This window comes from Bombina bombina, chromosome 4 (assembly GCF_027579735.1).
Source record: "Bombina bombina isolate aBomBom1 chromosome 4, aBomBom1.pri, whole genome shotgun sequence".
Lineage (NCBI taxonomy): Eukaryota > Metazoa > Chordata > Amphibia > Anura > Bombinatoridae > Bombina > Bombina bombina.
This window is the reverse complement of record NC_069502.1, coordinates 470,464,540-470,536,408: the sequence shown is the minus strand read 5'-3', so window position 1 is coordinate 470,536,408 and position 71,869 is coordinate 470,464,540. Positions and strand designations below refer to the sequence as shown.

The 71,869-nt window shown below is 37.6% G+C and overlaps 1 protein-coding gene across 1 annotated transcript; it reads right to left on the bottom strand.

Annotated features, from left to right (window-relative positions):
* Positions 1-24,117: 24,117 nt before the first annotated feature.
* Positions 24,118-39,997, bottom strand: LOC128655441 (protein CLN8-like). Its single transcript, XM_053709065.1, has 2 exons — positions 39,370-39,997; positions 24,118-25,152 (listed from the first exon to the last, which is right to left on the bottom strand). Exons 1-2 carry the CDS (start codon positions 39,907-39,909, stop codon positions 24,826-24,828), a joined length of 867 nt encoding a protein of 288 aa, XP_053565040.1. The 5' UTR covers positions 39,910-39,997; the 3' UTR covers positions 24,118-24,825.
* Between the last annotated feature and the right edge of the window lie 31,872 nt (positions 39,998-71,869).

Here is a 71,869-nt window from a genome sequence, read left to right as displayed (position 1 = left end):
AGTGGGAATTGTCTTCATCTTGAAAGTAGAAACTAGCACTGTTTAGTTGTGAAAAACTGTCAAAATGCACGAATATAAGAGGTGGTCTTCAAGGGCTTAGCACATGAGCCTACCTAGGTTTACTTTCCAACAAAGAATACTAAGAGAACAAAGCAAATTTGATGATAAAAGTAAACTGGAAAGTTGTTTAAAATTGCATGCCCTATCCGAATCATGAAAGTTTTTAATTTCCAATAGACTGTCCCTTTAAATTCAGATGAACCTTCCTGGGAGCAACTTTAATAAGGCAAAACTCTTGCACACTCTGAATCGCAGCAAAACCCTGTATAGGGTTCGAAATAGACTCAGCACATAAAGTACATAGCTGAGCAAGGACAGACACCAAAGAATCATTACAAAGCAAACAAACTGGAAAGGGTTAAAGTATCAGAGGGTCTCCCTTCCAGAAGGTCAGTTAACAGAGCAGATGCCTGAGCTGCAGTAGTTTGCTGCACAGTAACAGTAAGGAAGTAGCTTAAAGGGACAGTCTCGACAAAAATACATTTTCATGATTCAGATAGGGCATGTCATTTTAAACAGCTTTCCATTTACTTTTATCATCAATTTTGCTTTATTCTTTTGGTATTCTTAGTTGAAAGCTACACCTAGGTAGGATCATACGCTAATTTCTGAGCCTTTGAAGGCTGCCTCTTATCAGAATGCATTTTGAAAGTTTTTCACAACTAGAGGGCGTTAGTTCACGTGTGCCATATAGATAACATTATGCTCACAACGTGGAGTTACCAAGTCAGCACTGATTGGCTAAATGCAAAAAGAACTGAAATATGGGGGCAGTCTGCAGAGGCTTAGATACAAGGTAATCAGAGGTAAAACGTATATTAATATAAGAGTGATGGTAATGCAAAATTGGGGAATGGGTAATAAAGGGATTATCTATCTTTTAAAACAATAAAAATTCTGGTGTAGACTGTCCCTTTAAGTATCAGATAAACTAAAGCAAATAAGCAATACAAAGCACACAAATAGTTATTCTGGAAGGGAAGAAAAGACACAGTGTAAAACCAATTAGCCTTTAAATGGACAGTTTATCCTAATTTTTCTTCCCTTTAATGTGTTCCCAATGATCCATTTTAACTAAAACTGTTTACAAATAGCTCCTTTACCTTTATATAAGCATAATGGGTGCATTCGGCAGTTTTGTTCATTACCAAATGCGTAAGTCAGAGGCTGCTTTTGGTATTCGTCTCTTTTCAGAGCCAAATATCCTCTTGTGCAAATCCAGATCTTAGTGTTTTTCACTTGCACAAGGGGACATTTGTCTCTGAAAAGAGATGAATCACAAAAGCAGCCTCCGACTTCTGCAGCCAGGGCCGGACTGGGAATAAAAAGCAGCAATGGAAAATTTGGAGACCAGCCCTATTTTCCTTTTTTTTCTTAAAGGGGATTACTGGGATACTCCTCACTCCAATTTTTCTTTCAGAATTATATTATATTAGTTTTTATTTATTTTTTTATTATTTTTATTTATTTTTTCTCAAAGGGAATTACTGGGATACTCCTCACTCCAATTTTTCTTTCAGAATTATATTATATTAGTTTTTATTAAAAACACAATTGCATCCATTAATCACCCCATTAAATTGTAGGTTTCCGGGGGGGGGGCGTGTCCAACCACCGACCAAGATGGCTGCTGATAGACAGTGCTCCACCTTGTAGTTCCTATAAACGGCTGTTTATTATTACTGAGACCTGCAGATCTGGCTCTTTCTGGCAGATCTGAACTCAGCACAACTCAAGGATCAGATTAATCTGTCTCTATCGGACCACCAAGAATCAGCAGTCCTGAATAGGGAAGGTACGTCATAGAGGCCTTGTGGAGCGGCCGATACCTTTTCCTACCCTCCCATATTATTCTGAAAAGTAAGACTAGCCAACCATTTGTGTTGAAGCAAATTCCTTTCTCTGAAATCAACTAGCTTTACAGCACTTTGCGCTTTAGAGGGGAACACATTATACTGTCATATGATAATGGAGGACGTTCTGAATGCTCTGGGGCAAATTCTGACGGACTTTGAAACTAACTTTTGCGCCATGCTACAGGAACCATTTATAGCTCAGCTATCTAGCAACAGTGTTGTGGAACTTGGATTAGAAACCCACGATTCCGATGCCAGTCTCCAACATAGTCAGGCCATACCACTGCAAAATGAGGGGATGCAGTTATCCTCTGATCGAGGTCTCTGTCCTACACACAATGCGGGTGATAATCGAGAAGAAAGAGAGAGAGTAAAATGTTGGCTGGGTGTATCTTTGTCAGACACGGAGCTCCTGCCTACCACTACTGTATCCACAACGCTGAGAGAGCTCTGTATTCCAAAGCGTGACCTATATGGGGGCTGACAGCGCTTATCTCTGGATTAAGTGAGATGGAAGAAGATCCCCGGTCACTAACTTCAGTGGATTACCTGCTGTATGGTATGATCTGTGAAGCAGCCTCCCCAAGCGACAGTTTCAGATTGGCTCTGAGATGCGGTGCGAAAGGTAGCCATCAGTTGAGGTTCTTGAGATTCGGAATTGGGCGATTTACATAAGTTATAATATCGGATTGCTACAGGGCTTCTCATATTTCATATGACTCTCTCTGTGGTGCACTTTGCAGCAATTTATGTTTTACCATGGACAGCTTGTATTAAACTGTAACTGCAGGACATTTAGTTTTAGATTATGTGACAGTCATTGCCACAAATTATACTGTTGCCCATTGATATCGTTTTGCTCCACTGTTTCAAGACATAATTGTTATAGGTTCCATGGTATTGTTAGGCATTTATTTTTATTTTTTTGGATGCCTCATTTATTTATTTACTCTACCTGCCCGCCATTAGCTTAGGCTGCCCAGGGGTTAAGCTATATAATAATGAATGTGTTCTTTGCTTTGTACATTAGCTTTCTCTGTTCTGAGACTTTAAAATACATGCATTTCAGTATATTTTCTTTTACTACCACATATGAGTACAAAACAGGGCCATACTATCTTGCTCCACCCACCCTCCCTTGGTTTGATATATAGGCAATAAGGTTGCTATACCTCATACAATTGGTCACACAGTGCTGTATATGTTATATGTTTTTACTACTAGGTACCTTTTACCCCCACCATAGAGCTTCCTATGTAAGCTTAGGGGCACAGACCCCATCTGTAACCCCTACTTGAATTTAGCTGTGTATATTTATAGAGATAACTGATATACTCCCTTCCCCCCTTAAGACCAGTTACGTTGTTGCTATTACTAAATATAACCTACACATGAGTGCTTCATTATAGTTTTGGACGATAAGCCTTTTCCTAATATATCTGTACAACTATAGTCCTGAGGACCCAAAAGGGGCCCTTTATGTTATATGCTTCAAAAAATCTTAGGATAGAGTTTATGCCCATTGATCACACAGGAAGCAATGTAATTATAGAACTTCTTTTGATTGTTAGTTTTATAATACTTAATGTTTTTGAAATGTAAGTTCTCATCTCTGATTTTCAATAAGGATTGTCATGCTTATGGTTTTGGCAGTGATGTATAGATTTGACAATTGCCCTTACGGGTTAAGGGCCTATGCTTATGATCCATTTGATATGTGTTGTTATATTATTTACCTCAATAAAAAAAATAAAAAAAAAAATAAAAAATAAAAAATTGTAGGTTTCCAGCCCCAGCTGCTGCCGCCCACCGGGAAATCTCCTGGTATACTGGTAGGCCAATTCTGCCTTGCCAAATGCACACCTCTACTAAATATACCATAACGTTTCTATACTTATGTATAGGCTATAGAAAAGCTGTATAATTATAGCCAGCAGAAGAAATTTACAATTCCAGGGGAAGGTAAAAGAGATAAAGTAATTAAAGGTTAATTTCCAATAGTTCTCGCTAAGGGCCTGATATTCAAAACCTTGCCACACAGACGAGATATTCTAGGAAGTCTTCTCAGTATGGTAAGGCCCTTAAATGAGATTGAGTAGAATGAGCAGTAATCCACTGTGGTGGAGGCTGACCTGACCTTCCAAGTAAGCTTTGTGAATCAAAAGTTTCAACCAAGAGGCAAAAGAAACAGCAGAAGTTTTCTGACCCTTCATAAGGCCAGAAAAAAGAATGAACAAACTAGATGTTTGTCTAAAGTCGTTAGTAACATCAATGTAATATTTCAATGCCCTAAACAACATTCAAAGAATGCAAAGCTCTCCTGAAGCATTCTTAGGATTAGGACACAAAGGAGGAGAAACAATCTCTCTGCTAAAGCTCTTTGAAGAAACAATCTTAGGCAAAACATTAAATGTAAACTGGAAAGTTGTTTAAAATTGCATCTAAATAATAAACATTTTATTTTGACTTTACTAGCCCTTTCATGTGAAAAGCACCGTGATAGGATATGAACAATCTCCATCATGGTTTTTTTAAGAAATTACTGGCTGCACAATGCCTATGTCCCAATATTACATAGATTATGAAGGATGCTCTACAATACACCTAATGAAGCTGCTTAGTCTCTCCGTCATCTAAAGTGTGGTGTAGTTAAATCCTCTTGATCCGATTGGGATGATTGACAGCCCCAGTTCACGCGAATGGGGCAGGGAGGCAGCATCGCACAGCTTTTAATAAATTATGTCTATTGTGTTCCTGTTTAGTTTGGTCACATGTTAACCAGGAGTTTGGAAAAACTATTTTATTAGTTTAGATTGGGCAAGATATAGTTTTATGTTGAAATAATTTTTATTAGGGAAGAATATGAGCATACTGAATCCATGATTACACAGGTATGTAATTTTCAAATTCGATACTAGTTATTCTTAGTCTCATATATAAACATTGAAACACAATATTTCCTGACCAAAAGTCTAAAAAATAAATTCACTGTGTCAAGATTCTTCCCCAAGTTTGATAAGAAAAAATGGAATAGTAAGGAAGAAATAGAGTGAGAGAAAAGGGGGAAAAACATATATTTTTTAAAAGTTGCCTGGGTGTCCTGTATGTGAGCTGTTTATTCATACATATTATAAAAGTATCTGATTTTGTTAATAATCTCTTCTTTTGTGGGTGATCCTGCTTTCAAATGGCATGCAATACATATTCTAGCTGCTGTACAAACTATTCTAATAAATTGATTTATATGTTTATTAAATTTCTTGTTATATTCATGAAGTAGTGCCTGAGGTAATGTCAATCATATTGGTTCCTCTAGTATGGAGCTAAGAAGGTTAGATAGGTCTTCCCAAACCTCCCTAGAATATGGGCAGTCCCACCACATATATTATACGTACCTAATGCTCCACAACCTCTATAGCAAAGGTTGGAGCCATTGATTACTGTATGTGATGTAATAATCGGTGTTAGGTACCATCTTGATATAGTTTTGTAGCAATTTTTGATCATGTCAGCTCTTAAGAGTCCCCTACATGAGTTATATAATAGTTGATTCCACTCCTTTCCATTTATTTCCGTTTCTAAGTTCAGTCCCCATTTATTATACAATGATGAATCAGTTCTATTTGCATTTTGAATAATTAAATAGAGTTGCGGAATTGCTTTTTTTGGCCGCCTGCCTAGTTTACAAAGTTTTTCTAATTGTGTCGCAGTCCCATCTGTTGACTTTGTTAAGAATGTACGTAGGTTGGATGATAATTGTAAATATTGGTACCAGTATAGTTTGAGTGGGTTAATTTTTTCTTGTAGCTTAGTGTAGGGCATAATTTTCCCTTTTTCTAGTATGTCTGCTATTTGGTATAGGCCTTTTTTCTCCTATTTGGTTAATACAGAGGGTGGGATAACTTATTACACAATTTAGTGGTGTATGAAGGGAGTTAGTGGGTAGAAGAGACAAGGTTTTCGTTACTTTAGCTCATTGTGTATACATGTGTGTCATCACTGGGTATGTCGTATGTTTTAGTAGTCATATTGTAATTGCCCCAGATCAACGTTTCAGGGGTAGTGAGACCATTGCTATCTGTTTCCATCTAGACCCATCTTATCTCCTCCTCCTTATTTGTTACTATAACCGTCTGTGCTAATTTAGCAGCTTGATAATATTGTTTTAGATTGGGTATTCCCAAACCCCCTAGTTGTCTATGTCTAGTGAGGATGTTCTGTGATATTCTTGCTTTTTTGTTGTTTCTTAAAAATTTGTTAAGCATAGATTGAGCGTCTTTCAGATCTCTGAAGGGGATCTTTATTGGTAGAGCTCTAAATAAATAAAGAATTTGGGGTAGAACATCATCTTAATTGTTGATATACGTCCATACCAAGAGAATCGATATAGGCCCCATTTTAGCAGATCCTGTCTAATATTTTTCAACAGTGGGTTATAATTAGATTTATATAGATCTGAGGAATGTTTGGTTGATTTAATCCCCAAGTACGTTTTATGTTTTGTGACCCAAGTAAAGTTGAAATTAAGTTCTAGAAGTTTTTTGGTATGATTTGGGAGTTTAATAGCCATAGCTTCAAATTTGTCAATGTTAACTTTATAGCCTGATATAGATGAGAATTGTGTTAGGATGGTATATAAATTAGGTAGCGATATTAGTGGTTTGGTTAATGAAAGTAACAGGTCATCAGCGAAAAGAGCTATCTTATACTCCTTTTCACTGATTCATATTCCTGTAATATCTGGGGATTGTCTAATCTGTAATGCTAATGGTTCAATACATATGGCAAATAGCAATGGTGAAAGCGGGCAACCCTGTCTGGTACCATTAAAAATGGGAAATCCCCTAGATTGATGGCCCATCACTCTCACCCAAGCTGAAGGGTGAGAATATATGTTTTGAAGTGCAGTTATAAATTGGCCCTTGAAACCCATTCCCTCCAACACCGCCCACATATAATTCCAGTACACCCTATCAAATGCCTTCTCTGTGTCTAAAGATAGCAGCAGAGAAGGCGTTCCTGTCATATCTAAATAATCTATTAGGGAAACCATACGTCTAATGTTGTCTGGCACTTCTCTATTTTTCACAAATCCTACTTGATCTGGATGGATTAATTTGGGTAATATGTGTTTTAAACGGTTTGCTAGAATTTTATTAAATATTTAAATATCCTGGTTAATTAGTGAAATTGGGCATTAGTTTTTACACATCGTTTTATCTTTACCTGGTTTGGGGATTACTATTATTTTGGAGTGGAAATGTTCTGTGGGTATATTATTGCCCTGGAGAATACAGTTACAAAATTTAGCTAAATGTGGTGCTAGGGATGTCTTAAAAAGTTTGTAGTATTCTCCAGGGATTCCGTCTGGCGCAGCTGCTTTACCCTGTTTCAATTCTTTAATGACAACTAGGACTTCTGGTGTGGGGCATTTAAGGGATCTAAATATTCTTTCGAGTTTTCTGGTAGCTTAGCTTTATTCTGATTTTTTTTTAGGAGATTACTTGTTTGTGTTTTGTATAAAACTTTGTTCCTGTCATAAAGGGTGCTATAGAAATCAGAGAATATATTTACTATTTCCACCAGGTGTGAGGTTAATTATCTGCTAATTTTACGTAAGGTCGGTATTGATATGTCTCTAATTTTGTCCCTAAGTTTATTTGCAAGGAATCTATCTGGTTTATTTGCAAAACTGAAATATTTGGTTTATAATCTTTGACTAGCCCGTATAGAGTCTTTTTGTAGAATTAGGTCTAAAGATTGGCGCTTTAATGTCAAGTTCTTCAATATGGAGAGCGACCCAGTTTCTTTATGGCGTTTCTCTAATTGAGATATTTCACATTGTAATTTGTGTAATGTAATTTGTTTTTTATTATTGAGCTGTGCTTTCATTTTAATCAACAGTCCCCTCATATATGATTTATGAGCTGCCCATGGTACATTTGGGTTAGATGTTGAATCAACATTAAGATGCCAGAATTCTAGGAGATTTTGAAGAATGGTGTCTCTATGTAAAGGATCTTTGAGTATGAGGGGGGGTCATATGTCCAGTTTTTTTAGAAATGTAAAAACCTCTCATTTCTGCTATTATAATGGAGTGGTCAGACCAAACACAAGGACTGATAGAAGAGGAGACCAGATTGGGTACTAAAATTTGACTTAAAAATATATAATCAAGTTTAAAGTATCTTTTGTGGGCTGCTGAATAGAAAGTGTTAAAAAGAAGTGTTTCCGTATAACAGTTTCCAAGAATCTAGAATATTGTGTCCCGCCAATATATTTAGCACTTTTTAAAATTTTATTATTGTACCTAATTTGAGATTGGGTGTGGTCAGTTTGGGGGGGGAGGATTCTGTGTTTGTAGGGTAATATTATAGTCACCTGCCATAATTAGTCTAGTGTGGTTCCAGTTGGTCAGTAAATGTGAGATATGGGAGAAAAGAAATGTTCCTGTTTATCATTTGGGGTATAGATATTGCAGAAAATCACTTCTGTACCTTGTATTTGTCCCTTAATTATCAAATATCTACCTTCCAGATCTATTAATTTATCTATTACTGTCAAATTTAGAAAAGGAATGGAATAGTATAGATACCCCTCTTTTTTTGCTAGTGGTGGTAGCATAAAAATGTAGAGGGAATTGGTGTGACCAATATTTAGGAATATTGTTTCTTTCATTGTTTGTTTCCTGTAAAAAGATTACATTATTTACATTGGGTTATGGCATTCCTGCATTGTATACACACGTTGTGAGAGAGTAATACAATGTAAGGTGAGGTCATGTGTATGATTCATGTGATCGTAATATCTAATATGAGCATTTGCATTATTTCCTCGTAGTCTTATAGCCATTTCCCTCTTTCCCACAGGAAGTACTTGATAGTGTTGTATGTCTTGTACTGAATTCCTCTGTAGTGAGATAGGATTCCGGTGGCCGACTCGAGAGACCCCCTCTATAAAGATAGGGACATTTAAGCAAGAAGAAGTTTGATTAAAGTCAGTAGCATCAGGAAGAAAAGATAAGCAGAAGTTAAGATAAAAAAAGAAGTAGACAACCAGGGCCGGTGCTAGGATTTTTGGCCACACAGGCGAGGATACATTTTGCCGCCCCCCCCATGATTACATACCATCCCCATTGCTAGTTAAAGGGATATGAAACCCAATTTTTTTCTCTCATGATTCAGACAGTGCATGCAATTTTAAGCAAATTTCTAATCTACTCCTATTATCAATTTTGTTTCCTTCTCTTGCTATCTGTATTTGAAAAGTAGGAATGTACGCTTAGGAGCCAGCCCATTTTTGGTTCAGCACCTGGGTAGCTCTTGCTAATTGGTGGCTAAATGCAAATTAAAACCGTGATAGCAAAGCAACGCAAATAGTGGTAGCTCTGCATAACAAATCAAACAGTGGTAGCACTGCAAACAAATCAAACAATGGTAACGCCACGTAACACATCAATCAGTGGTAGTACTGCATAGCAAATCAAACAATGGTTATGCCACATAACAAATCAAATTGTGGCAGTGTTGAATAACATATATATATATATATATAGTCCATATGTAGAAAGTAACAGCACCACTGCATCAATATTCTTAAAGGTGAATTATTTCTTTATTGGAGATATCACAACAAATAAAAGCGACGTTTCGGACCTACATGGTCCTTAATCATGCATGATTAAGGACCATGTAGGTCCGAAACGTCGCTTTTATTTGTTGTGATATCTCCAATAAAGAAATAATTCACCTTTAAGAATATTGATGCAGTGGTGCTGTTACTTTCTACATATGGACTGTATCTGTTTGGGTTCTTGCTGATAGCCCATTGTAACGAGCACACAGCCAGGCTAAAGTAATTCAATAAGTGCTGGACTCTATCTGTTTATTTTGTGTATATATATATATATATATATATATATATATATATATATATATATATATATATACACATATATATATATATAGTGTGTGTGTGTATATATATATATATATATATAGTGTGTGTACATATTTATGTATACAGTATATATATATATATATATATATATATATATATATATATATATATAGAGTGTGTGTGTGTATATATATATATATATATATATATACACACACATATACATACACATACACAGATATATTTAAAATTGTAGCTAAACCTAACACACACAGACAATAACACAAACATAGACGCACACTAACACAAACACAGTACACAGAGACACACAGACACACAGACACCAACACAGAAACAGACACACAAACACTAACACAAAGACACAGATGCACTAACACAGACACAAATTAAAAAAAAAGAATGACTTGATTAATTAAGCAGATATGATAAAAGACTAGGTGAAGCTTTGGGATATGCTGTCAATACTATTTTTCTATATGTCTGCATCAGAGTCAACACACTCTGTCCTCACGAGCAATTTAAGCCCGGCATTCTAATTTCTGCTGCCCTCAGCCTGCAGTGAGGGTGCTGAGAGCTCCAGCAGAACCCAGGATCAGCAGCAGCATGACACATCTCTTTCCATTAGAATAATTAAACATTAACCAATGTTATTAGACATTATAGACAAAATATACTTTTTTTTTTTACACCACCGCAATATGTTCAGTAGAAATGGGTATAGCTAGTGCTGTGCTATTTATAACTTATGATTTGTTACAGAGGCATGAGCAGGGTAACTTGCCCCCCCAAAAAATAACTGGCTTTAAAGCCCAACAACACAGCAACGGATCATATTATTAACCCCTGAGCTTCCACAGATTCATGTGTTGCAGTTATTTGGCAAATGATTACTTGGACAACAAAAATGCTAATCTAATATATTTGTGTAAGCATATGTCAGCAGCGAGCCTTTAACATAATATTTAAAAGTTTAAATCCGTGATTCTCAAGCATAGTTATGTGACACGCTGTAACCTGACACAGAATGGGGACTGGGGTTAAAAAAAGCCAGGCTAAAGGCCTCAGTCCTGACCCCACCCCCCCATCCTACCTCACTGATCAGTACCGGACCTGGTCTGGCTGGCCTGTCTGGGTGGGCGTCACTCACGTGGCTCATTGAGTCATATGGCGCCAGGCATCCCAGACCCTGCACAATTTCCCTCTCATAGTCATAGGACTCATAGGTAGCAACTTAGGCAGACAGGAGGCACAGCTGCACAAGCGAACTCCACGGCACACGCCCACACGTCACACCACCTCCACACGCCCACAATGTAGCTGGCCCATCTCTACTCGGGGGGCCATGTTGTAAAACTAGTTAGAACTTGTAGGTTGAGATGGAAGTTGCAGCCACTCCAGCCAGGCAAGATTTAAGATTAATGCTGCCTGACTGAGTTGCTTGACTCTCTGAGTCTCCCTCCCCTCCTGAGTCCTCTTGTGTGTGCGCATATCGCATGTTAAGTTAAGTTGTCAATGTCATCAACAACAAAAACATTTTACACGCTTTAGGCAGATGATCGGCAGTGGCACCTCCCGCTCTCAGCGCCCCCCTGCTGAAGGAGCTCTAAGGTGGCTGCCTATACTGCCTTACACAAGTGCCGGCCCTGCAGTCAACAAAAACATGTTAGATAACATTATATACTTAAATTAGTGTCCTTTGAATTAAACCTTTATCAGTTTCTGGTTCTCTGTAAGTAGACATTTTTCACTTGTTTTTGGTTTCTGTTTGGAGACTTTTGTCCATCGTGGTCTTTGCGACTTTTCTTGCATGGCAGCAGATGTAGTAGGTTCTTCACCCCTAGATGATATTGGTTGGTCTGGGTCCTCTAGTCCTAATGCTGCATATCTGGGATATCTTGAGGGTCTTTAATTATACATGTTACATTGTCGTTGTTAATTATCAGAGCAAAAGGGTGCCCCCATCTGTATTGAATCTGTCGCTTGTGTAGAATAGCTGTTAATGGGCGCAGAGCATTTCTTCTTTGTAAAGTCCTAACACTTAAATCATGATAAAGTTGTAGTACATTCCCTTGAATTTTAAGTGTTGCTTGTTTAATTGCTGCTTTGAATACTTTTTCTTTTTCAGGGAATCTCAGGAAGGCCACTATTATATCCCGTGGAGGAGCATTTGGTTTAGGCTTTGGTTTCAATACTCTATGAGCTCTTTCCAGTTCTATTTCTGTGTAAAGTGGAACTTCTGCCAGCATGGTAAATAACTGTTGAAGATAAGCTGGTAATTCTTCTACACTAATGTCTTCAGGGATCCCCTTTATTCTAATATTACATCTTTGGCTTCTATTTTCCCTATCTTCTAGTTTGACTAGAAGGTCTGATATTGTGGTGTCCAAACTTTTTTCGAAGAGTGCCAGATTTGATTAAGTGAACATGTGCGAGGGCCAACCATTTTGCCTGACATTCTTTAAACCATTTAAATTAAATGCAAATTAACTATTTTATGCAAAGTTTATTGAAAACGGCATACTTTTCATTTTGTGACTTGGATGACAAATCTAAACAGGTGTTAAATCACTCTGCCTTTAATATAAAAAAACAGGAAGCTGAAATGTACTTGTAAAGTACATTACACAAAGTAATAAAGGTTGACTGTCAACTTTTAAGTTAACAAAATGTGAACAGGAACATAACACCAATTATACATGTGTTCAAATATATTTATAACTGATTTAGACCAACTGACATTAACTGAGATTTTACAATGTATTCATCTCAATTGAAAAAAAAACTTGCCTGCACTAATGGGAAGGGTGAAACTGAGATCTGGACTGCAGCACATAGACTAGGTCTGGTTCAAAGGCCGTGGTTTTGATCCGCAAAATGTCACACAGGTGAGAGTCACTTAGTCTTGTCCTCACGCGGTTCTTGTTAAAGTTCATAACAGAGAATGTGTGGAAGCAGCGTCCCTCACTGTCAACTTTTCGTTTCTTATTTGTAGTTGCCATTATAAAAATTGGCAAGATTCCTATATGCTCCCTTGTCTGCTTTATAAATGTATCCTGAGTGCACAGTCCTGCCTGCCTGTCAGTGTGTTGTCTGTGCAGTTACTGCTCCTTGTCAAGGTGTTTGGTAGGCAGATTTTTTTTCTTCTTCAATAGCCCTTAATGGTCGCCCTTGTGGCTGTGTGTGGTGGTGCAGGGAGAAGGAAAGCACAAATCTCGCGACTACCGAGATCTCGCAAGATTTGTGTTTTCCTTCTTCCTGTGCCGGCTGATGACGTCAAGTCCCGCAGCGAGAGATCCCAGGAGTCCTGAGTGGCACTCGGGGACTCACTGGGGGGGCCGTAAGATCTATATTTGGGCAACTTATCTGTGGGGCCTTATCAGTCCGGAACGTGTGCCGCAATTGGCCCGCGGGCCGGACTTTGGACATGCCTGTTGTATGGTTTTGCTGAGTAACCTGGTTTGTTGTGGTCTCCATTTCATCCGTTAGGTTGTCTTTAGATTCTTCCAGTGCATCAACTCTGGAACCTAGATCTGTTATATCTTGTTTGATGTCTGCCAAGCTCGCAGAAACTGATTTATGCATGTTGTCAATTTTGTCCCACAATTTATTAAAATGTTTAGACATATCTTGTTTGGATACCAATAGATTAAAGTCTGCTCTAGTAAAGGGTTGAGAATTAGAGGTTAATTCTTGATGTTGTGAAGTAGTCTCTTCATCCTCTGTGTCTTCCTGAACTGGAGGTTCCGCTTGTTTATCCCCTTTTGTAGGTTTGAAGAATTGGTTCATAGGGGCAGATTTCCCTGTTTTCTCAGCTTTAGATATTTTTTACTACCATATCTTCTAAAAAAAACTATCTATACTTTGTTCAATAGTTTGGCTGTTGCCACAGACCAGCTTGCATAAGGTGTATAAAAAGACCCAATGAAAAGTCCAATGGATATTAACAGGTTGTTGTAGCTGCAGTATTGTTCCAAAGATGATCACCATATTTCAGTGTTCCGTCATCTATCTTTAATGTAGAGAGCTACACTATCAACGTGGAGTGAATAAAAAGCCATATGTATATATATGCTCAAGTAGTAAAAAGACAACTCCAGGGGAAAAACAAAGCACAATAAGGTTATGAAAGTAGTGGTATATACTGATTAACCCTTGATAGGTACAAGGTCTCTGTTATTTTTTAATTATCCATTTAGGGAAGCCTCAGATAGGAAGGGCAAGATAGTTTTAGATTGTGTTGTGAAATTAATATTAGTTGTGTATTATATATTTGCTAGCCCAAGGCCAATAGTAACCTTAGTTACCTATTTTTTATTGTATTTTTACACACAAATAAATACATTATTGGATACTTATTTGTAGTGTTGTCTGTTTTTAATATAATAAACTGTCAGATGGGCTAACAAATTGTAGGCACAGCAGAGAGGTAAAATAATATTGTAAAATAAAAAATAAAAAAACAACTTGTATAAATAAAGTTTTGTATGTGTATGGGCATGATTAAAAAGTTGCTGAGCTTTAAAAACAGTGTATCACACATATAAGAGTGGTAAACTATCATATTAATGTTTAGTTTTTTTCATGAAAAAAGGGATAGTCTAGTCAAAATGAAACATTCATGATTCAGATAGAGCATTATTATTTTTATTATTATATTTTATTTATGAAGCACCAACATATTCCACAGTGCTGTCCATGGGTGCAATTCATTTAAATAAAACAATATCAAATTTGTAAGAGACAAGACAAAATTTTACAAACACATACAGGAGGAATTGAGGGCCCTATACCTGTGGGTAGGAGGTTGAGAACCAGGAGATGAGGACTGCAAGATTGAGAAAGATTTTAATGCAGAATTATATGAGGGAAATGTTAGGTAATTGAAATTAATTTATTACTGAGTTGTGTTGTAGGCTTCTCTGAACAAAAAAGTCTTCAGGGGGCATTTAAAGGAAGAAAGATTAGGGCAAAGCCTGACAGCATGAGGGAGAGTGTTCCAGAGGGTAGGTGCTGCACGACAGAAGTCCTGCAGTCCAGCATGAGAGGAGGTGATAGTCGCAGATGTAAGGAGCAGGTCATTGTTGGATCTTAGTGGGCGGGCTGGAGTATACTTGTTGATTAAAGAGGATAGGCATAATTTAAGCAAGTACATTTATTCAGAAGAGGAACAACAAAAGCTGTGTGTCCTTTTTTATATGCAACTGAGGAAAATAGACTTTAATATTCTTATATAAAATGAATTAGTATAGATGGGATTAAAAAATAATATATATTTTTTATTATCACCAATAGGACATTAGCCAACGTACCATCTAAGGTGTTAAGTAACGCAGCTCTGGCCGTCAGCAGCAAAGCCATGCTGTTTCCGAATGCCACCTGGAGTGAGGCATGTAATAGTGCGCCTCACCACTTTCAGGGAGACCCGCACTATTACAGAGCTAAAAACTTGCAATGTACAGGATACGTTCGTGTTGTTAAGGAGTTAAACACCCCTTATTTTTGTGTAACATTTTTACTTTATCCCATGCTCCATAGAAAGGCCAAAAAGAAAATTCTGTAACCTGAAAATGGGAAAAATTTTAATTTACTCAAATACAAGAGGTAATTAATTTCCTATTAAATGTATATTAAACCATTTGAGATTGTTACATAATGTTTAACCCCTTGGCTATAAATCCTTTTTTCACACCCCTGTACTAGGTTGATAATCTGCCGCTTAAATTCACTTATATCTTCAATATTTAAACCACTAATCTAATAGTAAAAAATTCATCTACATATTATTATTCTGACTAATCTTTGCTTTAAATACATTAATATATTTAGTATTTATTTGTTTAGTATCCATTTAAATATCCCCAGACAAAAACACACCCAAAGTATGGTGGGACAAGATCACCCAAGTGTATATTATTTGTATTGCTATTTGGAAGCTAATACATTTTCGCTTATAATGCAGTGTTCTCCCCAGGACTGTTTTAGAGGGTGAACCACCCGGCAGATTTTACAGACCACCCGGCTAAAATTTTAGCCAATATTAAGTTAAAATTAGCTAATATTAAAAAAAATAATAATTATTGCACAAATTATCATTAATGCATTTGTTAAATTATGCAATTTAATTGTTCTTTGGATAGCAGAAAATTATAGAATATTAGAAAGTATTAAACTGCCCCCACCCGGCTGCTTTATAATGCCACCCAACTGGCAAAATTGTCTGTGGAGAATTGTATATTTTTACAATTTATGGTAACAAAACAATCATTTCCAGAGTTTAAACCAATCATTATAATATATTATTAAGCAAATCTACCCAAACTATGTTCCAAGGGCCACATCCAGCCCCCTAAGAGTTTTTGTGTTAACCTCAGCACCACTGAACAAACAGCAATCAATATAATTTGCAGTATAAGCAAAAACAAAAAAAAATTAACTATGCACTTCTCATTATGTAGCTTAGCATGTGATTTGTACACAATTTTGTAAATTTAAGTAACATGTGCAGGCAAATGTGTTAATAGTAACTAGTTGCCTTCTATGTAATTGTAACTAAAAATATGATGACCAACATTTTATTTCAAGGTGTTATCTTTAGCATAAATGTGAGTATAATATAAAGTGTATATTATTATAAAAAGAAAAAGCAGTTGATGCAAATTGTCAATTGCTAAAGAGTGACACTAGCCGCACTAAAGCTACAAAAAATATTTATTAGGTTTGCTTGAGCGTTACAAAAACACATCATACCAAATATATACATATATTACAAAGAATAAAAAAGTGAAAAAGGCAAGATATCCACACAATCAAGATGTAGGACTATTCTTTCATGATTCGGATAGGGCATGTAATTTTAAACAACTTTCCAATTTACTTTTATCACCCATTTTGCTTTGTTCTCTTGCTATTCTTAGTTGAAAGCTAAACCTAGGAGGCTTATATGCTAATTTTTTAGACCTCGAAGGCCGCCTCTAATCTAAATGCATTTTGACAGTTTTTCACCACTAGAGGGCATTTGTTCATGTGTTTTATATAGATAACATTGAGCTCATGCACATGAATTTACCGAGGAGTGAGCACTGATTGGCTAAAATGCAAGTCTGTCAAAAGAACTGAAATAAGGGGGCAGTCTGCAGAGGTTTAGATACAAGGTAATTACAGAGGTAAAATGTGTATTATTATAACTGTGTTGGTTATGCAAAACTGAGGAATGGGTAATTAAGGGATTATCTATCTTTTAAAACAACAAAAATTCTGGTGTTGACTGTCCCTTTAATGTAAAAAAAAAATGCTCATTGTTTGTTTAGGACTTTTTTTAGGCTGGTAACAAATCTCTAGTAAAGAAGGTGTTACATGAACACACTCCAAGTAAGAAGGCAAAGTGAAATAGTTAGGAGCACTTAGTACAAAAACATGCTACAAATCTGTTTAGGAAGTGTAAAAGTACCTCAGAGCGATCAATCCTAGAGGTGCAAGCACAGATTAGTGGTGGTACTTTGTTTCCCATTTATAACCGGATTGGTGCCATATGGGCCTCCACGCCAGCCTTTGTGGCGGATCCTAATGCACCTTTTTGAACTTCCATTGTGTGCGATGCAGCACCTTGAAAAACAAAGATTTCCATAGTATACCAGCTGTAGTATTTTTTCATCTGTATGAGGTTACGCGCTCTGAAACATCTGCAGGATATATACAGCCTTTTGTATGAGTTGCCACTCAGTCGTTGTGCACATCAATCGGGCTTGTTGCCAGGACGATGTTTTGCCCTTCCCATTTAGGGGCTGGCCAGTGCTTCGTCAGGTGCTGTGTTACAAAACCGGCTTTCCTTTATTCATAAATTGTATTAATGTCACAACTTATTTAAAGGGACCATTCATAGCATTGGTAAACAGCCTATTTAGCGGGATCTTTATATTGTAAACATCCATCTTATCTGTATTAGTGGATGATATATTTTTCAATCAGCATGGCATTTTCCTTCAAAATTTCATACTCAAACCACCAGATATAGTTATCAATGATACTGCATGATTTTCAATTCTAAATACATCTATTGTTATTTTTCCTGAAAAAAATTACTAGGAAAGGAGTTCAAATAAATACAAACATATTACAGAAAACAGACATATTCCATTTTCTCATTAAGACCTGTTGGTGCCAGTGTTTGCAATTTATACAGCTCGCTAGTTGTATGCCACAAAAGCAGCCTATCTCACCTCTTATTCACTAGATGTTCAGTACCAATCACTTTGCGTGCATTATTGTCATTATGATATTCTAGAAAGTGTCTTGCCACAGGGCTACTAAGTTCCTTAATCTTTATGTCATTTCTTTGCTCTCTCACTCTGTCGTTCAGTTCTCTGCCCATTTTGCCTACATAGTACCTAGGGCATGAACACTACAGTAGGTAAATGACCTACTAGCAAATGCTTAAAACATTTATTTTGCAAATATGTCTTCAGCAATGCAGTTAAAATTTCTGATACATAAATAAAAAAAAATATCTTAATGTCCCTTTAATGTCAACAGCACATGCACCATCCATAGTGCTCAGCAGGACTAAGCGCTTGATGATCTAAAATTTTCCTGCATGGTGAGAAATGTCATATAGACCCTTGTTAGGGACTCACAGAATGTTTTAAGAGAAGGGGCTGAATAACAATACAGTGGATGTGGAGTATATTTAAAAAAAGAAGTTAAAATAATAGCTTTATTGATGATATATATATATATATATATATATATATATAGATAGAGAGAGAGAGAGAGATGGAGAGAGAGATATATATAGAGAGAGATGGAGAGAGAGATATAGAGAGAGAGATGGAGAGAGAGAGAGAGAGATAGAGAGAGAGATGGTGAGAGAGAGAGATGGAGAGAGAGAGAGATGGAGAGAGAGAGAGAGATGAACCAGGAATTCCCAGTGAGTTGCAAGCTTAAATCTATAGAGGGAATGAAGCAGACTATAATGCAGATTCTTCCAGAGCAGAGCAAATGTGACAGGGAGCACCCTGTACTGATAGCATACTTTTCTCTGAAGCACATACAAATCATATTACTCTGTTTTCAGTATAATTTACTTAGCATTCGTTCCTAGTTTTGCATATGTATTTTTTCTTTATTTTAATAAGCACAATGTAGAATTTGAAAGAACTCGCTACATTCAGCGAGATGAAACTGCGAGACCTACAGGCGTAATATGTTAAGATCATTCCGATACCTATTGCAAGGAAACTTGATATACACCCAAGTAACGCCCCTGCTCAGCCCACTCGCTGCTAGACTCATTTCACAGTAGAATTAGAATAAAACCTTCACATTTTTACATATTGTTTACAATTTCAGTTTTTTTTTCCAAATTTCTGTGTACCTTAAGGGGACATTCTAGTCAAAATTGAAATGCACATATATGAATTGCATCTTTAAAACATATTTACAATACACACGTATAGCCAAGAAATCATCTAGTAAAACATATCAGTGTTTTACTTGTAGCATCTTTCTCTGCACGTACATGTGAAGCATAGCTGGATATTCTGAGTGCACCAGCATTTAAATATTGCAGATGTCTAGAGAGCCAGTGGGGGGCTTGTATCAAGTCAGCAATGATTGCAAATTGAGTCACTACCAGATGATACCAGCACCTTAGGCTCAAGTGCTGCGTTTAAAATGCTGGTGCACAGAGCATACCTAAATACACACTTGAATCAGATATAGCTTTTACTAAAATATTTTTTGCTAATACATGTGTATTGCAAAATGACTTCTATTCAAAGCTGAAATGCAGCCATGTGCATTCCAATTTTGGCTGGAATGTCCATTTAATTATAAGTTTAATCGTCTATATGAAACACATTTTTCTGCATAATTTAAGGATGATTTGTATAGAATAATGTAAACTTATGATTTGCTGCAGGTTTTTAACACCTATTTGAATGTGTACTGTTTATGCAATTTTAATATGTGCGATATGAATCCAGGGTAAACAACATACATTAACCTGACACAGCTTCAGTTTGTGCAATTGTTCTATGACGGAATAATTCCATCATTGGTCATTAAGGGGTTAAATATGTTTTGAAAATACTACGTTTATTGAGTACTTTCCTGTATGTATATATCTCCCCATCACATACAGAAACATAGGTTATGTCCCTTGGCCAGATACACAGATTACAGGGTAAAATGTGTCTTTAGATCATCCCACCAGGGACTTCATAGCACTGAAGTATCATTTTAGATCAGCTTGTCTGAGAACAGAGATTTAGGCCTCTAGTTATCAACGTGTCCACTTTCCTGCCTTCGCCAGTTCAATACGCCCGCCTAAGCTCGCCTACCATCGCTGCCGCGGACCTGAAAAAATTTGCCTAAGTTATCAAAAAAGCTGTCAAAAAGCCGCGCACCAAGTACGGGGCGATGAGCAGCGGACTGTGAGAGTTATCACTCATCCGATCTCGCTGCTCTTTTGCTTTTTTACAGCTTTCTTGCTAGCCTGTCACTAAGCACCCACACTAAACTACACTGTTCTACCCCCTATACTGGCGCCCCCGGAGCCCCCCGCAACTAAATAAAGTTAGTAACCCCTAAACCGCCGCTCCTAGACCCCGCCGCAACTGTTATAAATGTATTAACCCCTAAACCGCCGCTCCCGGACACCGCCGCAACCTACATTATACCTAGTAACCCCTATCCTGCCCCCCCTATACCGTTGCCCTCTATAATAAAGTTATTAACCCCTATCCTGCTGATCCCGCACCTCGCTGCAACTAAATAAATAGTTTAACCCCTAAACCGCTGCTCCCGGACCCTGCCGCAACCTATATTAAATGTATTAACCCCTAATCTGCCCCCCCTACACCGTCGCCACCTATAATACATTTATTAACCCCTATCCTGCCCCCCACTACACCGCCACCACTGTAATAAATGTATTAACCCCTAAACCTAAGTCTAACACTAACCCTAACACCCCCCTAACTTAAATATTAATTAAATAAATCTAAATAATATTTCTATTATCAACTAAATTAATCCTATTTAAAACTAAATACTTACCTATAAAATAAACCCTAATATAGCTACAATATAAATAATAATTATATTGTAGCTATCTTAGGATTTATTTTTATTTTACAGGTAACTTTCAATTTATTTTAACTAGGTACAATAGCTATTAAATAGTTATTAACTATTTAATAGCTACCTAGATAAAATAAAGAGAAATTTACCTGTAAAATAAAAACTAACCTAAGTTACAATTACACCTAACACTACACTACACTTAAATAAATTATTCCTATTTAAAACTAAATACTTACCTGTAAAATAAACCCTAAGATAGCTACAATATAATTAATAATTACATTGTAGCTATTTTAGGATTTATATTTATTTTACAGGTAACTTTGTATTTATTTTAGCTAGTTAGAATAGTTATTAAATAGTTATTAACTATTTAATAACTACCTAGCTAAAAGAAATACAAAATTACCTGTAAAATAAATCCTAACCTAAGTTACAATTAAACCTAACACTACACTATCATTAAATAAATTAAATACAAATAACTACAATTAAATACAATTACATAAACTAACTAAAGTACAAAAAATAAAAAAGCTAAGTTACAAAAAATAAAAAAATAGGTTACAAACATTTAAAAAAATATTACAACAATTTTAAGCTAATTACACCTAATCTAAGCCCCCTAATAAAATAACAAAGCCCCCCAAAATAAAAAAATTCCCTACCTTATTCTACATTAAAAAAGTTCAAAGCTCTTTTACCTTACCAGCCCTTAAAAGGGCCTTTTGTGGGGCATACCCCAAAGAAAACTGCTCTTTTGCCTGTAAAAGAAAAATACAACCCCCCCAACATTAAAACCCACCACCCACATACCCCTAATCTAACCCAAACCCCCCTTAAAATAACCTAACACTAATCCCCTGAAGATCATCCTACCTTTAGTCGTCTTCACTCAGCCAAGCCACCGATGGAACTGAAGAGGAGATCCGGAGCGGCAGAAGTGATCCTCCAAGGGGCGCTGAAGAAATCTTCCATCCGATGAAGTGATCCTCCAGGCGGCGCTGAAGAAGTCTTCCATCCGGGCGATGTCATCTTCCAAGCGGCGCTGAAGAAGTCTTCTATCCGGGCAATGTCATCTTCCAAGCGGGGTCTTCAATCTTCAATCTTCATCCCGCCGACGCGGAACATCCTTCTTTCCCGACGGACTACCGACGAATGAAGGCTCCTTTAAGGGACGTCATCCAAGATGGCGTCCCTTCAATTCCGATTGGCTGATAGGATTCTATCAGCCAATCGGAATTAAGGTAGGAAAAATCTGATTGGCTGATTGAATCAGCCAATCAGATTGAAGTTCAATCCGATTGGCTGATCCAATCAGCCAATCAGATTGAGCTTGCATTCTATTGGCTGATCCAATCAGCCAATAGAATGCGAGCTCAATCTGATTGGCTGATTCAATCAGCCAATCAGATTTTTCCTACCTTAATTCCGATTGGCTGATAGAATCCTATCAGCCAATTGGAATTGAAGGGACGCCATCTTGGTTGACGTCGTCCCTTAAAGGAGCCTTCATTCGTCGGTAGTCCGTCGGGAAAGAAGGATGTTCCGCGTCGGCGGGATGAAGATTGAAGACCCCGCTTGGAAGATGACATCGCCCGGATAGAAGACTTCTTCAGCGCCGCTTGGAAGATGACATTGGCCGGATGGAAGACTTCTTCAGCGCCGCCTGGAGGATCACTTCATCGGATGGAAGATTTCTTCAGCGCCCCTTGGAGGATCACTTCTGCCGCTCCGGATCTCCTCTTCAGTTCCATCGGTGGCTCGGCTGAGTGAAGACGACTAAAGGTAGGATGATCTTCAGGGGATTAGTGTTAGGTTATTTTAAGGGGGGTTTGGGTTAGATTAGGGGTATGTGGGTGGTGGGTTTTAATGTTGGGGGGTTGTATTTTTCTTTTACAGGCAAAAGAGCAGTTTTCTTTGGGGCATGCCCCACAAAAGGCCCTTTTAAGGGCTGGTAAGGTAAAAGAGCTTTGAACTTTTTTAATGTAGAATAGGGTAGGGAATTTTTTTATTTTGGGGGCTTTGTTATTTTATTAGGGGGCTTAGATTAGGTGTAATTAGCTTAAAATTGTAATATTTTTTAAATGTTTGTAACCTATTTTTTTATTTTTTGTAACTTAGCTTTTTTTATTTTTTGTACTTTAGTTAGTTTATGTAATTGTATTTAATTGTAGTTATTTGTATTTAATTTATTTAATTTATTTAATGATAGTGTAGTGTTAGGTTTAATTGTAACTTAGGTTAGGATTTATTTTACAGGTAATTTTGTATTTCTTTTAGCTAGGTAGTTATTAAATAGTTAATAACTATTTAATAACTATTCTAACTAGCTAAAATAAATACAAAGTTACCTGTAAAATAAATATAAATCCTAAAATAGCTACAATGTAATTATTAATTATATTGTAGCTATCTTAGGGTTTATTTTACAGGTAAGTATTTAGTTTTAAATAGGAATAATTTATTTAAGTGTAGTGTAGTGTTAGGTGTAATTGTAACTTAGGTTAGTTTTTATTTTACAGGTAAATTTCTCTTTATTTTATCTAGGTAGCTATTAAATAGTTAATAACTATTTAATAGCTATTGTACCTAGTTAAAATAAATTGAAAGTTACCTGTAAAATAAAAATAAATCCTAAAATAGCTACAATATAATTATTATTTATATTGTAGCTATATTAGGGTTTATTTTATAGGTAAGCATTTAGTTTTAAATAGGATTAATTTAGTTGATAATAGAAATATTATTTAGATTTATTTAATTAATATTTAAGTTAGGGGGGTGTTAGGGTTAGTGTTAGACTTAGGTTTAGGGCTTAATAAATTTATTACAGTGGCGGCTGTGTAGTGGGGGGCAGGATAGGTGTTAATAAATGTATTATAGGTGGCGATGGTGTAGGGGGGGCAGATTAGGGGTTAATAAATTTAATATAGGTTGCGGCAGGGTCCGGGAGCGGCGGTTTAGGGGTTAAACTATTTATTTAGTTGCGGTGAGGTGCGGGATCAGCAGGATAGGGGTTAATAACTTTATTATAGAGGGCGGCGGTATAGGGGGGGCAGGATAGGGGTTACTAGGTATAATGTAGGTTGCGGCAGTGTCCGGGAGCGGCGGTTTAGGGGTTAATACATTGATTATAGTTGCGGCGGGGTCAGGGAGCGGCGGTTTAGGGGTTAATATGTATAGAGTAGCTTGCGGTGGGCTCCGGGAGCGGCGGTTTAGGGTGTAATAACTTTATTTAGTTGCGGCGGTGTAGGGGGGACAGATTAGGGGTGTTTAGACTCGGGGTACATGTTAGGGTGTTAGGTGTAGACAGCTCCCATAGAAATCAATGGGATGTCTGGCAGCAGCGAACTTGTACTTTCTCTATGGTCAGACTCCCATTGATTCCTATGGGATCCGCTGCCTCCAGGCACGCTGGGCCGGAAAAGTGCCGAGCGTACCTGCTAGTTTTTTGATAATTAGCAAAAGTAGTCAGATTGTGCCGCACTTGTGTGCGGAACATCTGGAGTGACGTAAGAATCGATCTGTGTCGGACTGAGTCCGGCGGATCGAAGTTTACGTCACAAAATTCTACTTTTGCCGGTCTCTAGCCTTTGATAACTAAGGCGAATCAGCCTCGCCACAAATACGCTGCGGAATTCCAGCGTATTTGAGGTTGACGGCTTGATAACTACCCCCCTGTGACAATCGGTCCCTAAGACACAATTTAAACTGCTTTAGAAATGAAAGTTTACCAAACTGACTAACTTGTACTAAGAATTGGCAATTCACAAAACCTGAGCTGCATCAGTTTGCACAATAAGTCTGAGAATTCTGTTAAATTGTTTACAGCATTTGTTCACTTGACAAAAGTCCCAATAATGTCCATATAAAATCTTAGCTTCATAGCAACATAAGCCTTGGTCTAAGGTTTCTTCTTTTTGTTGTCCATCACAATATTTTTATCCTCTGACAGTGCAGACTTTGCTGATGGAGCCTTGAAATACCAGTCGACTGGGTTCAAGAGCTGATAAGTCTTTTTGTGAATCCAATAAGGGTTCAAAATAACCATGACTAATAAAATCCCACTGAAGAAAAATGCTAAATATACATAAGAAACAGAACGTATTAAACTATCCCAATACCACAAGCAGACCCACCAAATGTGGTAAAGAAGAACCATTCGGCAGTGGAATATGTGCACCATTATCCATTGGTTTATTTTCCAAAACACTGTGTCTGACCATCCAGCCTAAAAACAAAGAAAAAATAAATAAATATGCAAATTCCTTACATTCAGAAAGAAGACCAAATAATTTATCTACGAAATTCCCATTAACTTTAAAGGGATATTAACCTTTTCGCTGCTTAGCCATTTTCACACCCCTATGCTAAATGTGTTTTTAGAGTCTTGGCCCTTAGTCTTTTTTCAGAAGTCTAAGCATTTTTAGAAAAAAAACAAAACTTACTTTGCAAAAGAAATCATGAGAAATCGCCACCATGGATTGAAAAAGAAAAAAAATACTTTTGTGTGATTTTCTGTGGAGTACATGGGAGTCATTGTTTCCTAAATACTTCAAAAACATATTTAGCATCATAAGTTTATACTTATATGGTCAAATATGAAAATCAATTTTTTCTTTCATGAATCAGATAGAGCATGTAATTAAAAGCAGCTTTTTAATTTACTCCTATTATCAAATTTTTGTCATTCTCTTGGTATCTTTATTTGAAAAGCAGGAATGTAAAGCTTAAGAGTTGGCCCATTTGTGGTTCAAGTCCTGGAAAGCTCTTGCTGATTGGTGGCTAAATGTAGCCACCAATCAGCAAGAGCTACCCAAATTACACAAAAATCTGAATTCCCAGAGGGGTGACTTAACCCTTTATGAAATCGTATGCATTTTTCTATCTCCAGCCAAAATCACTCAGTATAGCAAAAATAAATATTTGTACTAAAAGTAATCCTATATAGGGTTTCACAAAACATCACCCGTTCCTACATTCTCCCAGTTCTCCCATCTATTTTGATTCTAACATTTTGTTTTAGTAGTTCGGACAAAAATCATTATGAGCCCCAACATCAACCGTACTAAAAACAAAATGAGGCAAGCGGTTACTGCCAGGTTTTCAGTCTAATTTTAGCATCATTTCATAGTTATAAGGGCATGAACCCCCTTATTGGAATAGTGAAACATCACTTTTTAAAATGCATGGTATTATGATCTATTCTTATGATGATGGGGTAATAAAAGCCTATAAAAAGCATCAGAACCCCAAAAATAGAACCTAAGTTGAGAGCTATTTGTCATTGTTGTGACAATCAGATTGCTGCTTTCAAATAAAGGGTCACAAGTTGGGCCAGGAATTTTAGAAGTGTGGTGCGCAGCTGCAATTAGCGGCCTTCTAATTGCCAAAGAAAAATGGCAAAGCCATGCATATCTGCTGTTTCTGCATAAAGGGGACCCCAGAGAAGCTTTTTACAACCATTTGTCTTATGACTGCAGTAGTTGTGTGAAACCCAAAGTTAAAGTTAAAGATTTTTTTCATATGACCCTATTTGGCGGTCGAATAGTGGCGTGAAATACACCAAAATGAGCATAGTTCAATACCTTGGGTTGTCTTATTTAAATATATATAACGGTTTCATAGGTAAATTAAAAAAAAGAAGAAAAAAAAGCTCTAATTCTGCTTAAATGGATTGATAGCAAAAATGCTAAAAATTCTCTTGCACTTTGGGCAATTTTTTCTCTGAAATTATCGGTAGTGAAGGGGTTAAAAGGCACAAGACTACTTATTTGATTATGAGCAAACCCCTCTGTCTTTGTGTTATATGCTGTCTTTAGGGGATAGGGACAGATTTGGCGCCACTACCCTCCATACAGTAAATACATTTACATACAGTAAATGGCAACCACCTACTAATGACAGTGGTATGAGACCCTATACTGGAAATGGGGGTTCCCCTCTTTAAACTGGGGTCTCATACCCCTTTATGTTTTATCTTTTTTGTTTTATATATAAAAGTGTACCCTCCTCCCCTCCTCAAACACAGTACAGCTGTCTACTTGTGGTAGGTGATCATCATTACCATGTGGCCACCTAAAAAATTAGTGAGGGGGTGTAACGCCCTCATTTGAAAGAGGAGAATTCCCTCTCATACCCATCTAGTTAAATCAGACAGGGAGATAGTAACACTACCCCCCAGTAGAAATCACTTTCAGTTTCTAGTTAGGCAGGTGCATCCTATGGGGATATAGAATCTATAGCATGTATTCCCCGCTATTGTGACACCATGGAATGTAGGAAGGCTATTTCAATGAAAAGATTGGAAAATAGGGGAGCCTTAACATACACAAAATTTCACTGTAAAAGTTTGTGGACCTCTTACAGTGAGCAGTGCGGGAGGCACAGAGAGTATTTTCTAGGCACACTGTCACTTTTATAAATTCACCATCTCACATCAAAATGTAAATGTGATTGAGAATAAGTAAAACAACTTATTAATATATTAAAAACACTGGAAAAAATGAATACACAAGTAAAACCAAAAAAATACTCATCCTTCACTCTATCTATTATATCTAACAGTATGTGCCCTAGTAAAACTATAACAGTGCTATTAAACCAAGGTCAGTACAACAAGGGTGATTATCCCCATTGATCACAAAATATCCCTATGCAAATAAGCTATTGAAGGGAATTAAACGTTCATGATTCAGATAGGGCATGCAATTTTAAACAACTTTTCAATTTTTTTTTATCATCAAATTTGCTTTGTTCGTTTGGTATTCTTTGTTGAAAGCAAAACCTAGGTAGGTTCGTATGCTAATTTCTAAGCCCTTGAAGGCCGCCTCTTGTCTCAGTAAATTTTGACAGTTTTTCACAACTAGACAGCGGTAGTTCATGTGTGCCATATAGATAACATTGAGCTCACTTCCGTGGAGTTATGTATGAGTCGGCACTGATTGGCTAAAATGCAAGTCTGTCAAAACAACTGTAATACGGGGGCAGTCTGCAGAGGCTTAGGTACAAGGTAATCACAGAAGTAAAAAGTATATTAATATAACAGTGTTGGTTATGCAATAATGGGGAATGGGCAATAAAGGGATTATCTATATTTTGAGCAGAATTTCCCTTTAAGTGGCTTACATTGCTACGCAAGGTGATATAAAAGGGAGCATCATCTTTACTCTTGTCGTTTACAGCTCCAATTATTTAATAAAGCTAAGTGTTCCCAGCCTTAAGGGCTTTCAATCAGCCTAGAAACATTAGACCTGATGTAAAGATAAGAAGACATCATTCAAGAATTGTTAGATCATAAGTATAAATGGTTTACATAAACAAGACAAATGCCATGCATCATAGTGCTATTGTGCCTTCTATATGATAAAATACACCCTACATATTTGTTTGAGAGAGATGAAGGATTACAGCCTCACCTCACACCTTTGCACCATCACTGACTCTCCCCATTCTAAACTCCTTTCTGCTTTTTAAATTTATTTAGCTGTGTGCAGGTGACCTCCCCCCAGGACCCATAAATGTCACACAACACAGCTTATCCTGAAATGTCTTGAAGTCCTTATGCATAGGTTCATTACAAGCCATGTGACTTAAGTCTTGGAAACCCAATAACTCACACAATTAACAGTTGGGTAAAGTGCCTTTAACCTTCTCTCTTCAGAGTGTGAATTCAGATATTAGAGCCGAAAAAGACAGAATTAAATTATTTATATGTTTAATAACATAAGACAAATAGAAGTTACACAAAGAAATAACATTTCAGATTAACCCTGGCAATGCTGAGAACACAATACCTCCTCTGCTGGGAAGCTAATCCAGGTATTAACTACTCCTCATGAATTGATCATGACAGGTTCCATTCTGGATACGGAACAATTTACAAAGGGGATAAGGTGTTATTAAATTTAATGGACGCCAAAGGATAGTTGTGTAGTGCAAAGATAAAAGAATAAACCATTGTCTAAATCCAAACTGAGATAGTGTAATTCGTAAAAACTGCCAATCCAACCTATTGAAGGTTTTCTCGGCATCCATTCCCAGGATCACAGCAGGAGCCTCCCCTCTCTTAGCAAATTCAATTAATTGTAAAATTGTGTTATCACAGGCTTCCCTGGCTGGGATAAAGCCAACTTGATATAGGTGGGTAATTTGTGGCAGAAATCTATTAATCCTCATGGCTACTATTTTGGCATATAATTTAATATTTAAATTGAAAAGGGAAATTGGACGAAAGTAAGCAGAGCTATCTTTCGCCTTTCCTGGTTTAGGGAGGACCACAATCCTTGCCACTAACATAATAGGGTGGAAAGACAATCCATCTACCTTTTCAAATACAGATAATAAGTTGGGCATAATATATTTTTGAATGTTTTAAAATATTTTGCTGATAGGCCGCCTGGGCCTGGTCTTTTCCCAGGCTTCAAGTTTTTTATGGTGTCTAACAATTCTTCCCTGGAGATAGGGTGATCCAGTTGATTAATCATATTTTCTTGCCGGATTGCCGGTAGAACTGTGCATTGCTCTAGATTTACATGTACGTTTTATTTTGCACATAGTTTACTAAACAATACCAGGAAGCAAAATTGTACAAGTTTAATTGGAAAAGCGAGAGAGGCACATGGCAAAAAACACCCTGTGCAGAAATTCCACACTACTATCCCAGAGGTGCTTCTCTAGTATACAACCTTCAGGTAGTACAGACCTGCCCGATCTGCGCCAGCTCCCTGCCTCACAGAATGTCTGCTATGGTGTTTACCAGTCCTACATAGGTAACTGCTGCAGGAGTCAGTATAGCACTTCATTTAAAAGCTAGTGGGGTTTTTAGTGGAAAAATACTAAAGCAAGAATAGAAAGAATGTTAGATGGCTACAAAAATCATTTGGAGAGTGTTATTTCTGCCAAAGGCAGCATTAATAGGTACTGACTGGATGAGTACCCAAACTTCTGCACTTGTCCCATTTACTGTTTCATTCTTTTACAATCATTCAGCAAATAAATGTTAACTGCATTCAAATTTTCAGAAATATGACTGCAAAGCTTGTGCTAACTTTTTTTTCGCTTAGAAAATCAACTAAATAACTTATTTGTTCTGAGGTGGCAAAATGTTTGCATACAATTGTAACTAATATTTTAGCACACAGCAGACATGATACTGTGCAGTTATATTCGTATCAATGTTACGTTTTACATATGATAGCAAATTTCAACAATCTGTGCACTTACAATTATTTTCACAGGTGTCTTTATTTACTTTATGAAAAATCCTTAAAGTGAAGGTAAACTTTGGTGAATGAAAGCCGTTTTTTTAAAAATAAAATCCAGCTTCCTCCAATCACAGCATGGCCTCAGGCAATGACCACCCTGGGGGGAAAGCCGTGATTGGAGGAAGCCGGATTAGTCATTGCTGACGTGTGAAGAGAGGATTTTCAGGAGGGGGAAGCTGCTCTGGCTGTGAAAAGAAAAAAAGTTAAGTTTTTAATCAAAATGGCTGCTTTGTTAACTTTGATGAATGAAAGTGCCCCTGTTTTTAATAGTATTTTTAAAAAACGGGATTTCATTAATCAAAGTTTACCTTTACTTTAAGTAGTTAGTGGATTTGTATATGCTAAAGGGACAGTCTACTTGAAATTTTTACAGTTTAACCCCTTCACTAATGGGACTTTCAGAGAAGAACTTGCCTAAAATACCGGAGATTTTTTAGCATTTTTGCTATCACTCCATTTAAACAAAAATAGAGCCTTTTTTTGTATTTACCTGCCAAAACTATATATATATATATATATATATATATATATATATATATATATATATATAGGTCCAAACAGATCGCACTCCAGACTTCCAAAAGCAGCAGCCCAATATATATAGAATAAAAGAAAGAGCTCACTCCTATCCTTTCATCAATACCTCATTTAATGAATGTTTTCAGACCATAAAGTCCGTCCTCAGACAAAAAAGTGTGTACAGTGAGACTTAACCTCTACCAAGCTTAAAAAACAGTGCAGCAGCTAGACGTCACTCTTTTGAAAAAGGCCTGTGAGAGGCCAAAACGCGTCGACCAAGAATCTGATAAGCCTTATTTCTACATCTACTTTAAACATACTACACTATATTGATTATCTTTCACAGATAAATCCAGCTAGGAGCAGATCTTTCACAGATAAATCCAGCTAGGAGCAGAACATCCACTAAAATCTCTGGATTTCCACCTGTGGTCGCAGCACTAACCCTGCAGCACCCAGCTGCACTAATCTTGCAACACCCAACTGAACCTTAAGAATAATTTTTCATTCACTAACTTTCATCACTTAGACTATTATTGCACCTACGAATGTATTTATCTTAACTTCAACACATATTTTCATCTTTTTTTATCAATGGCATCTTTTGGCAATTTCTGCTAAAAAAAATTCACATTTTTACATTTTTGTATTTGTATCCTTTGTTGAAGGATTAACTCCCCCCCCCACTATTTTGCCCTATTTTTTGAGCTTTCAGTCACATCCCCTTTTTTCTCCTACACCATCACTAATGAGGGATCATCTATAACATAACTATATTGGACTCTACCTAAGTATACGCTTGGAAATTCTACATCATGTTTTCACTGAATCTGGGATTACAAGTTACACTCAACTGATAGGAACAATTTGTGACTTCTCACTACACCACGGCCAAGAGTGCCCCATTTGTGTACCAAGGTGGTGTAGTACTGCTTTAGTGGTACTTTCTTTAGTGGTACTTTTTCCATGTATATACAGTATATACAGGGAGTGCAGAATTATTAGGTAAGTTGTATTTTTGAGGATTAATTTTATTATTGAACAACAACCATGTTCTCAATGAACCCAAAAAACTCATTAATATCAAAGCTGAATAGTTTTGGAAGTAGTTTTTAGTTTGTTTTTAGTTATAGCTATTTTAGGGGGATATCTGTGTGTGCAGGTGACTATTACTGTGCATAATTATTAGGCAACTTAACAAAAAACAAATATATACCCATTTCAATTATTTATTTTTACCAGTGAAACCAATATAACATCTCAACATTCACAAATATACATTCCTGACATTCAAAAACAAAACAAAAACAAATCAGTGACCAATATAGCCACCTTTCTTTGCAAGGACACTCAAAAGCCTGCCATCCATGGATTCTGTCAGTGTTTTGATCTGTTCACCATCAACATTGCGTGCAGCAGCAACCACAGCCTCCCAGACACTGTTCAGAGAGGTGTACTGTTTTCCCTCCTTGTAAATCTCACATTTGATGATGGACCACAGGTTCTCAATGGGGTTCAGATCAGGTGAACAAGGAGGCCATGTCATTAGATTTTCTTCTTTTATACCCTTTCTTGCCAGCCACGCTGTGGAGTACTTGGACGCGTGTGATGGAGCATTGTCCTGCATGAAAATCATGTTTTTCTTGAAGGATGCAGACTTCTTCCTGTACCACTGCTTGAAGAAGGTGTCTTCCAGAAACTGGCAGTAGGACTGGGAGTTGAGCTTGACTCCATCCTCAACCCGAAAAGGCCCCACAAGCTCATCTTTGATGATAGCAGCCCAAACCAGTACTCCACCTCCACCTTGCTGGCGCCTGAGTCGGACTGGAGCTCTCTGCCCTTTACCAATCCAGCCACGGGCCCATCCATCTGGCCCATCAAGACTCACTCTCATTTCATCAGTCCATAAAACCTTAGAAAAATCAGTCTTGAGATATTTCTTGGCCCAGTCTTGACGTTTCAGCTTGTGTGTCTTGTTCAGTGGTGGTCGTCTTTCAGCCTTTCTTACCTTGGCCATGTCTCTGAGTATTGCACACCTTGTGCTTTTGGGCACTCCAGTGATGTTGCAGCTCTGAAATATGGCCAAACTGGTGGCAAGTGGCATCTTGGCAGCTGCACGCTTGACTTTTCTCAGTTCATGGGCAGTTATTTTGCGCCTTGGTTTTTCCACACGCTTCTTGCGACCCTGTTGACTATTTTGAATGAAACGCTTGATTGTTCGATGATCACGCTTCAGAAGCTTTGCAATTTTAAGAGTGCTGCATCCCTCTGCAAGATATCTCACTATTTTTGACTTTTCTGAGCCTGTCAAGTCCTTCTTTTGACCCATTTTGCCAAAGGAAAGGAAGTTGCCTAATAATTATGCACACCTGATATAGGGTGTTGATGTCATTAGACCACACCCCTTCTCATTACAGAGATGCACATCACCTAATATGCTTAATTGGTAGTAGGCTTTCGAGCCTATACAGCTTGGAGTAAGACAACATGCATAAAGAGGATGATGTGGTCAAAATACTCATTTGCCTAATAATTCTGCACACAGTGTATATATATATATATATATATATATATATATATATATATATGTAATAAAGTTAGGGAAAAAAGGGGGATAAGGAATATTCAAGAGGGCGCAACACTCAGAAAGTAAGACCCTAAATATGGGAGTCTGTTTTAAGTTAGTTTAAAAAAACCAGTTTACTGGAAAAGAGCAACTGGTTAATGTATATGTCTGGGTTTCCAAATGATAGAAATGCTGTAGATCAGAAAAAAAAGGTGATTATAGTTATTATTTAGTGTCACTATTAAAAGCTAATATTTAGTTGGATAACAAATGGTATCTAAAATGAATGTATACAATATACACAATTAACTTAGTTGGAATGCAGTTAACAATATTGTTGTTCTAGCCACATAACTAGTGTAGTACCCGCTGGATTGTGTGTGACAAATTAAGTGCACAAAGACATATATCAAAATGCAGCCACCTGTATCCAGGAGTGACCTAAATATTAGCAGAAGTCACTACGCTTGGTACTTTAAATATTATGATAGCCTAAGCGTACCATGCGTAGTAATAATAATAATGATAGGAGAGTTTCAATATCAATCTAAATCACAACAAAAATAGCCCAATAAAGTTCAATAAAGTTCAAAGTATAAGTCCAATATTGGTGGAAAGCTTCAATAACTGTAGGTAGATGCAAGTAATGCAAAATGTTTAGGCAAATATAACAATGTATCCACGTTCCACAACGAGCCCGTTGGGAGTATACTTACACTCCGTTACCTCAATCTAATGAGGTAAGTGCCGCGCAGTGTATAGGTAGTTCTCCCTCCCGGTATCTGTGGTATAGTGGAGCAGTGTCCTCTTACGATCCAGAGATCTCTTTAGCACTCTCTCTCGAATTTGACTCAATCATGTAAGAGAAAGGACATACAATAGTGCAACATTGTATGGGAATATCACACTTTTTATTTATTTAACAATTGTGCGCTTACATCAAATGACCTCAATAGTATGAGGTAATTAAAAGCATTGGTATAAAAATTCTTTGTCCTTTGACTCCTGAACAAATACTGATAAAATCTGGTAAAATCTGTGTACAATACAGATGAAACATACGGTATAAAACAAGGAACCTGACGCGTTTCGAAGGGATATGGAACTTTTGTGCCCTTCTTCCTCAGAGGTATTTACCGATTAATACATTTGCTGCGCTTAAATACACTGAAAAGCCGGGGCGGCGGCACGCCCCGTAACGCTAATAAGTGTAGCCATTGGTCTCTAAAGATCACATGCCGGTTAGTTTATACTATTGGTTTAAAGTCCGGTTGTGAGTGTGTCATGTGACACTTCATTGATGCCATTGGATCTCAATATTGTGTACACTGTTTCTGTAGAAACATCGTAAACTACGGATAGTGTCCGATCGTATGAAAAACTTAAAATAATTTTGTTAAAGTATGTTTGGTATAATCATTTAAGTGGTTGGAGCTTGTTTTAAGTAAACGTCTATAATATGTTAAATGTATATCAGACATAATACAAAAATAATAATGATATATTACCAATGTCAATTTTTTGTGTAGTTGTGTCTAAAAGGAGAGATATTTTACTATAGTGATAAAAATGTGAAAAGTTGAATAATCCATTTTCCCTTTTTATAGTGTAGATGTCTAAAAATCTCCAGAATGGGAGATCGCCTTGTTATTTAATATAATCCTAGGCTATATGGATTATATATTTATAATATTCCTTTAAAAAGATAATAGATAATAAGATAAATTAATGTAGCAAGTGTATATGATAGAAAATTGAGTGTATGTGCTGGAATAAAATTGGATAAATATATGAATGAATAAATTCTAATAGACTATTGGGAATTATTAAATCATTGATAACTATAAAAGTCCTCTGGATCCTCAAAAAAGACGAGTTTTATTACTGAAATAGCTCCAAAAGTAATTTTTAGGAAAAACCGGAATCTGAAAAACATTCTAGCACCTAGCCAATTGAAAGACAAACCAGGTACAAATAAAAATTGGCTTAGTAAATCCACAATTGGATTTTTCAAGTGCAACAGACGCAACTGTGTGGCTTGTGATCACCATTTAGGGAAAAATAAACCCACAAAGATGATCACTTCAGCTGTTACGAAAAAGAGCTATGAAATCAATTCATTATGTAACTGTTGCACAGAAAATGTGGTTTACATTTTAGAATGTGGGTGTGGCCTACAGTATATAGGCCGCACCACTAGACCCTATAAAAAAAGACTTTTGGAACATCTTAATAATATAGAAATAGGAGAAAAAAATCACAACCTCTCCGCACACTACCTCAAGAAACACAATAAAGATCCGAGTTGTTTAAAAGGATCGATTTTAGAATACATACCTGAAAAGAGAAGAGGAGGAGATAGAGAATTGGACATCCGGAGGAGGGAAACATTCTGGATCTATACTTTTCAAACACTAGTTCCCAAGGGATTGAATAAAGACATTGACCTTGCTGCCTATCTCACCTAATTCCATCCATCTATGTATATATGATACAATTCATTCCCAACGATTGTTCCTCCACTAAATAGAAAGTTTTTACTACAACTCTATCTAATCTAATTTAATCTATTTAACCAACTTATATCTTAGTTGAATACCCAGATAATGTAGTATTATTCAATCTCTGTTGGTAACTGTTGAATTCACCAATATGGACCACTAAAATTTAATTACAATATTAAACTATTTAGTGATCCATATCGGATCCATGTATTGTTCCTCTATAAGTACAAGCCCCATTTTGCATCTTATATTATCCCATACATTCCCATTCAAGTACAACATAAAGTATTATCTCTTTAATATAACATCTATTTAGTTTTATAAATTTCAGTTTATATGACATTATATTTATATTTTAACCATTAATAGCAATAATAATAATTATGCCAATATTAACTATATTTAATAAACATCGATTTTGGATTTTTAATACCAAATTTTCATCTCTGTACCCCTTTTTTTTTTTTTTTAAATAAATTTTAACCATCATTTTTTTATATATCATTACAACTATAGGATTTATTATAAGATATCACCATTTATCTAGTCCTGAAACCAGAGGACATTTATAGTTATCAATGATTTAATAATTCCCAATAGTCTATTAGAATTTATTCATTCATATATTTATCCAATTTTATTCCAGCACATACACTCAATTTTCTATCATATACACTTGCTACATTAATTTATCTTATTATCTATTATCTTTTTAAAGGAATATTATAAATATATAATCCATATAGCCTAGGATTATATTAAATAACAAGGCGATCTCCCATTCTGGAGATTTTTAGACATCTACACTATAAAAAGGGAAAATGGATTATTCAACTTTTCACATTTTTATCACTATAGTAAAATATCTCTCCTTTTAGACACAACTACACAAAAAATTGACATCGGTAATATATCATTATTATTTTTGTATTATGTCTGATATACATTTAACATATTATAGACATTTACTTAAAACAAGCTCCAACCACTTAAATGATTATACCAAACATACTTTAACAAAATTATTTTAAGTTTTTCATACGATCGGACACTATCCGTAGTTTACGATGTTTCTACAGAAACAGTGTACACAATATTGAGATCCAATGGCATCAATGAAGTGTCACATGACACACTCACAACCGGACTTTAAACCAATAGTATAAACTAACCGGCATGTGATCTTTAGAGACCAATGGCTACACTTATTAGCGTTACGGGGCGTGCCGCCGCCCCGGCTTTTCAGTGTATTTAAGCGCAGCAAATGTATTAATCGGTAAATACCTCTGAGGAAGAAGGGCACAAAAGTTCCATATCCCTTCGAAACGCGTCAGGTTCCTTGTTTTTTACCGTATGTTTCATCTGTATTGTACACAGATTTTACCAGATTTTATCAGTATTTGTTCAGGAGTCAAAGGACAAAGAATTTTTATACCAATGCTTTTAATTACCTCATACTATTGAGGTCATTTGATGTAAGCGCACAATTGTTAAATAAATAAAAAGTGTGATATTCCCATACAATGTTGCACTATTGTATGTCCTTTCTCTTACATGATTGAGTCAAATTCGAGAGAGAGTGCTAAAGAGATCTCTGGATCGTAAGAGGACACCGCTCCACTATACCACAGATACCGGGAGGGAGAACTACCTATACACTGCGCGGCACTTACCTCATTAGATTGAGGTAACGGAGTGTAAGTATACTCCCAACGGGCTCGTTGTGGAACGTGGATACATTGTTATATTTGCCTAAACATTTTGCATTACTTGCATCTACCTACAGTTATTGAAGCTTTCCACCAATATTGGACTTATACTTTGAACTTTATTGAACTTTATTGGGCTATTTTTGTTGTGATTTAGATTGATATTGAAACTCTCCTATCATTATTATTATTATTACTACGCATGGTACGCTTAGGCTATAATAATATTTAAAGTACCAAGCGTAGTGACTTCTGCTAATATTTAGGTCACTCCTGGATACAGGTGGCTGCATTTTGATATATGTCTTTGTGCACTTAATTTGTCACACACAATCCAGCGGGTACTACACTAGTTATGTGGCTAGAACAACAATATTGTTAACTGCATTCCAACTAAGTTAATTGTGTATATTGTATACATTCATTTTAGATACCATTTGTTATCCAACTAAATATTAGCTTTTAATAGTGACACTAAATAATAACTATAATCACCTTTTTTCTGATCTACAGCATTTCTATCATTTGGAAACCCAGACATATACATTAACCAGTTGCTCTTTTCCAGAAAACTGGTTTTTTTAAACTAACTTAAAACAGACTCCCATATTTAGGGTCTTACTTTCTGAGTGTTGCGCCCTCTTGAATATTCCTTATCCCCCTTTTTTCCCTAACTTTATTACACATTTTATTCTATCAGGTTCACTATTCCTGGGGGCACAGTTTTCTCTGGATAGATATTCATAGGCAGCAAATTCATCACTCTAGTCACATTTGAATATATATTTTTAGGGTGTTTTTACAGCGCTACCCCTACACCCATCTTTTTTGCTTTTATATATATATATATATATTTATATATAACTTTTATTCGCATATTATTATCAAGGTTGTCTACTGTCACATCTTACCAGTCTTTTTGTATGTTGATAAACATGGATCCATGTTAATGTACTATTTGAATATTCCACATAGGTACCTTTGCATATTATTTATTGTTTTAAACTTTTGTTTTAATTATTGTTTTAACTGTCAACATTTATTGTCATTAATAAATACACGTGTACTACCTATTCACATCCTAGCCCACTTCTAGTTGAGGCGCTCAGGCTACATCCATATATTCTTAAAAGTTCCTTATTGACAGCTAGAGGTCAAGACAGCCGGAGCATATAGGATTACACAGGCGCTAGGTATATATTCCATCAGTACCTATAAAACATTTTTTTTAATTGTTTTATTTATTTATTCCACATTTTTTGTTGTGTAGTGGTCCCCCTCTGCCGAGATTGTTAGTTAGGGATCCCCCACCCCTCCTTTTTTCTGTAGTGTAGCTCCCCATCTCTCCCCTTCATTTATTTATTTTTTCCGCATTGTAGGGCCCTCCCACTCCCTCCCTTCCCCCTCTGCTGCTGGACCGCCCACCTGCCTCTCGGATTCCCTCAGGCACCTCCCGCAGAGCAGTAATGCCCTGCTGGAAAATAGCTGGTGATTGGTGGCTGCACATATATGCATTATTATTGGCTCATCAGATGTGTTCTGCTAGCTCCCAGTAGTGCATTGCTGTTACTGAGCCTACTCTTCAACAAAGGATACCAAAAATTAAAAACAATGATAACAGAAGTTGGAAAGTTGTTTAAAATGGCATGCTCTTTCTGAATAACATTTAATTTTGACTTTACTGTCCCTTTAATTCAAAACATAAAATTAAATAGTATACTTAGTTTATCATCAAATAGGAAAGTTATCAACCTTACAAACGTAAGCACTGGAGAGTTATGGTATTGCATTTAGCATCACAATTTCTTTGAGTAAGGGTCGATCAAATTTATATAAATTTATACAATTTTGAAAAATACAGATATATATATATATATATCTTACCCTCAACATCATCCATGAAATGCAAGTGAAAGGTGTGCTCATCTCCAATAATAACGTTACCAAAACTAAATAATGTCCAGCTGTACTGTAAATCACTGCTCCAAAAACTCCAACTAAGGCAAAAATATGGTGAACTGCTAGATACACATCACATCTCCAAAAAATTAAATTGAACGTGAGAAGGGCTACATTGTCATAAAGGAAGAATCCAGTTGCTGTAAGTATAGTAAACCAAGACCAGTCCTGCTGGGAGCTGATCTTATCTGCTGTAAGAACTGGATCCACAAGCAACGCTCTCAGACCAGCAACAGTGCACTGTACTCCAAATACTGCTCGTGTGGCCGCAATGTCCCAAAATACCTTCTCTTTGGTAGAAAGGCCACGATAAGTAACACAGAGGAGGATAGAGATGAAGTGACAAAATACAAAAATTCCCAAATAGACAAAAAACCCAGCAGCAATCAGCTTCAAGCAGGTTTCCCACGAAGAATAATCCATTTCAGATTGTAAGGTGACCTTTGACGGCTGGTCAGTGAGCATCTGAATGGAGTAATAGTGTTTGCTGCTTTCATTAATAAGAAGTGTTTTTCAAGGATGATGATTTCCCATAGCAGTTAGAGGTAGACATGCTTATCTGAAAATGTAGTTTAAAAGAAAGGGTAGAATTAAAGGCTGGTGTATTAGAAGTCCATTGTATTGATCTAATACATACAAATATATATAACAAAACATCCAAACTGTAATCATTCTGCAAAGAATAATGAGTTGCCCTAATGTCTGCATCCACATAACACTTAAAGTAACAAAGCCAAAGTGTAGAATAGGTACCAAGAGAAAGAAGAAAAATATATAATAGATGTAAATTAGAAAATTGCATGCTCTATCTGAATCAGGAAAGAACATTTTTGGGTTTGATACCCCGTTAATAAAGTCTTGTTTTTCTTTCACAGGGGCAAGCAAGTTTTTGTATACAGTTGAGCCCTATACCGTTTACTTTAGAACTAAGTCATAATGTTGGCGTGCAAGTAAGAAAGACAAAAGAAGGCTGAATCTTATTGTAAATGTTATATATTAGTGTGCCAGTGCACACTAAGAAGGGCACCCCATCAATTATCCCCAAGTACCCAGGGCCAAAAGGAATTTTGCCAGGCACTATTGGCCAGTATTTTAGGTGACATGGTGACCTTTATCAGGCCGTACTCATAGCAAGCAGTTTAGAGTATAAGCAACGTTTTAAAGGAAATTTACTTTATGAAAATAATTGATCACGATGTAATAAAAACACACAAGAGTCAATAATAACAAACACAACAAATTATACAGAAATCTAGGTATCAATAAGTAGATTATTTACCAACTTCTTTTATAGGTGGTGGAAACAATGGTTCAAATTAAAATGTGAAGAGCAGGGAGGATTTGATTTACATAACCAATTAAACAACTAGTAAGACTCAATTTAAATCATGGTTTTCTACACAAAGACCCATTGTTACTGGTTGCTATAATCTTAATATTTATAATCAGATTGTTAGGGGTAATATGAACCTGACTGCAGCCATCTTGTTCCTCGCAGCCATCTTGTGATGATTAGCATCCATTTTGTAATGATTAGACTTTATTATAATGGGTTATTATGTAGTGGGAAATATGTGCATGTTATGTTAGTTTCTTTAGCTGTTCGGCCTTGTCAATGTACTTTGGCTATACGCCCAGAAGAAGATAATGTCAATAAGATGGTTCAGAAACCTTGCTGTCTCCGCATATGTTAGCTTATTATGACTATGAGATTATTGTTATGAGCTGGTGAATTCCCAGAATCACACTGTGCTCTACTGTGTAAAACTGTGTAAGATGACGCGGTCCTAACGTGTCATCCCCTTAACCCTGTATGCTGTTACTGTACACTATAAGAAATGCTTGCACTGTTCAATAAACAGGATTGGCTTTAGATCATATTGCTGTGTGGTCTGAGTCATTCTAAGGGATCCTTATCAGATAATCTACATCTGCCTCAGGTGGTACACTGGGCCCATGGCTTCGGCCTGACCTGACACTTACCCCCCTGGGGAAACACCTAACACAGATGAATGTTTCATTTTTAGAATAATAACTCTTCAGATTAGTTAACTACTGATTTGGTTATATACTATTAGAAATACATAGACAGATCATTAAGACATTATTGCTTAGTGAATTATCTCCAGTTTAATAGGCTAATCATTCACATTTGGACACATTTTCTGCTGTACTTTATTGGAAGCAGAAAAATAATTATTACCTTATTTAGTAATAACAACTTAAATATTTTAACTATATAACTATAAGAATAACTTTATAGGTTTCACTTTCATTTTTACTGCTTGTCCCTCCCTCCCCACACTTAGCTCCTGGTGCAGATCAATTCTACTGCAAACAATCTTCTGTGAATTGAACTTCTTGAAACTTAAGGGCAGGCCCATTAACCCCTTGCACTAATTTGACGTAGCTACTATATCACACTGTACTGCCCAGTGAACTGTGTCAACGCAGTACCTACATCCAACATAGAGGTGCACGTTGAGATCCCCACTGTCAAAGCTACAGCTGAGAACAGAAGGCATCTGCCTTAATATGGTAAGGGAGCACTGATTGTGATCCCTTACCATATGAAGCTAGATCGCCTATCGATATAGAGAGTGACACTGTCTGTGTCACTCTCTGTATTAATCCTCCAATGGTGCCAGTGGGAGCGGTCGGAGGGAAGAAGGGGGTTGAAAAGTATAAGCAGTAGAGAGGGAGGGATGGGGGCCCTACACTATGAAACAATATTGGCTGGAAGGGGGGACCCTACACTACAGAAATTGGTGATCTTGGTGGAGGGAGATTGAGTGGGGGGCCTACACTGCAAAAAAATTTAAACAAAAAACAACAATATTTTGTTACTGGTAGACTGGCTGCCAGTAACAAACATGGTGGGGAGCAACGGGCAGAGGGTTAAAAGCTGTTATGGGGGGTAATCATAGAGGTGGGAGGGTGAGGAGGGATCTACACTATAGAAATAAATAAATAAATATTAAAAAAATAAATAGATAAATAAAAAGCCTTAAAGATGGTGAAGAGAAGATAGGTGTTTAGGAGGGAACAGACAGGGATCAGGGGGTGGAAGGTGACAGGTGGGAGGGTAATCACTACACTAGAGAAAAACATAATTTATGTAAGAACTTACCTGATAAATTCATTTCTTTCATATTAGCAAGAGTCCATGAGCTAGTGACGTATGGGATATACATTCCTACCACGAGGGGCAAAGTTTCCCAAACCTCAAAATGCCTATAAATACACCCATCACCACACCCACAATTCAGTTTAACGAATAGCCAAGAAGTGGGGTGATAAGAAAAAAGTGCGAAAGCATATAAAATAAGGAATTGGAATAATTGTGCTTTATACAAAAAAATCATAACCACCACAAAAAAAGGGCGGGCCTCATGGACTCTTGCTAATATGAAAGAAATGAATTTATCAGGTAAGTTCTTACATAAATTATGTTTTCTTTCATGTAATTAGCAAGAGTCCATGAGCTAGTGATGTATGGGATAATGATTACCCAAGATGTGGATCTTTCCACGCAAGAGTCACTAGAGAGGGAGGGATAAAATAAAGACAGCCAATTCCTGCTGAAAATAATCCACACCCAAAATAAAGTTTAATGAAAAACATAAGCAGAAGATTCAAACTGAAACCGCTGCCTGAAGTACTTTTCTACCAAAAACTGCTTCAGAAGAAGAAAATACATCAAAATGGTAGAATTTAGTAAAAGTATGCAAAGAGGACCAAGTTGCTGCTTTGCAAATCTGATCAATCGAAGCTTCATTCCTAAACGCCCAGGAAGTAGAAACTGACCTAGTAGAATGAGCTGTAATCCTTTGAGGCGGAGTTTTACCCGACTCAACATAGGCAAGATGAATTAAAGATTTCAAGCAAGATGCCAAAGAAATGGCAGAAGCTTTCTGGCCTTTTCTAGAACCGGAAAAGATAACAAATAAACTAGAAGTCTTTCGGAAAGACTTAGTAGCTTCAACATAATATTTCAAAGCTCTAACAACATCCAAAGAATGCAACGATTTCTCCTTAGAATTCTTAGGATTAGGACATAATGAAGGAACCACAATTTCTCTACTAATGTTGTTGGAATTCACAACTTTAGGTAAAAATTCAAAAGAAGTTCGCAACACCGCCTTATCCTGATGAAAAATCAGAAAAGGAGACTCACAAGAAAGAGCAGATAATTCAGAGACTCTTCTGGCAGAAGAGATCGCCAAAAGGAACAAAACTTTCCAAGAAAGTAATTTAATGTCCAAAGAATGCATAGGTTCAAACGGAGGAGCTTGAAGAGCCCCCAGAACAAAATTCAAACTCCAAGGAGGAGAAATGGACTTAATGACAGGTTTTATACGAACCAAAGCTTGTACAAAACAATGAATATCAGGAAGATTAGCAATCTTTCTGTGAAAAAGAACAGAAAGAGCAGAGATTTGTCCTTTCAAAGAACTTGCGGATAAACCTTTATCTAAACCATCCTGAAGAAACTGTAAAATTCTCGGAATTCTAAAAGAATGCCAAGAAAAATGATGAGAAAGACACCAAGAAATATAAGTCTTCCAGACTCTATAATATATCTCTCTGGATACAGATTTACGAGCCTGTAACATTGTATTAATCACAGAGTCAGAGAAACCTCTTTGACCAAGAATCAAGCGTTCAATCTCCATAGCTTTAAATTTAAGGATTTGAGATCCTGATGGAAAAAAGGACCTTGCGACAGAAGGTCTGGTCGTAGCGGAAGAGTCCACGGATGGCAAGAGGCCATCCGGACAAGATCCGCATACCAAAACCTGTGAGGCCATGCCGGAGCTACCAGCAGAACAAACGAGCATTCCTTCAGAATCTTGGAGATTACTCTTGGAAGAAGAACTAGAGGCGGAAAGATATAGGCAGGATGATACTTCCAAGGAAGTGATAATGCATCCACTGCTTCTGCCTGAGGATCCCGGGATCTGGACAGATACCTGGGAAGTTTCTTGTTTAGATGAGAGGCCATCAGATCTATTTCTGGAAGCTCCCACATTTGAACAATCTGAAGAAATACCTCTGGGTGAAGAGACCATTCGCCCGGATGCAACGTTTGGCGACTGAGATAATCCGCTTCCCAATTGTCTATACCTGGGATATGAACCGCAGAGATTAGACAGGAGCTGGATTCCGCCCAAACCAAAATTCGAGATACTTCTTTCATAGCCAGAGGACTGTGAGTCCCTCCTTGATGATTGATGTATGCCACAGTTGTGACATTGTCTGTCTGAAAACAAATGAACGATTCTCTCTTTAGAAGAGGCCAAGACTGAAGAGCTCTGAAAATTGCACGGAGTTCCAAAATATTGATCGGTAATCTCACCTCCTGAGATTCCCAAACTCCTTGTGCCGTCAGAGATCCCCACACAGCTCCCCAACCTGTGAGACTTGCATCTGTTGAAATTACAGTCCAGGTCGGAAGCACAAAAGAAGCCCCCTGAATTAAACGATGGTGATCTGTCCACCACGTTAGAGAGTGTCGTACAATCGGTTTTAAAGATATTAATTGAGATATCTTTGTGTAATCCTTGCACCATTGATTCAGCATACAGAGCTGAAGAGGTCGCATGTGAAAACGAGCAAAGGGGATCGCGTCCGATGCAGCAGTCATAAGACCTAGAATTTCCATGCATAAGGCTACCGAAGGGAATGATTGTGACTGAAGGTTTCGACAAGCTGAAATCAATTTTAGACGTCTCTTTTCTGTCAAAGACAGAGTCATGGACACTGAATCTATCTGGAAACCCAGAAAGGTTACCCTTGTCTGAGGAATCAATGAACTTTTTGGTGAATTGATCCTCCAACCATGATCTTGAAGAAACAACACAAGTCGATTCGTATGAGATTCTGCTAAATGTAAAGACTGAGCAAGTACCAAGATATCGTCCAAATAAGGAAATACCACAATACCCTGTTCTCTGATTACAGACAGAAGGGCACCGAGAACCTTTGTAAAAATTCTTGGAGCTGTAGCTAGGCCAAACGGCAGAGCCACAAACTGGTAATGCTTGTCCAGAAAAGAGAATCTCAGGAACTGAAAATGATCTGGATGAATCGGAATATGCAGATATGCATCCTGTAAATCTATTGTGGACATATAATGCCCTTGCTGAACAAAAGGCAAGATAGTCCTTATAGTTACCATTTTGAACGTTGGTATCCTTACATAACGATTCAATATTTTTAGATCCAGAACTGGTCTGAAGGAATTCTCCTTCTTTGGTACAATGAAGAGATTTGAATAAAACCCCATCCCCTGTTCCAGAACTGGAACTGGCATAATTACTCCAGCCAACTCTAGATCTGAAACACAATTCAGAAATGCTTGAGCTTTCACTGGATTTACTGGGACACGGGAAAGAAAAAATCTCTTTGCAGGAGGTCTCATCTTGAAACCAATTCTGTACCCTTCTGAAACAATGTTCTGAATCCAAAGATTGTGAACAGAATTGATCCAAATTTCTTTGAAAAAACGTAACCTGCCCCCTACCAGCTGAGCTGGAATGAGGGCCGCACCTTCATGTGGACTTAGAAGCTGGCTTTGCCTTTCTAGAAGGCTTGGATTTATTCCAGACTGGAGATGGTTTCCAAACTGAAACTGCTCCTGAGGATGAAGGATCAGGCTTTTGTTCTTTGTTGAAACGAAAGGAACGAAAACGATTATTAGCCCTGTTTTTACCCTTAGATTTTCTATCCTGTGGTAAAAAAGTTCCTTTCCCACCAGTAACAGTTGAGATAATAGAATCCAACTGAGAACCAAATAATTTGTTATCCTGGAAAGAAATGGAAAGTAGAGTTGATTTAGAAGCCATATCAGCATTCCAAGTTTTAAGCCATAAAGCTCTTCTAGCTAAAATAGCTAGAGACATAAACCTGACATCAACTCTGATAATATCAAAAATGGCATCACAGATAAAATTATTAGCATGTTGAAGAAGAATAATAATATTATGAGAATCATGATCTGTTACTTGTTGCGCTAAAGTTTTCAACCAAAAAGTTGAAGCTGCAGCAACATCAGCCAATGATATAGCAGGTCTAAGAAGATTACCTGAACACAGATAAGCTTTTCTTAGAAAGGATTCAATTTTCCTATCTAAAGGATCCTTAAATGAAGTACCATCTGACGTAGGAATAGTAGTACGTTTAGCAAGGGTAGAAATAGCCCCATCAACCTTAGGGATCTTGTCCCAAAATTCTAATCTGTCAGACGGCACAGGATATAATTGCTTAAAACGTTTAGAAGGAGTAAATGAATTACCCAATTTATCCCATTCTCTGGAAATTACTTCAGAAATAGCATTAGGAACAGGAAAAACTTCTGGAATAACCACAGGAGATTTAAAGACCTTATCTAAACGTTTAGAATTAGTATCAAGAGGACCAGAATCCTCGATTTCTAAAGCAATTAGTACTTCTTTAAGTAAAGAACGAATAAATTCCATTTTAAATAAATATGAAGATTTATCAGCATCAATCTCTGAGACAGAATCCTCTGAACCAGAAGAGTCATCAGAATCAGAATGATGATGTTCATTTAAAAATTCATCTGTAGAGAGAGAAGTTTTAAAAGATTTTTTATGTTTACTAGAAGGAGAAATAACAGACATAGCCTTCTTGATGGATTCAGAAACAAAATCTCTTATATTATCAGGAACATTCTGCACCGTAGATGTTGAAGGAACTGCAACAGGCAATGGTACATTACTAAAGGAAATATTATCTGCATTAACAAGTTTGTCATGACAATTAATACAAACAACAGCCGGAGGAATAGCTACCAAAAGTTTACAGCAGATACACTTAGCTTTGGTAGTTCCAGCACTAGACAGCGATTTTCCTGAAGTATCTTCTGACTCGGATGCAACGTGAGACATCTTGCAATATGTAAGAGAAAAAACAACATATAAAGCAAAATTGATCAAATTCCTTAAATGACAGTTTCAGGAATGGGAAAAAATGCCAATAAACAAGCTTCTAGCAACCAGAAGCAAAGAAAAAATGAGACTGAAATAATGTGGAGACAAAAGCGACGCCCATATTTTTTAGCGCCAAATAAGACGCCCACATTATTTGGCGCCTAAATGCTTTTTGGCGCCAAAAATGACGCCACATCCGGAACGCCGACATTTTTGTCGCAAAAGGACGTCAAAAATGACGCAACTTCCGGCGACACGTATGACGCCGGAAACAGAAAAGATTTTTTGCGCCAAAAAAGTCCGCGCCAAGAATGACGCAATAAAATGAAGCATTTTCAGCCCCCGCGAGCCTAACAGCCCACAGGGAAAAAAGAGTCAAATTTTTTAAGGTAAGAAAAAATGAATGATTCAAATGCATTATCCCAAATATGAAACTGACTGTCTGAAAATAAGGAATGTTGAACATCCTGAGTCAAGGCAAATAAATGTTTGAATACATATATTTAGAACTTTATAAACAAAGTGCCCAACCATAGCTTAGAGTGTCACAGAAAATAAGATTTACTTACCCCAGGACACTCATCTACATGTTTGTAGAAAGCCAAACCAGTACTGAAACGAAAATCAGCAGAGGTAATGGTATATAAATAAGAGTATATCGTCGATCTGAAAAGGGAGGTAAGAGATGAATCTCTACGACCGATAACAGAGAACCTATGAAATAGACCCCGTAGAAGGAGATCACTGTATTCAAAATAGGCAATACTCTCCTCACATCCCTCTGACATTCACTGCACGCTGAGAGGAAAACCGGGCTCCAACTTGCTGCGGAGCGCATATCAACGTAGAATCTAGCACAAACTTACTTCACCACCTCCATAGGAGGCAAAGTTTGTAAAACTGAATTGTGGGTGTGGTGAGGGGTGTATTTATAGGCATTTTGAGGTTTGGGAAACTTTGCCCCTCCTGGTAGGAATGTATATCCCATACGTCACTAGCTCATGGACTCTTGCTAATTACATGAAAGAAATATTAACCTTACAAGCTATCATTGCTGGGAATTTCAGAAGTGTGGTGCGCAAGCTGCAAATAGAAGCCTTCTAATTTCCAAAAACCAATGGCAAAGCCATGTATGTCTGCTGTTTCTGAACAAAGGAAATACCAGATAAGCTTTTACACCTATTTGTCTTCTGGCTGCAATAGTTGTGTTTAAATAATTTCAGTGAGAAACTCAGTTTGTGTTACAGATAACGATTTTTTAATATGATCGTATTTACCAAAATTGGCCTAGATCAATACTTTGGGTTTGTTTACTTTAAAAAATATATATAGTTTTCATAGGTAAAAAACAAAAACAAAACAAAGGCTCTATTTCTGTTTAAACCGAGTGATAGCAAAAATGCTAAAATTTCTCTGGTATTTTGGGCACGTTTTTTTCTGGAATTCCAGTAGGAAAGCAGTTAAATACAGTAGAATTGCATTATTGACAAATAGCATACAGTATATGCAATAGAACTTCAAATGAGTAGTAGTTGTTTTTCTGGCAAATTTCATAGTTAATTCTATTTTCCTTCCACATGTAACACGTGACAGTCATCAGCCAATCAGAAAATACATACTGGCATGTGCAGATTGTGCACATTTAGATAAAATAAAAATTCTTTTTAAGATTAAATGCTCTATCATGAAAGTTTAATTTTGAATTTAGCACTTTAAGTGGTTGATTCTGTGTATTTAAATTTGCATAAAAACAATTGGATTAAGGTCTTTTTCTCAATTCTGTAGGCCTATAAAATTTTTGTTGTGACGAGGAATGTTATCTTTTTTTTTTGTTTGTTTTGTATGCCCAGAAAGGAAATGGGTACACATATTGTTAGATACTCTTCTTTTTGCTATGTACACTTAACGGATGTGTGAAGCTAGTATTACTGATGTACAGTTTGACCTTATTAATAAAAATTATTGAACAATCTCGGAATGTTTTCTCTAAAGACACAAATTAAAAAACAAATCCTTATTACAGGATGAATACAATTTGTGCTATAACAGCATTTTATTGAAAAAAAAAATCAGATTTAAATAATAATAAAAAAACACAGACTTGTGTATATATATGATGTGTGTATATATATATATATATATATATATATATATATATATATATATATATATATATACCATATAAAGAGAAGGGCTTATGATGCATATACACAAAGCCAAAGCGTAACAAAGGCTGCAGAAAAAAACTGTTTATTCGTTTTGAAAACAGTGAAACACAGGTGCAGTGGAGATAACTCACAGAGAGCAAATAATTGTATCTAACAGATTACTTGATACAATGAGCTAGAATCACACATCATAATATTTCATCTTATATACAAATGACTTTTCCACACACTGTCATGTCAATATAAACGGAAAAGAAAAACACCAGAGTCTCTCAATATTAGGAGGGCACTTAGTGCTTACGCATGCCCTACAAAGTTCTTTTCCAAAATCCCACCCAGCAGAGAAACATTTCCTACGGCTTTGCTGAGCAAATTCACGCTCAGTTTGTTGTGCCGAAATCAAATGAAACTATAAACAGTCCAGCACTGGTAAACCCAGGGAGGATTTACTTACGGGTCCAGGGCTTTAAAACGGAACACAGCGGTTCATGCAGATATGACCATTTCTGTCATGTAAGACTTGCTCAACGTTTAACTCCTTTTCCCATAGAAGTGCCGACTGAACTATGTTGATAATGGCCATCTGTACTTTGTTTTGGAAAGCTCGCTGACCGCCTCTTGTGTTAGCTGATTCAGGTTGCTAACAACATTCCCAGAGACTAATGGAGCTCAGGTACAAAGCAAATCAGCTGCTGCTCACACAGGTGAGTACTCCACTGCGGTCTGATGATGCGTTTTGCCCCTCCCCCTTTGGGATGTACAGGGCTTTGTCAGATACCACTACACTGACACATCTTCCTTAAGTAGTCCCATAGAACCAACTTAATTTAAAGGCAAAGTATACATTTTTGCAACAAACAAAATAACAGAATTTATGCTTACCTGATAAATTACTTTCTTCAACGGTGTGTCCGGTCCACGGCATCATCCATTACTTGTGGGAATATTCTCTTCCCCAACAGGAAATGGCAAAGAGCACAGCAAAAGCTGTCCATATAGCCCCTCCTCAGGCTCCACCCCCCCCAGTCATTCGACCGACGGTTAGGAGAAAAAAGGAGAAACTATAGGGTGCCGTGGTGACTGTAGTATATAGAGAAAGACATTTTTCAAACCTGATTAAAAAACCAGGGCGGGCCGTGGACCGGACACACCGTTGGAGAAAGTAATTTATCAGGTAAGCATAAATTCTGTTTTCTCCAACATTGATGTGTCCGGTCCACGGCGTCATCCATTACTTGTGGGAACCAATACCAAAGCTTTAGGACACGGATGAAGGGAGGGAGCAAATCAGGTTACCTAAACAGAAGGCGCCACGGCTTGCAAAACCTTCCTCCCAAAAACAGCCTCCGAAGAAGCAAAAGTATCAAATTTGTAAAATTTGGCAAAAGTGTGCAGAGAAGACGAAGTCGCTGCCTTACATATCTGATCAACAGAAGCCTCGTTCTTGAAGGCCCATGTGGAAGCCACAGCTCTAGTGGAGTGAGCTGTGACTCGTTCAGGAGGCTGCCGTCCGGCAGTCTCATAAGCCAATCGGATAATGCTTTTCAGCCAGAGAAAGAGAGGTAGCCGTAGCTTTTTGTCCTCTCCTCTTACCAGAGTAAACGAAAAACAAAGATGAGGTTTGTCTAAAATCCTTAGTTGCTTCTAAATAGAACTTTAAAGCACGAACTACATCTAAATTGTGTAACAAACGTTCCTTCTTTGAAACTGGATTCGGACACAGAGAAGGAACAACTATTTCCTGGTTAATATTCCTGTTCGAAACAACCTTCGGAAGAAAACCAGGCTTAGTACGCAAAACGACCTTATCTGAATGGAACACCAGATAGGGTGTATTACACTGCAAAGCAGATAATTCCGAAACTCTTCTTGCAGAAGAAATAGCAACCAAAAACAGAACTTTCCAAGATAGTAACTTGATATCTATGGAATGTAAGGGTTCAAACGGAACCCCTTAAAGAACTGAAAGAACTAAATTTAGACTCCAAGGAGGAGTCAAGGGTCTGTAAACAGGCTTGATTCTGACCAAAGCCTGTACAAAAGCTTGTACATCTGGCACAGCTGCCAGTCGTTTGTGTAACAAGACAGATAAAGCAGAAATCTGTCCTTTTAGAGAACTCGCTGACAATCCCTTATCCAAACCTTCTTGGAGAAAGGAGAGGATCTTAGGAATTTTAATCTTACTTCAGGAGAATCCCTTGGATTCACACCAACAGATATATCTTTTCCATATTTTATGGTAAATCTTTCTAGTCACAGGTTTTCTGGCTCGGACCAGAGTATCTATCACTGAATCTGAAAACCCACGCTTGGATAAAATCAAGCGTTCAATTTCCAAGCAGTCAGCTGCAGAGAAACTAGATTTGGATGTTCGAATGGACCTTGTACTAGAAGATCCTGTCTCAAAGGTAGCTTCCATGGTGGAGCCGATGACATATTCACCAAGTCTGCATACCAAGTCCTGCGCGGCCACGCAGGAGCTATCAGAATCACCGAGGCCTTCTCCTGTTTGATCCTGGCTACAAGCCTGGGAAGGAGAGGGAACGGTGGAAACGCATAAGCTAGGTTGAACGACCAAGGCGCCACTAATGCATCCACTAGAGTCGCCTTGGGATCCCTGGATCTGGACCCGTAGCAAGGAACCTTGAAGTTCTGACGGGACGTCATCAGATCCATGTCTGGAATGCCCCATAATTGAGTCAACTGGGCAAACACCTCCGGGTGGAGTTCCCACTCCCCCGGATGGAAAGTCTGACGACTCAGATAATCCGCCTCCCAGTTGTCTACTCCTGGTGCAGATAGGTGGCAGGAGTGATCCTCCACCCATTTGATGATTTTGGATACCTCTCTCATCGCCAAGGAACTCCTTGTTCCCCCCTGATGGTTGATGTAAGCTACAGTCGTCATGTTGTCTGACTGGAATCTTATGAATCCGGCCTTCGCTAGTTGAGGCCAAGCCCGGAGAGCATTGAATATCGCTCTCAGTTCCAGGATGTTGATCGGGAGAAGAGACTCTTCCCGAGACCATAAACCCTGAGCTTTCAGGGAATCCCAGACCGCGCCCCAGCCTAATAGACTGGCGTCGGTCGTGACAATGACCCACTCTGGTCTGCGGAAACTCATTCCCTGAGACAGGTGATCCTGGGACAACCACCAACGGAGTGAAATCCACTTCAAACTTTAAATAATAACTTAAATAAACAATCGATTTAGCCCTTAAGAGTGTCCACCAGTTAATAGCCCATAATAAGCCCTTTATTCTTTCTGAGTCTAAGAAAATGGCTTACCGATCCCCATGAGGGAAAATGACAGCCTTCCAGCATTACACAGTCTTGTTAGAAAAATGGCTAGTCATACCTTGAGCAGAAAAGTCTGCAAACTGTTCCCCCCAACTGAAGTTCTCTGGGCTCAACAGTCCTGCGTGGGAACAGCAATTGATTTTAGTTACTGCTGCTAAAATCATACTCCTCTTTTAAACAGAACTCTTCATCTCTTTCTGTTTCAGAGTAAATAGTACATACCAGTACTATTTCAAAGTAACAAACTTTTGATAGAAGAATAAAAACTACAACTAAACACCACATACTCTTCACCATCTCCGTGGAGATGCTACTTGTTCAGAGCGGCAAAGAGAATGACTGGGGGGGCGGAGCCTGAGGAGGGGCTATATGGACAGCTTTTGCTGTGCTCTTTGCCATTTCCTGTTGGGGAAGAGAATATTCCCACAAGTAATGGATGACGCCGTGGACCGGACACACCAATGTTGGAGAAATGTGGCTTTCTCATTATATATGCTTAAAGCTTATATAAGTACCTAAGTCTTTTCTTTTGTGGGAAAGACAAACCAAACAATATTTTATCAATAACACTTTTAAAATTTAACATACTGTCGATGATTCACCTTTCCAATCAGAATATATATTTAAAAGGTTACAAGGAAAAAATATAGGAGAATGGCCTTTTTGGAAAAATATGACAGGGCATTTAAAGAAAACTTGCATATTCAATTTTCTCATTCAAACCTGCAGGTGTTAAAGTATTCAAAACGTATATCCACTTTGCCTCTTTCTGGAGTAAAACCCTGTCAACATTTCCTCCTCTTCTTCTACTTTCACATGTTCAATACCAATCACTGATAAATCATCCACATTTGATCCATGTTTCTCAAGAAAATGCCTTCCTATGGAGCTATCAATGTTCCCATTTTTATATCATTTCTATGCTCCCTGATTCTATCTTTTATCTCTCTTGTGGTCTTTCCTACGTAGAAATGGGGGCACGAGCAGGAAAGGAGATAGATCACCCCTGTGGTATTGCACGTAATCCACTGTTTAATTTTAAACATATGATTTACATTCCTAAAGAATGTTTTTGTTTTAATTAAACTGCTGCAATATACACATCTTCCACAAGGGTGGCATCCCACTCTAGGCTACAACGCTGTTAACCAATTCTTTACTGGAGTTGCCTTCTCATACTCACTATGGACTAGACTATCTTTCAAACTTAACGCCCTTTTGGCAGTCATTAAAGGATAGTCTGAAATAATTCCATCTAGGGAGCTATCTGCCTGAAGAATATGCCAGTTTTTCATAAGGATAGTCTTAATCTAATCCCAGTGACTGTTAAATTTAGTGATAACCCTTATCAGACTATATTCAGCTTTTTGTTTCCCTTTAAACAGAAGATCCTGCCTAGAGCTCTTTCTTGCTCTTATCCATGCACACTTTATCTAAGCAAAGATTCTCTAGTTTGGAGAGAAATTATAGTGCAGACTTCACAGGGGCTGAACTCACTGAATTCTCTAAGAAACAATGCGGAGGCTGGAAATCCCAGAGAGATGAGAGATGCCGTACATAGGGCCAGATTACAAGTGGAGCGCAATATGTGCGCTGGTATTACAGGTGCAGCACAGTACTAATGCAACCTTGCATTCGTATTGCCAAAAGCCAAGCGCTCACAAGAGCGCACTTCCATAGGCTCCAGTGGGAGCCTTGTTTTCATGCCGAAAGCCACAGCAAATCACCTAGTGCAGTGCAAGGGGCGAATCACGCAGCAATAAATAAATATATATGTATATGCTAAACCGTCTGAAAACAAAAAAAGAAATTTTTTTTTTCCTTTTAAAATTTTCGTTTTTGGTTGGTGTATGCTGTTTTTATAATGCAAGCAGACATTATCCAATCAATGCAATCTAGGAAGGAGCAGCAGAATAGATTGACAGTTTCTCTCAGTTCAACAGTCAAAGCCTGCAACGTTTTCTAGCCAACCAGCATTCTCAGGGCAATTTTAAACTTATTGCAGATTGCTCAGAGGCTCAGATCTGTGTTATTCTTCATTGTGTTAGCAGCATAGCAATAGCAGTTACTATTTACTTTGTGACTGTGACAACCAGTTATACTATTTTAAAAAAGTTTACTTACTGGACTTAAAGGGACATTCCGATCAAAATTGAACTGCACATAGCTGAATTACAGATTCCAATAGAAACATATTTACAATATACATGTATTGGCAAAATGCTTCAAGTTACATTTATCACTGTTTTAGTGTTAGCATTTGCTCTGCACGTGCAGGTGAAGCATAGCTAGATATTCTACTATTATTATATTAACGCTGCGGAATCTGTTGGCGCTCTGCAAATAACCAAAAATAATAATATTCTCAGTGCACCAGCATTTTAAATACTGCAGCTACTCAGAGCACCAGTGGAGCTTGTATCATATCAGCAATTAACAAACTGAGTCACTACCAGATGGTACAAGCACCTTAGACTCTCTGAGCAAGTGCTGTGTTTCAAATGCTGGTGCACAGTGCATACTTAAATATACTTGTGAAACAGCTATAGTTTTTTTAGAAGCATTTTTGCTAATACATATATATATATATATATATATATATATATATATATAAAAACAGTATATACAGTATATATATATATTACAAAAATGCTTCTATTCAAAACTGAAATGCATTCATGTGGATTCCAATTTTGTCTGGAATGTCCTTTAAATATAGAATACTATAGTACACTATTTACCCTTTTTGTCGGAATTAAAATACAAGTTGTTTGTTTAAAACTTTTTAATAAGTTAGTAGTTTTAAAGTGAATGTAAAGTTTTTGGTTTTTGCAGCCTGTATTCTATTCCTCATCTAATATATAGTATGATCGCAACTTTTTTTTATTTATTTTTTTATATATATTATAGTTATAAATACACTTTATATTTACATTCCCGGCCGTTCCTAGCTCCGCCCTCCATGTATTTCCGGATAATGCCTTTATTACTTCAAATGCGCGTTCCCGATTGCCGGACCAATTGCGCATGCGCACCATTCCCCATACAATCGATTTGCGCCTGCGTGACACAAAAAATGTTATGCCTAAAGCGCAGGCATCAATCGTTGCATTCAATGACTAGCTATCAATGATAGTATTCAATGCCGGCGCTGGTTTGGTATCCTATATACGTCGCCCGTAGTTTTTTGGGCCATAGGCAGGTATACCAAACCAGCGCAGTTTGGTATCCAATATACAGCGTAAGGACTTACGTGGCAAAAATGGAGAAATCTTACTCCATTTTCACCTCGCCACAAAAAGCAGCCATAGTAAGCCTTACGTTGTCTATTGGAGCCTCGTAAATCCCTAAACTAGATACAAAATAAACCTAACACCTAACGCATGCGCAATGTCTATCTACCTGTCAACCGTGATCCCCCGCCGCAATCCTTAATAAAGTATTTAACCCCTGAACCGCCGCTCCCGGACCCCGCTGCCATCTACATTAACTACCCCCTAATGTGATCCCCCTACACCGTCGCCAACAATATTAAACTACCCCCTAAATTGAGCCTCTTACACCACCGACATCTACCTTACCTACCCCCTAATGTGAGCTCCTACCCCGCCGCCATCTATTTTAAAATTATTAACCCCTAATTTAATCCCCCTACCCCGCCGCCACCTATATTAAATTAATTAACCCCTAATCTAATCCCCCTACCACGCCGCCACCTATATTAAATTATTTAACCCCTAAAATACTAAACTATCCCTACCACTAAACCCAAGTCTAACCCTACAAATAGCCCTGAAAAGGGCTTTTTGCGTGGCATTACCCCAAAGTAAACAGCTCTATTGCCAGCCCATAAAAGGGCTTTTTGCGGGGCATGCCCCAAAGAATTCAGCTCTTTTACCAGCCCTTAAAAGGGCTTTTGGTGGGGCTTTGTCACAAAGTAAACTGCTCTTTTGCATCTAATCTAAATCCCCCTACACCGGCCCTACCTATAATAAATGTATTACCCCCTAATCTAATCCCCCTACACCGGCCCTACCTATAATAAATGTATTACCCCCTAATCTAATCCCCCTACACCGGCCCTACCTATAATAAATGTATTACCCCCTAATCTAATCCCCCTACACCGGCCCTACCTATAATAAATGTATTACCCCCTAATCTAATCCCCCTACACCGGCCCTACCTATAATAAATGTATTAACCCCTAATTTAATCCCCCTATACCGCCGCCAGCTATATTAACTATATTAACCCTAATTATATTAGGGTTAATATAGTTATTATATTATATATATTAACTATATTAACCCTAATTATATTAGGGTTAATATAGTTAATATCGTTATTATATTATCTAAATATTAAGTATAATAACCCTATCTAACTCTAACATCCCTAACTAAACTCTTATTAAAATAAATATAATATAAATATTATTAATGAAAATATTCCTATTTAAATCTAAATACTTACCTATAAAATAAACCCTAAGATAGCTACAATGTAATTAATAATTACATTGTAGCTATTTTAGGGTTTATATTTATTTTACAAGTAACTTGGTATTTATTTTAACTAGGTACAATAGCTATTAAATAGTTAATAACTATTTAATAGCTACCTAGTTAAAATAATTACCAATTTACCAGTAAAATAAATCCTAAACTAAGTTACAAATACACCTACACTATCAATAAATTAAATAAACTACAAATATCTAAAGTAAAATACAATAAAATAATCTAAAATAAATTACAAAAAAAAACAAACACTAATTTACAAAAAATAATAAAAAATATTACAAGATTTTTAAGCTAATTACACCGATTCTAAGCCCCCTAATAAAATAATAAAGCCCCCCAAAATAAAAAAAAATTCCCTGCCCTATTCTAAATTAAAAAAGTTCAAAGCTCTTTTACCTTACCAGCCCTTAAAAGGGCTTTTTGGGGGCATGCCCCAAAGAATTCAGCTCTTTTGCCTGTAAAGATAAACACAATACCACCCCCCAACATTACAACCCACCACCCACATACCCCTATTCTAAACCCACCCAAACCCCCCTTAAATAAACCTAACACTACCCCCCTGAAGATCTCCCTACCTTGTATTCACCCAGCCGAGCAGAACTCTTCATCCAATCCGGGCGATGTCTTCAATCAAGCTGCAGAGAAGTCTTCTTCCATCCGGTGATGTCTTCAAGCAAAGCGGCATCTTCAATCTTCTTTCTTTGCTCCTCCGCCACGGAACATCCATCCGGCAGGACGACTTCCCGAACGAATGAGGTACCTTTAAATGACGTCATCCAAGATGGCGTCCGTCGAATTCCGATTGGCTGATAGGATTCTATCAGCCAATCGGAATTAAGGTAGAAAAATCTGATTGGTTGATTGAATCAGCCAATCAGATTAAAGTTCAATCCGATTGGCTGAACCAATCAATTGTAGCTATCTTAGGGTTTATTTTATAGGTAAGTATTTAGATTTAAATAGGAATATTTTCATTAATAATATTAATAATATAATTATTTTAATAAGAGTTTAGTTAGGGATGTTAGAGTTAGATAGGGTTATTATATTTAATATATATAATATAATAACTATATTAACCCTAATATAATTAGGGTTAATATAGTTAGTATAGCTGGCGGCGGTGTAGGGGGATTAAATTAGGGGTTAATATTTTTAAAATAGATGGCAGCTGGGTAGATGTCGGCGGGGTAGATGGGGTAGATGTCGGCGGGGTAGATGGGTTAGATGTCGGCGGGGTAGATGGGGTAGATGTCGGCGGGGTAGATGGCTGCGCGGTAGATGTCGGCGGGGTAGATGTCGGTGGGGTAGATGGCGGCGTGGTAGATGTCGGGGGGGCTGATGGGGTAGATGTCGGCGGGGTAGATGGGGTAGATGGCGGCGCGGTAGATGGGGTAGATGGCGGCGCGGTAGATGGCGGCGGGGTAGATGGGGTAGATGGCGGCGGGGTAGCTAAGTTAGATGGCGGCGGTTTAGGGGTTAATAACTTTATTAGGTAGCGGCGGGGTCCTTGAGTGGCGGTTTAGGGGTTAAACACTTTATTGGGGATCGCGGACCGCGGTTGACAGGTAGATAGACAATGCGCTTGCGTTAGGTGTTCGGAATTGTTTGCGCATGCGCTACATGTGAACGAGCATGGATTGTCAATGAAGATTTGTTAGGGAACGCATGCGCAGTTTGATCGCGTTACGTGTGCAAAAAGGGGCTGGACGCCACGGGGTATGAGCTAGAATTCGTTAAGGGCAATGTCAATCAAATTAGATACGAGGGACAAGATGGCGGGCGGAGGAAGAAAGTAAGCGAAGTAGGTTTATAAATCCTTCGATTATGGTTTTAGTCTTAAATTATAAAAAAATGATGAATTAAACTAACGTTTATTTTAGGTAATTAAACAAGATGAGGAAGAGTGGTGAACGTGACTTGACATTCACTTTAATTTTAGAAATGTATTAACCTTTTTGTTGCATAGCTAAGCGGCTGCTGGCTTTGCACTTAATAACCCAAATATTTTCTTTCATGATTCAGATAAAGCAAGAGCAGACGTTTGTACGCAACTTTTCATTTTATTTCTATTACCAATTTTGCTTCATTATCTTGGTATCCTCTGTTAAAGGTGCAGTAATGCACTACTTAGAGGGAACTAGATGAACACATTGTGCAGCCACCAATGATCCGCTAGGTCCCATCCTGCTTCTGAGCCTCAGCCTACCTGTAGGTATGCTTTTCAACAAAGTATACCAAGAAAAAGAAACAATTTAGATTAAATAAGTAAATTGGAAAGTTATTAAAAGTGCATGCTCTATCTGAATCACAAATAAAAAAAATGTGTTTCATGTCCCTTTAAGTATAGACACTTTCAGTATAGTAAATTTACGTATATGTATAGTATACAAATACTTGTTACTGTACTGTACCTTCAAGTAAACTTTCAGTTTTACCAAAAATGCAGTGCAGAAAAATGAGATGTATAAATAAAATAAGTTTAGAATGACATTAAAGCAAATATAGCTGATTATAGCTTCAGATAAAGAAAAATGGCAAAAATCTGCACTGTAGCTCTAAACAAATATTTTAGGTCAAAATGAAACTTTCAAACTAAATTTATCCGAAACAAACCATGAATGAAAACTAACTAAAAACATAATTTATGTAAGAACTTACCTGATAAATTCATTTCTTTCATATTAGCAAGAGTCCATGAGCTAGTGACGTATGGGATATACATTCCTACCAGGAGGGGCAAAGTTTCCCAAACCTCAAAATGCCTATAAATACACCCCTCACCACACCCACAATTCAGTTTAACGAATAGCCAAGAAGTGGGGTGATAAGAAAAAAGTGCGAAAGCATATAAAATAAGGAATTGGAATAATTGTGCTTTATACAAAAAAATCATAACCACCACAAAAAAAGGGCGGGCCTCAAGGACTCTTGCTAATATGAAAGAAATGAATTTATCAGGTAAGTTCTTACATAAATTATGTTTTCTTTCATGTAATTAGCAAGAGTCCATGAGCTAGTGACGTATGGGATAATGATTACCCAAGATGTGGATCTTTCCACGCAAGAGTCACTAGAGAGGGAGGGATAAAATAAAGACAGCCAATTCCTGCTGAAAATAATCCACACCCAAAATAAAGTTTAATGAAAAACATAAGCAGAAGATTCAAACTGAAACCGCTGCCTGAAGTACTTTTCTACCAAAAACTGCTTCAGAAGAAGAAAATACATCAAAATGGTAGAATTTAGTAAAAGTATGCAAAGAGAACCAAGTTGCTGCTTTGCAAATCTGATCAATCGAAGCTTCATTCCTAAACGCCCAGGAAGTAGAAACTGACCTAGTAGAATGAGCTGTAATCCTTTGAGGCTGAGTTTTACCCGACTCAACATAGGCAAGATGAATTAAAGATTTCAACCAAGATGCCAAAGAAATGGCAGAAGCTTTCTGGCCTTTTCTAGAACCGGAAAAGATAACAAATAAACTAGAAGTCTTTCGGAAAGACTTAGTAGCTTCAACATAATAATTCAAAGCTCTAACAACATCCAAAGAATGCAACGATTTCTCCTTAGAATTCTTAGGATTAGGACATAATGAAGGAACCACAATTTCTCTACTAATGTTGTTGGAATTCACAACTTTAGGTAAAAATTCAAAAGAAGTTCGCAACACCGCCTTATCCTGATGAAAAATCAGAAAAGGAGACTCACAAGAAGAGCAGATAATTCAGAGACTCTTCTGGCAGAAGAGATCGCCAAAAGGAACAAAACTTTCCAAGAAAGTAATTTAATGTCCAAAGAATGCATAGGTTCAAACGGAGGAGCTTGAAGAGCCCCCAGAACCAAATTCAAACTCCAAGGAGGAGAAATTGACTTAATGACAGGTTTTATACGAACCAAAGCTTGTACAAAACAATGAATATCAGGAAGATTAGCAATCTTTCTGTGAAAAAGAACAGAAAGAGCAGAGATTTGTCCTTTCAAAGAACTTGCGGATAAACCTTTATCTAAACCATCCTGAAGAAACTGTAAAATTCTCGGAATTCTAAAAGAATGCCAAGAAAAATGATGAGAAAGACACCAAGAAATATAAGTCTTCCAGACTCTATAATATATCTCTCTGGATACAGATTTACGAGCCTGTAACATAGTATTAATCACAGAGTCAGAGAAACCTCTTTGACCAAGAATCAAGCGTTCAATCTCCATACCTTTAAATTTAAGGATTTGAGATCCTGATGGAAAAAAGGACCTTGCGACAGAAGGTCTAGTCGTAGCGGAAGAGTCCACGGATGGCAAGAGGCCATCCGGACAAGATCCGCATACCAAAACCTGTGAGGCCATGCCGGAGCTACCAGCAGAACAAACGAGCATTCCTTCAGAATCTTGGAGATTACTCTTGGAAGAAGAACTAGAGGCGGAAAGATATAGGCAGGATGATACTTCCAAGGAAGTGATAATGCATCCACTGCTTCCGCCTGAGGATCCCGGGGATCTGGACAGATACCTGGGAAGTTTCTTGTTTAGATGAGAGGCCATCAGATCTATTTCTGGAAGCTCCCACATTTGAACAATCTGAAGAAATACCTCTGGGTGAAGAGACCATTCGGGTAGCTAAGTTAGATGGCGGCGGTTTAGGGGTTAATAACTTTATTAGGTAGCGGCGGGGTCCTTGAGTGGCGGTTTAGGGGTTAAACACTTTATTGGGGATCGCGGACCGCGGTTGACAGGTAGATAGACAATACGCTTGCGTTAGGTGTTCGGAATTGTTTGCGCATGCGCTACATGTGAACGAGCATGGATTGTCAATGAAGATTTGTTAGGGAACGCATGCGCAGTTTGATCGCGTTACGTGTGCAAAAAGGGGCTGGACGCCACGGGGTATGAGCTAGAATTCGTTAAGGGCAATGTCAATCAAATTAGATACGAGGGACAAGATGGCGGGCGGAGGAAGAAAGTAAGCGAAGTAGGTTTATAAATCCTTCGATTATGGTTTTAGTCTTAAATTATAAAAAAATGATGAATTAAACTAACGTTTATTTTAGGTAATTAAACAAGATGAGGAAGAGTGGTGAACGTGACTTGACATTCACTTTAATTTTAGAAATGTATTAACCTTTTTGTTGCATAGCTAAGCGGCTGCTGGCTTTGCACTTAATAACCCAAATATTTTCTTTCATGATTCAGATAAAGCAAGAGCAGACGTTTGTACGCAACTTTTCATTTTATTTCTATTACCAATTTTGCTTCATTATCTTGGTATCCTCTGTTAAAGGTGCAGTAATGCACTACTTAGAGGGAACTAGATGAACACATTGTGCAGCCACCAATGATCCGCTAGGTCCCATCCTGCTTCTGAGCCTCAGCCTACCTGTAGGTATGCTTTTCAACAAAGTATACCAAGAAAAAGAAACAATTTAGATTAAATAAGTAAATTGGAAAGTTATTAAAAGTGCATGCTCTATCTGAATCACAAATAAAAAAAATGTGTTTCATGTCCCTTTAAGTATAGACACTTTCAGTATAGTAAATTTACGTATATGTATAGTATACAAATACTTGTTACTGTACTGTACCTTCAAGTAAACTTTCAGTTTTACCAAAAATGCAGTGCAGAAAAATGAGATGTATAAATAAAATAAGTTTAGAATGACATTAAAGCAAATATAGCTGATTATAGCTTCAGATAAAGAAAAATGGCAAAAATCTGCACTGTAGCTCTAAACAAATATTTTAGGTCAAAATGAAACTTTCAAACTAAATTTATCCGAAACAAACCATGAATGAAAACTAACTAAAAACATAATTTATGTAAGAACTTACCTGATAAATTCATTTCTTTCATATTAGCAAGAGTCCATGAGCTAGTGACGTATGGGATATACATTCCTACCAGGAGGGGCAAAGTTTCCCAAACCTCAAAATGCCTATAAATACACCCCTCACCACACCCACAATTCAGTTTAACGAATAGCCAAGAAGTGGGGTGATAAGAAAAAAGTGCGAAAGCATATAAAATAAGGAATTGGAATAATTGTGCTTTATACAAAAAAATCATAACCACCACAAAAAAAGGGCGGGCCTCAAGGACTCTTGCTAATATGAAAGAAATGAATTTATCAGGTAAGTTCTTACATAAATTATGTTTTCTTTCATGTAATTAGCAAGAGTCCATGAGCTAGTGACGTATGGGATAATGATTACCCAAGATGTGGATCTTTCCACGCAAGAGTCACTAGAGAGGGAGGGATAAAATAAAGACAGCCAATTCCTGCTGAAAATAATCCACACCCAAAATAAAGTTTAATGAAAAACATAAGCAGAAGATTCAAACTGAAACCGCTGCCTGAAGTACTTTTCTACCAAAAACTGCTTCAGAAGAAGAAAATACATCAAAATGGTAGAATTTAGTAAAAGTATGCAAAGAGAACCAAGTTGCTGCTTTGCAAATCTGATCAATCGAAGCTTCATTCCTAAACGCCCAGGAAGTAGAAACTGACCTAGTAGAATGAGCTGTAATCCTTTGAGGCTGAGTTTTACCCGACTCAACATAGGCAAGATGAATTAAAGATTTCAACCAAGATGCCAAAGAAATGGCAGAAGCTTTCTGGCCTTTTCTAGAACCGGAAAAGATAACAAATAAACTAGAAGTCTTTCGGAAAGACTTAGTAGCTTCAACATAATAATTCAAAGCTCTAACAACATCCAAAGAATGCAACGATTTCTCCTTAGAATTCTTAGGATTAGGACATAATGAAGGAACCACAATTTCTCTACTAATGTTGTTGGAATTCACAACTTTAGGTAAAAATTCAAAAGAAGTTCGCAACACCGCCTTATCCTGATGAAAAATCAGAAAAGGAGACTCACAAGAAGAGCAGATAATTCAGAGACTCTTCTGGCAGAAGAGATCGCCAAAAGGAACAAAACTTTCCAAGAAAGTAATTTAATGTCCAAAGAATGCATAGGTTCAAACGGAGGAGCTTGAAGAGCCCCCAGAACCAAATTCAAACTCCAAGGAGGAGAAATTGACTTAATGACAGGTTTTATACGAACCAAAGCTTGTACAAAACAATGAATATCAGGAAGATTAGCAATCTTTCTGTGAAAAAGAACAGAAAGAGCAGAGATTTGTCCTTTCAAAGAACTTGCGGATAAACCTTTATCTAAACCATCCTGAAGAAACTGTAAAATTCTCGGAATTCTAAAAGAATGCCAAGAAAAATGATGAGAAAGACACCAAGAAATATAAGTCTTCCAGACTCTATAATATATCTCTCTGGATACAGATTTACGAGCCTGTAACATAGTATTAATCACAGAGTCAGAGAAACCTCTTTGACCAAGAATCAAGCGTTCAATCTCCATACCTTTAAATTTAAGGATTTGAGATCCTGATGGAAAAAAGGACCTTGCGACAGAAGGTCTAGTCGTAGCGGAAGAGTCCACGGATGGCAAGAGGCCATCCGGACAAGATCCGCATACCAAAACCTGTGAGGCCATGCCGGAGCTACCAGCAGAACAAACGAGCATTCCTTCAGAATCTTGGAGATTACTCTTGGAAGAAGAACTAGAGGCGGAAAGATATAGGCAGGATGATACTTCCAAGGAAGTGATAATGCATCCACTGCTTCCGCCTGAGGATCCCGGGGATCTGGACAGATACCTGGGAAGTTTCTTGTTTAGATGAGAGGCCATCAGATCTATTTCTGGAAGCTCCCACATTTGAACAATCTGAAGAAATACCTCTGGGTGAAGAGACCATTCGCCCGGATGCAACGTTTGGCGATTGAGATAATCCGCTTCCCAATTGTCTATACCTGGGATATGAACCACAGAGATTAGACAGGAGCTGGATTCCGCCCAAACCAAAATTCGAGATACTTCTTTCATAGCCAGAGGACTGTGAGTCCCTCCTTGATGATTGATGTATGCCACAGTTGTGACATTGTCTGTCTGAAAACAAATGAACGATTCTCTCTTTAGAAGAGGCCAAGACTGAAGAGCTCTGAAAATTGCACGGAGTTCCAAAATATTGATCGGTAATCTCACCTCCTGAGATTCCCAAACTCCTTGTGCCGTCAGAGATCCCCACACAGCTCCCCAACCTGTGAGACTTGCATCTGTTGAAATTACAGTCCAGGTCGGAAGCACAAAAGAAGCCCCCTGAATTAAACGATGGTGATCTGTCCACCACGTTAGAGAGTGTCGTACAATCGGATTTAAAGATATTAATTGAGATATCTTTGTGTAATCCTTGCACCATTGATTCAGCATACAGAGCTGAAGAGGTCGCATGTGAAAACGAGCAAAGGGGATCGCGTCCGATGCAGCAGTCATAAGACCTAGAATTTCCATGCATAAGGCTACCGAAGGGAATGATTGTGACTGAAGGTTTCGACAAGCTGAAATCAATTTTAGACGTCTCTTGTCTGTTAAAGACAGAGTCATGGACACTGAATCTATCTGGAAACCCAGAAAGGTTACCCTTGTCTGAGGAATCAATGAACTTTTTGGTGAATTGATCCTCCAACCATGATCTTGAAGAAACAACACAAGTCGATTCGTATGAGATTCTGCTAAATGTAAAGACTGAGCAAGTACCAAGATATCGTCCAAATAAGGAAATACCACAATACCCTGTTCTCTGATTACAGACAGAAGGGCACCGAGAACCTTTGTAAAAATTCTTGGAGCTGTAGCTAGGCCAAACGGCAGAGCCACAAACTGGTAATGCTTGTCCAGAAAAGAGAATCTCAGGAACTGATAATGATCTGGATGAATCGGAATATGCAGATATGCATCCTGTAAATCTATTGTGGACATATAATGCCCTTGCTGAAAAAAAGGCAAGATAGTCCTTATAGTTACCATTTTGAACGTTGGTATCCTTACATAACGATTCAATATTTTTAGATCCAGAACTGGTCTGAAGGAATTCTCCTTCTTTGGTACAATGAAGAGATTTGAATAAAACCCCATCCCCTGTTCCAGAACTGGAACTGGCATAATTACTCCAGCCAACTCTAGATCTGAAACACAATTCAGAAATGCTTGAGCTTTCACTGGATTTACTGGGACACGGGAAAGAAAAAATCTCTTTGCAGGAGGTCTCATCTTGAAACCAATTCTGTACCCTTCTGAAACAATGTTCTGAATCCAAAGATTGTGAACAGAATTGATCCAAATTTCTTTGACAAAACGTAACCTGCCCCCTACCAGCTGAGCTGGAATGAGGGCCGCACCTTCATGTGGACTTAGAAGCTGGCTTTGCCTTTCTAGAAGGCTTTGATTTATTCCAGACTTGGAGATGGTTTCCAAACTGAAACTGCTCCTGAGGATGAAGGATCAGGCTTTTGTTCTTTGTTGAAACGAAAGGAACGAAAACGATTATTAGCCCTGTTTTTACCCTTAGATTTTCTATCCTGTGGTAAAAAAGTTCCTTTCCCACCAGTAACAGTTGAGATAATAGAATCCAACTGAGAACAAAATAATTTGTTACCCTGGAAAGAAATGGAAAGTAGAGTTGATTTAGAAGCCATATCAGCATTCCAAGTTTTAAGCCATAAAGCTCTTCTAGCTAAAATAGCTAGAGACATAAACCTGACATCAACTCTGATAATATCAAAAATGGCATCACAGATAAAATTATTAGCATGTTGAAGAAGAATAATAATATTATGAGAATCATGATCTGATACTTGTTGCGCTAAAGTTTCCAACCAAAAAGTTGAAGCTGCAGCAACATCAGCCAATGATATAGCAGGTCTAAGAAGATTACCTGAACACAGATAAGCTTTTCTTAGAAAGGATTCAATTTTCCTATCTAAAGGATCCTTAAACGAAGTACCATCTGACGTAGGAATAGTAGTACGTTTAGCAAGGGTAGAAATAGCCCCATCAACCTTAGGGATCTTGTCCCAAAATTCTAATCTGTCAGACGGCACAGGATATAATTGCTTAAAACGTTTAGAAGGAGTAAATGAATTACCCAATTTATCCCATTCTCTGGAAATTACTTCAGAAATAGCATTAGGAACAGGAAAAACTTCTGGAATAACCACAGGAGATTTAAAGACCTTATCTAAACGTTTAGAATTAGTATCAAGAGGACCAGAATCCTCGATTTCTAAAGCAATTAGTACTTCTTTAAGTAAAGAACGAATAAATTCCATTTTAAATAAATATGAAGATTTATCAGCATCAATCTCTGAGACAGAATCCTCTGAACCAGAAGAGTCATCAGAATCAGAATGATGATGTTCATTTAAAAATTCATCTGTAGAGAGAGAAGTTTTAAAAGATTTTTTATGTTTACTAGAAGGAGAAATAACAGACATAGCCATCTTGATGGATTCAGAAACAAAATCTCTTATATTATCAGGAACATTCTGCACCTTAGATGTTGAAGGAACTGCAACAGGCAATGGTACATTACTAAAGGAAATATTATCTGCATTAACAAGTTTGTCATGACAATTAATACAAACAACAGCCGGAGGAATAGCTACCAAAAGTTTACAGCAGATACACTTAGCTTTGGTAGTTCCAGCACTAGACAGCGATTTTCCTGAAGTATCTTCTGACTCGGATGCAACGTGAGACATCTTGCAATATGTAAGAGAAAAAACAACATATAAAGCAAAATTGATCAAATTCCTTAAATGACAGTTTCAGGAATGGGAAAAAATGCCAATAAACAAGCTTCTAGCAACCAGAAGCAAAGAAAAAATGAGACTGAAATAATGTGGAGACAAAAGCGACGCCCATATTTTTTAGCGCCAAATAAGACGCCCACATTATTTGGCGCCTAAATGTTTTTTTGGCGCCAAAAATGACGCCACATCCGGAACGCCGACATTTTTGGCGCAAAAGGACGTAAAAAAATGACGCAACTTCCGGCGACACGTATGACGCCGGAAACAGAAAAGATTTTTTGCGCCAAAAAAGTCTGCGCCAAGAATGACGCAATAAAATGAAGCATTTTCAGCCCCCGCGAGCCTAACAGCCCACAGGGAAAAAAAGAGTCAAATTTTTTAAGGTAAGAAAAAATGAATGATTCAAATGCATTATCCCCAATATGAAACTGACTGTCTGAAAATAAGGAATGTTGAACATCCTGAGTCAAGGCAAATAAATGTTTGAATACATATATTTAGAACTTTATAAACAAAGTGCCCAACCATAGCTTAGAGTGTCACAGAAAATAAGATTTACTTACCCCAGGACACTCATCTACATGTTTGTAGAAAGCCAAACCAGTACTGAAACGAAAATCAGCAGAGGTAATGGTATATAAATAAGAGTATATCGTCGATCTGAAAAGGGAGGTAAGAGATGAATCTCTACGACCGATAACAGAGAACCTATGAAATAGACCCTGTAGAAGGAGATCACTGTATTCAAAATAGGCAATACTCTCCTCACATCCCTCTGACATTCACTGCACGCTGAGAGGAAAACCGGGCTCCAACTTGCTGCGGAGCGCATATCAACGTAGAATCTAGCACAAACTTACTTCACCACCTCCATAGGAGGCAAAGTTTGTAAAAACTGAATTGTGGGTGTGGTGAGGGGTGTATTTATAGGCATTTTGAGGTTTGGGAAACTTTGCCCCTCCTTGTAGGAATGTATATCCCATACGTCACTAGCTCATGGACTCTTGCTAATTACATGAAAGAAACAAAAATTTAATGAAAAGAAAATTTTGGACGAACTGAATTTTTTTCCAGTGCACATCTCTAATAGAAAGTAATGAAGTTCTCTGGGATAGAGTATTTCACAGGGGAGAGAGAAGGTAACTGGAGAACAACTAGAGTTGACGTAAAGGCTCAGTTTGAATCAATTACAAATTAAACTGAAATGTTTTCACTACAATTTGACTTGCTTTTGCCTATAGTTCAGTATATATTACATTTCTATCAGTTAACTAAGTGTATTGTGAATCTGACATTTCTCTTACAGTTGAACACTCTATTCTCAATACATCCCAGGTCCGCTGTCTTGGGGTCATACTTGACCCTGAACTCCACATACTCCATTTCTTACAAAATCCCGCCTTGTACACCTACGCAACATTTCCAGAACTCAACCTTTTGTTAATCAAAAAACTACAAAAATACTAATTCCTTCCCTCATTTTGTCACACACTGACTACTGCAATCTACTTCTTAATGGCCTTCCAAAACTCTGCCTCTCCTCCCTCCAAACTATCATGATTGTTACAGCTAGACTCATCCACCTAACTGAGCGATATTAGCTGCTCCACTCTGCCAGTCTCTACACTGGCCCAGTGATGTGCGGTGACTTCAGAGGCTGGTGAGGCAGTGGCTCGGAATCGGATACGCCTTCATTCTTTTGATATCCTTTGTTGAAATCATATCTAAATATGCTCAGTATCTACTGAGCATATTTAGATATGATTTTCAACAAAGGATATCTGGTTTTCTTCATTCTTTTGATATCCTTTGTTGAAAATCATATCTAAATATGCTCAGTATAACTACTGAGCATATTCAGATATGATTTTCAACAAAGGATATCAAAAGAATGAAGAAAACCAGATATCCTTTGTTGAAAATCATATCTAAATATGCTCAGTAGATACTGAGCATATTTAGATATGATTTTCAACAAAGGATATCAAAAGAATGAAGAAAACCAGATATTAGATGTAAATTGGAAAGTTATTTAAAATTGCATGCTCTTTCTAAATCATGAAAGAAAACATTTTCATCTCCCTTTAAATGGTGTCTTGGAGAACTGGTCAACTTAGTAAACATCTGATTTTAGTCTAAAGGATTGTAACAGAAACTCTTGCCAGATAACAAAATGCTTGATCTGATTATGAGATCTAGAAATCCAGGCCCATTAAAATAGAAATAGAAATATTATACATAGTACTTAGGTGTTCCCGCGCTTTACAGGCTTCACTCACTGTCTCACTCCTGTCCTGAGGCCACACACAAAAAATCAAGTTAACAGTCAGGGTCAAGTATTTATGTTTTTCAAATTTCAAGCAGCCTTAATATTGTCATTTTAGTTTACTAATACCTACGCAACCTCCTCGCAACAAGCCAAGCCTGACTAGTAAGCCTCCCTGGCCTGGAGCCATAAAGCCACCCGGTCCCACCCCACGTGGGTGATTGGAGTACGTTTTCTTACTCAGTCTCTCTCTTCTTACTAATTTTTAGTAACTGTTTTGTCCTGAGTCCACTAACTTTCCCTATTCCCTGAGGCCACTCAAAAAAATCAACCAAGTATCAACAGTCTACCAAGTGAAGGTGACAGTCCATGAGTCCAGTGACACAGTCCATAAAGCAAACAACAAGGAAGGAAGCCACCCGGTCCCACGTTCAGATTCAGAACGTTTTACTATTACTATTTTTTTAGTAACTGTTTTTGTCAGTGCTATAAACTGGTGTGAAAAACACACAGTATAGCACTGAGTCTGACAAAAACAGTTACTAAAAAAATAGTAAGAGTAAAAGGTTTTGAAAATTTTTTCAATATTTCAAAGGGGGGCTGAGCGCTGAGACGAGTCAGTGATAAATATATTATTTAATTATTATCCGCCACCGCGGCCACCTACCTAAATAATATGCTCAAATGTAGTGCACTCTGCTGCTCTGCTCTAATGCATTGCTCTCAATGTCCGACTCCGTCTCTGAGCTGACTGAATCTGATCAGATGACGCCGGGCGGGCACGTGACAGACGCTGACGCGCGCCTCAATTCCTTTCCGTCCGGCACTCAGCCCACCCAGAGACTCAGACTTGCTGAGGTCTGATTGGCTGAGACGGCCAACTTGCTCCAAAGGCGTTCAGAGTCAAGCCCATGGGAGGGCTGGCAGCCTTAGGCCTGGGGGGCAAATCCAGTCAAGTGGCCCATTGCACCAACAAATCAGCTCACAGCCACAGGACCCACAGCACGCCACAGCCAGCAGGACCCACCACAGGACCCATAGCCAGCAGGACCCACCAGGAATAACCTTTACTGAAGCCAACTGGGATTAGATAGTGCATGATCACTTCCAATTCTTGGAATTAGAAAAAAAAAACTTTGTTTTCAAAGTGTAATTGCAGAAAATGGTGCAAAATAATGAAAGTTTATTGCAAAGGTGTTTTACTAGACTTTATTTAAAATGTTGTATTCTCAAAGTGTTTACATTCCTTAAAAAATGTGGGCTGGTGGAATGTGCCAGCCATGGGGATCTTTTCCAGGGGTTAAAGGAAAGCTTTTGAGCAGTTTTTTCTGCAATGACTTTAAACCACTGATTTTTTTAAAATGTTTTTTTTTAGCACATTCATTGCCTCTTTAAAAATATGGTGACCATGTAGGCTGGTAGAATTGTAGGTGTGTACACGCCGGATTAACAACTAAATAAGAAAACATCTAAAATTTATTCTAAACTAAATAAGCTACAGTTAGAGCGATCACACATTACCTATTATATTTCATGCTGCATGGAGTGTGTGC

Coding starts and splice junctions, on each gene's coding strand:
- LOC128655441 (XM_053709065.1), bottom strand. CDS start 39,909: ATGCTCACTGACCAGCCGTCAAAGGTCACCTTACAATCTGAAATGGAT. Junction 25,153..39,369: donor TTTCATGGATGATGTTGAGG/GTAAGATATATA, acceptor CTTTGTTTTTAG/GCTGGATGGTCAGACACAGT.